The sequence below is a fragment of the Drosophila elegans genome, unplaced genomic scaffold (genome assembly GCF_018152505.1).
Source record: "Drosophila elegans isolate 14027-0461.03 unplaced genomic scaffold, ASM1815250v1 contig_149, whole genome shotgun sequence".
NCBI classification, from domain to species: domain Eukaryota; kingdom Metazoa; phylum Arthropoda; class Insecta; order Diptera; family Drosophilidae; genus Drosophila; species Drosophila elegans.
Window position 1 is genome coordinate 19998560 of NW_024545513.1, and position 71577 is coordinate 20070136.

The 71577-nt window shown below is 37.0% G+C and overlaps 7 protein-coding genes across 7 annotated transcripts; 3 read left to right on the forward strand and 4 right to left on the reverse strand.

Annotated features, from left to right (window-relative positions):
- Positions 1-487: 487 nt before the first annotated feature.
- LOC108138595 (sodium-coupled monocarboxylate transporter 1) lies at positions 488-4972 on the reverse strand. The gene is made up of 5 exons (XM_017260885.2): positions 4463-4972; positions 3010-3169; positions 2881-2946; positions 1244-2334; positions 488-859 (listed from the first exon to the last, which is right to left on the reverse strand). The coding sequence occupies exons 1-5, from the start codon at positions 4699-4701 to the stop codon at positions 610-612; spliced, it is 1806 nt and encodes a 601-aa protein (XP_017116374.1). The 5' UTR covers positions 4702-4972; the 3' UTR covers positions 488-609.
- Positions 4973-6165: 1193 nt separating this feature from the next.
- LOC108138484 lies at positions 6166-6573 on the reverse strand. Its single transcript, XM_017260687.2, has 2 exons — positions 6400-6573; positions 6166-6345 (listed from the first exon to the last, which is right to left on the reverse strand). Exons 1-2 carry the CDS (start codon positions 6563-6565, stop codon positions 6287-6289), a joined length of 225 nt encoding a protein of 74 aa, XP_017116176.1. The 5' UTR covers positions 6566-6573; the 3' UTR covers positions 6166-6286.
- A 4114-nt stretch (positions 6574-10687) lies between these two features.
- Positions 10688-11166, reverse strand: LOC108138480. The gene is made up of 2 exons (XM_017260685.2): positions 11077-11166; positions 10688-11019 (listed from the first exon to the last, which is right to left on the reverse strand). The coding sequence occupies exons 1-2, from the start codon at positions 11146-11148 to the stop codon at positions 10837-10839; spliced, it is 255 nt and encodes an 84-aa protein (XP_017116174.1). The 5' UTR covers positions 11149-11166; the 3' UTR covers positions 10688-10836.
- Positions 11167-12172: 1006 nt separating this feature from the next.
- LOC108138469 lies at positions 12173-12734 on the reverse strand. Its single transcript, XM_041710801.1, has 3 exons — positions 12652-12734; positions 12498-12590; positions 12173-12438 (listed from the first exon to the last, which is right to left on the reverse strand). The coding sequence occupies exons 1-3, from the start codon at positions 12721-12723 to the stop codon at positions 12301-12303; spliced, it is 303 nt and encodes a 100-aa protein (XP_041566735.1). The 5' UTR covers positions 12724-12734; the 3' UTR covers positions 12173-12300.
- Positions 12735-13691: 957 nt separating this feature from the next.
- Positions 13692-14648, forward strand: LOC108138460. Its single transcript, XM_017260663.1, has 2 exons — positions 13692-13836; positions 14321-14648. Exons 1-2 carry the CDS (start codon positions 13777-13779, stop codon positions 14531-14533), a joined length of 273 nt encoding a protein of 90 aa, XP_017116152.1. The 5' UTR covers positions 13692-13776; the 3' UTR covers positions 14534-14648.
- Positions 14649-23637: 8989 nt separating this feature from the next.
- LOC108138461 (protein phosphatase PTC7 homolog) lies at positions 23638-25063 on the forward strand. The gene has a single exon (XM_017260664.2). It carries the CDS (start codon positions 23707-23709, stop codon positions 24814-24816), a length of 1110 nt encoding a protein of 369 aa, XP_017116153.1. The 5' UTR covers positions 23638-23706; the 3' UTR covers positions 24817-25063.
- A 25206-nt stretch (positions 25064-50269) lies between these two features.
- On the forward strand, positions 50270-50809 carry LOC108138487. Its single transcript, XM_017260689.2, has 2 exons — positions 50270-50690; positions 50787-50809. The coding sequence occupies exon 1, from the start codon at positions 50369-50371 to the stop codon at positions 50486-50488; it is 120 nt and encodes a 39-aa protein (XP_017116178.1). The 5' UTR covers positions 50270-50368; the 3' UTR covers positions 50489-50690; positions 50787-50809.
- The last annotated feature ends 20768 nt before the right edge of the window (positions 50810-71577 follow it).

Here is a 71577-nt window from a genome sequence, read left to right on the forward strand (position 1 = left end):
AAAGTCTTATAAAATATTCAAACTCAATATTATGCTACTTTGAGGCTCTTAAGCCAAGTTTTAGTAGTTAGCTAACATATAATTGAAGATTTTAGTTCCTTAAGTTGTAATTTATATGAAATGGTTGCAAATATTTCATAATATTTCTGTGCTTGTTTTAAATTAAAAACTTTAGATTCGAATATTTGTCTCATTGATTTCCATTTATAATTTTCACTTTCGCTTAATCAGAAGAGCATAGAAAACGTCGGATTTATAATGCAAATTTTGCATGGGTTGTTGTTTTTTTGTGATTTTCCTTCTATTTGGGCAGCCAGCACTTTGATTTGTCGGGTCGGGTCATGTTCTCATCAAACCCCCACCCATCGTAGTTACCCCTTTTCAAATCCTGGGCCATAACTGCGGGCATTTTTCTAATTACAGAGAAAGCTGCGCAGGAAACTGCTTTGAACCCATTTTGGCACAGGGCACACGAGGAGAGCCCAAATAATTATGAATTGTGTTTTATTTTAAATATTTGCTAAGCTACCAAAAAGGAACATTGCCAGGATGATGCCGGTCAGCCTTCTCCATCTCCTTAGCCACCGGACTACGATATTTATCCCCGTTTCACGTTTTCGTCTCCTGTTTGTTCCCGGCCTTTTGGCCAGGATCTGGGATCTCTGATCGTCGGTGGCGACGTCGCTCCACCCAACGCCTCACAAATGGAGTGAGCAGGCGGGTATCCACTCCGTCCAGATCCGATTCCCGGAGCAGCAGACTCGTGACCAGGGCCACGATAATGGTGGTCAGCGCTCCGAAGAGCGTGAAGTAGAGATACGAGATGCGGTACAGCTGGAACGGAGCACTTGGGCTGGAACTGATCGAAAACTTGTAGACTTTAGAATCGATTTGGTTTCAAAATGTAGAAGCAATTGGTTGAAAAAGAGTGATATTAAGAAAACTACGCGAATTCTTGAGCATTTTAAGGTGTTTCTTAAGTATATAGATAGTGTAATAAGAAAGATATTCAGAAAAGGAAATATAAAGTTTTAAGGGATTATTCATAAAAATAATATAACAAAACTACGTCAACGCCCAAGATCTACTTTCTAGCAAATAGTTTTAGATCCGATTCGGTACACAAATTTAGATTAAATACATAAATTTCCTAAAATTTTTAGTTGACTAAAAAGGTGTTCATTTTCCTCTTAAACTGACGAATTTTTGATTGCATATTTAGAAGAAACAAGCTTTTTCTCACCTGACGTCTCCATCGAACGCCAGAGTGGCGAACTCCCGCGGCTCTCCGGCGAACGTGTAATTGCAGCCCATTGTGGAGTATGGCTTCCTCTTGTAAACCAGATCCCCGGTGACCAGATCCCGCTGGGCACTAACGCACATCCAGGCCATAACCACCAGTGAACTGAATCCGCCGAGCAGTGCTCCCTTGGAATTAACCCATGGCAGCATAACGCCGGCGGTGAAAATTCCCAGAAGCGGTCCATTGGCCACCGACGAAAGGGTGATGGTCAGTTGCAGCACTGCCCCCAGTTTCTCGACGGCAAAGACGAGCGCTACGAAAATAACGCCAAATACCACGACCACACTGCGCATCACAAAAGCGGTTTGGGCCTCGCTCAGTGAAGTCTTGCGAAAGGTCTTCACAAAATCCTCCAGAACCACAGCCGAAAGTGAGTTCAATCCCGTCGATAGCGATGACAGGGCGGCACTGAAGACGCCGGCCACAAAAACTCCAGGTAATCCCGGATACGCGCCGAATGTATCCATCACCAGAAGCGGCAAAAGTTGATCGTTTCTCTGGGCCAATTTGGTTTCCAGGGGATCACACTGCGCATAGGTGGCATAGATTAGAAGCCCCGTATAGCCACATATCATGAGGAAGGCCAAAACGCCGGCTATGAAGGTCCAAATGGCAATCCGGGCATCTCGCAATGTTGGCAACGATAAATATCTCTGGATCATGTTCTGACTGATCGCATTCGACTTGAGCCAATGCGCTACACCGCCCAAAACCAGGGAGTAGAACGTATATCTCTCAGTCAGGTCCGCACTGAAGTTGGGTCTCTCCAAACGCGCCGTTTCCTGGGCCCTCTGCCAAACAACTGCGGGTCCTCCGATGTCCACGGTTCCCTTGATCAGAACCAGCGCCATCGCTCCGAACATGATGATGGTCTGGATGACATCCGTCCAAACCACCGCCTTCAGACCTCCAATGCAGGTGTAGAATATGCAAACCACACAAACGATGGGCGTCACTATGTGGATATTCACTCCGGTGGCCTGATTGAAAGCTATAGCCGGCACATAGATCACTATCGGCAGCCAAAGGAGCTGGGGGGAAACAAATATATATATATGTGATGCTTTGCATTATTTCTCAGTTTCTAAAAGAAAATTAAATAACTTAGAAAGTAGCATATAGAATGTTTACTAAAGTCCCCAAGGCTCAGAAATCTCTTTTTCCAATTTTCTAAATTTTAAATTTAAATTTAAATCAAATTTTAATATAATAAAAAATATTTAAGTCAAATACTAACTATTTTAAATTAGTTGAAATATTTAAATATTAAATTAAACAATTAAATATGCATTGTTAATAATACTATGATTTAAAATCTAATTTAAATATAACTTATACAATTTTGAATTCAATAGTCAGATATTTATATTTACTATATAATTTTCTCATCAGTGTAGTATTTAGAAATTTGTTTTCAAAATAAATGAACAACAAATTTCCCCGTAGTGGTTAATCACACAATCAGATGTTTCTTAACAAATATATCTTTAAACGTATAAATATTTTAAAACTTTAATACAACTGCCTTGGAATTATCTTAGGTATAGTCTCCATTATTAACATAAAAGTAAACTCACCGATGCCACAATGAACATAACCGAGCCAAAGAGCCTCAAACTTCGATTATAACGCTGTTCCAAGTACTGTAAATAAAATTTAAAATTGTTATAATCAAGACAAATTAAACAGCTTAATTAAAAGCCCACCTTATAGGTGGATATCAAATTGAGTTCGTGAAAGACCGGCAAGAAGAAGTAGTACATGCAAAATCCCATCAGAACCAGCGATCCCATAATGTACATGTACTGAGCACCATAAAGATAAACCTCCGTGGGAGTGCCCAAAAGCGTGATTCCAGATATGAAGCTGGAAGAAAAAATGTATCATTTGGTCAAATATTGTACACAAATTAAAGTACGAAAATAAAGGATGATCCTGCTTCGATATATAAAATTAGCCCTTACAAAATTTATAAGAATAAAGTTTGCTTTCAAACCAAATTCTTGCAGATTACTCGTTAAGTTGGGCCGCATTGCATGCAATTTCTTTCTGTGTACAACTACCTTGACCTTCGCAAAAAGCCTCAAACATTCAGCATCTGTGGGAGATCAAAGTGCGTTTTATACAATTCAATTAGCACCAATGTCGTCGCAATTCCCTGGCGGGCAAGTCAAGTTTCGCCACATATTCTTAGTCGTAGGGGATTTGGAATCGGGAAAGCGGAAAGTGGATAGTCGAAAGTGGAATTGTAGTCGCCAATTGAGCGTCGCCAATTTGAATGCCCTCATATGCGGGTAGCTCGGTTCGTCCGCGAACGTGGAAGCCAATTATTAATTATGAAACAATTTGATTTGGTGCGTTGATAGGAGCAAGCTGTAAACTGTACGAACTATGCTAAAAATACGCGACCGACAATAACGAGTCGAAACTGGAGCAAACTGCGACCTACACTCTGTCGTCGTTTTAATGGCTGGTTGGGATCTACAGATGAGCTCTCCAGTTCGAGGAAAAACATTTTTTTTCATTCCGGGGAACTTGATTTAATTCTTTCTTAATTCTTATCTCTGGCCCATAAAGTACTTAACAAAGAGAAGGGGTTTCCCATTTGGATTATATAATATATTAAGCAAGTGCTTTAATTTAAATGGAAATTCTTTCTTATTGAGTTGGCTTATATCCCCATTAAGTTTGTTATGAATAGATATATGAAGCTGTTAGTCATTTCCATAAACTCACTTTTTTAAAAAATATATTTAGGGTTTATAATTTTTTAAAATGTATAATATAAGTATTGATAACAAATATCATAACAATCAAATAACGTATACTGAGCACAACAAAATCATAGGTTATTATTATTACAAAGACTTTTTTTCACATTTTTATTTTATTTAGATATTATAATTACTTATCTTTTATAACTATAATTTTTTGTTTTTATGCTTTATCTTTGAATGAAATTTGACGGACAACCAGGATTTTAAAGAAAAATTGGGAAAATGACTTTGCAAATATTGGTTGCAACATATAAAAATGGATTTTGGGTAGACCTGTATTTTAGGCAAAACTTCGATTGCCTCGCAACTTTATTTACTTTCCTTACAAAGTGATTTTAAAACTTCTACAATTTTTTAGGTACTATTTTTGGCTGGAACTCACCTGGATATCAGTGACATGGTGATGGGGAAGATCTTCATCTGCCTGCCGCCCACCAAATAGGAGGCAGCACTACTGGCCGCCTCCTCGGAGCCATGCGTTTTCTGTTTCCTGGACTCCCTTCGCAACTGCAGGCAGAAATATATCCCGATCACGGCGCATATGGCCAACATCAGGCAGAAGACCAGATAGTCCTGCCAGCCGAAGCTCTGCAGACTGGCTCTCAGCTCCTCCACGTGCATTTTCGCGGCACTTTTCCGGCACTCGGCTGGGCAACACACAGACAAAAAAAATGAAAGCAAAGAAAAGCGCACCGATCGCACCGCTCGGAGGCACGCATCAGAGGTGACTGGTGGGTTTTGGCTCGGATTTCAGCTTTCAGATTCCAGATCTCGGTGAGATGGAAGTGCAATTGTGCTGATGCCGCACACACCGCCAAACACCACCGACTATTATTGTTTTATATTTTTATTAATGATATTATGACACACTACACTCAAACACACACACACACACACTTTTCGCTTGGCGACTGCGGCGGCAACTAACTTTTGCCTGGATGTGGAGCAACAGCTGACTGGCCGGCGGACCAGCTGACTTGAGACCCCTGCGCCACTGCACCACTGCACCACCAACAAAGCCCGTCGAAACCCCTGAAAAGCACCACCCAATCGGCTAATTGAGTCGGTGGCTGTGTAGCAAATTGAGTTGCCAGCAGGGCACTTAAGCCAACGCGTTGTCTTTGCCTTGGAAAATCCACAGATCGAGCAATTTCGAGAGCAAATTGGGTACACCAAAAGAAATATATACACAATATTTAAATAAATTTCATAAACAAACATATACCCAAAAATTGTTTTAAAAATAAATCACGTTTGCAGAGGTGTTAAAGTATGCAGTGAAAAAAGGAACTCTGTACTTATTAAAAAGAATAAATAGTATAATGTGAAATAAAAGTATAATTATTTGCATTATATTATATTCTTATGATATATTCAAGATATATTTCTCATAATCGCTTTCATTTCTTTTGCTTGCTGCTTCGAACTTTTCAAAAATTCGAATTACATTTTCGTTATATTTGCTTTTTTTTAATAATGCACCATTTCTTTATTGTTGTTTCATGTCTGTTTAAGACTTACATGCGCTGTTTCTCAAGAGTGCTTTACGTTCTTTAAAGATTGTTGATTTTACTTGATTCTTAAATAGCGAATATTTGTCTTTAAATTACTTGATAGTAAATTTTTTTTGCTTATAATTATCTTGTCATTCTTTTTATTTTTACCATTAGTTATTTTTGGCTTTCCTTTAAATGTACTACAGTCATAAAAAAAAACTATCCAAATGTTTTTCTGTGTAAGAGGAATGGGGTGCGACTGTGTAAATTAACTTGATTAGATTTAGCCGGCAATTTGTGACCGTCCCTCTTGCGCCGCACTCCAGTTTTCTCTAAAAACGATCAGCACTTGAATTGCGGACTCGGATTTGCTTTTGTATTGGCTGCGGGTGTCAAACGAAGCAAAGACAATAAGATTTAAAAGAAGAAAGGGAATCACAAGAGGTCTTTCTTAAGCAATGATCATAAAACAACGAATTAAACTTGTCTCTATTGTAGAGCAAAAATTGTTATGCTTAAAAAAGCTATGAACTCAGATCCACTCACCTCCTTCTTCTTCATTTTGTACCTAAAAATATATAGAAAGCAATTGACTTTCAAACCTGTACTAGATATTTTATTTATTTATTTCCAAAAAAAAAAAGTGATATTTAACTGCAGAGCTGCTAAAAACGATTTAGTAGCCAGAGCTACCAAAAATCGTCCGAAAATTAAGCCTGAAGATCTTCCGGCCAAACACTGTTGGCATTTCCACCACCGGAACTATAGCCTGAAAATAAAATAGACATAAGACAAATACAAATTAAGTTATGTAAATACCTACCAGGACTAGATCCACTCAGGGCCAGTATAGAACTCGTTAGCTCCTTGATAACTCGCTCCATTTCCCCAAATTTTGCCAAATCATCCGAAGAGGGAGCAGCCCAACAATTCTGACCCATAAATAGGACCAGAGTGAGCGCCAGAAAAACAAAAACTGAGTATTCCATTGCGTAGATTGTCAACCAACTGTGCTACGGTTTTTGGTGGACCCACCTGTTTTATAGACCCTCTCTTATCAAGATTCATTCATGGTCGATTACTGGATTTTAGTGCTTCGCTTTGATCTGCTTCAATGCTTGTGAAATGACCCAAAACTTGCAGGTATGTAACCGATTTTAATCTTGGTTTAATTCGTAGAACCACATTGAGGTTAGATTCTACAAAGCTCGCAAATATTTAATGGCGTCACCAAAACACATTATTAGAACTTTCTGACTTTGCCAAATATAAATTAAATTGTTTTAATGATTTTTGCGGGTTTTTGGCAGTTTTTTGTTTGAACGTATCCAAAATAAATCGCTTAGCCAAAAGTCTGGCTTTTAACTTTATTTATGGAGATTTGGAGCCAGAAAAATGTCCAAAAATAATTTAATCACAGAAAATGGCCAATTTTAAAGGTTTTCCACAACAGAATCGGGGTATTCCAACTATTAAAAGGAGGGAGATTTTATATATTTTTGGCTTCTTTTCTCTAGCTAAAAAATTTGATGCAAAATGCAGATGCCTGGAAGCTTCAGGTTTCAGCTTCAGCTGTGGCAAAAAGCGTCTGCACTTCAGCGGCAATCGAAGCATAAAATGAGCAGCAAGTGCCACTACACATCTGTAGACACTCACACACTGAAATGCACTGGCACCCACACACACACACTCCAGCACACACATACAGATCAGAATCAAAAATTGTGTGCGTTTTGCACCTTGAAAATGCGTTGCAGTGGGTACCCAGTGAATTTTTATTCACGCCACTCGCCAAATGAATACTGCAAATACTAGGAATGCGCTACCTTTATTATTTAAATCATATTAAAATATGTTTTAAAAAATATATTTCTTGGCTACCTAGAAACTCCTAGGAAGTTAAATATTGGTAGGTCGGCTTAACAAAAGTGAGTAAGCTTAACGTTAATTTAAATATCATTTTATATATGTGTATTTAGCTGTAAAATGATGAAATTTTTAATTCATATTTCGTATTAGAATTGTGTCATTGCAATAAATGCGAAATTATATTTTATAGGACGTTGTATTCCTAAGCAGGCAAAAAAAAATTTTTTATTTTAATGGATTGACTTATAATATTTTTTTTTACTAAGTTTCGCAAAGCGCCATTTAAGTTCGTCTATTGCTTTGCGAATTGTATGCGTGGGTGCTTTTGAACATATCTTTTTTTTTGATTTCGCTGACTGATTTTTCTCTCATTTTTATATATATTTATATATATATATAATTTTTGCGCTGCAGCGTCAACGGCAAATTAATTAATTCCAGTGGAGCAATTTTTCAAGAAAAAGCCCTTTTTCCGCTCACATATGTGTGTGCTAATATATATATATATATATATATATATATATATCCGTCCCCCACTTTTGATGGGCCACTCAAAACCGTTTCGCAGGTGTTGTAATATTATTTGGAATTATGTTGGAATTTCTTGTTTTCTTTGCCCCGTGTGCGAGTGTTTTTCCTCTTTTTTTTCGTCCCTGATGCTCGGGAAATGCCATGAAAATTATTTGCCTTTTAATTTTGTTTCAAGTTGCATATGTGTCTCTGCAGGTGTGTGTGTGTGTGGTTCGTTGTTTATAGCTAACTTTACAGTTGAGAAAGCATTTGTTAAGTGGTTTTAATTAGTTGCCCCGACTTTCCCACACTCCATTTTTTCCTAAGCCTCTTTTGGGTGCGCTTGCGATTATGTATCCTGCTGCTATACACTAAATAGAAACAAATAATATATAGACGTTTTTTTCATTTTTGTAATGGTTAATTGCACACTTTTAGGCAGAGGACATTTCTGCTTAAATGCTAATAAAATTAAATGTAAAATAAGAAGCGTAAATTAAAAAAAATATATTTAGATTTGCGCCTATTTCTGTCCTTTATTAAATATATATGTTGATTTTAAATTATTAATCTGTAAAATCTGATCATCCTAATTTCTATATAATAATTTTAATCAAAAAAATGTTTAACTAAAAAAAAAATAGTATATTTACTAAATAAATTAAGATTGAAATCATTTAAAAGCCTAAATTAAAACAGTCTCTAAAAATGTTGACACGGGAAAAAATGTCTCCTCTGGAATCGAACTTAGAGCAATTTTATAGCAGAGAACCAACCCAGTACATTTCCGTTGAAACTTCCTAAGGCTGCAGCAATTATATCTGGAAACACTCCCTGCCGCAGTGACACTCTACATATGCAAATGTCCACTCGCACCCCGCCAAAGAACCCCCACTCACACAATCCCACCCCCTTTTTAGCGAGCCACTGTCATTCACACTTCGGTCATCATCAGTGGGAAAGGCATGTAATGGGTCCTGCCGTTTACAATATTTATCAAGTGCGCGAAACACACCCAAAAACTGGGATGGCGATTAGCCGCTAGAACTGTGGAACTGAAAGTGGAAAGTGGAAAGTGGAAGTGGAAGCGGGACTCATATATTATGGGCTTTGGCATCGTCATCGGGCCTATGCGTGGCCCCTAATTACATCGCATTGTCATAACAAAATTGAGCGCATTTGACACGCAATTGCCCCACAGTTGGACGGTGCACTGAGAGAAAAATATAAGGCTTTCCACCTAAATTCTCATTTTAGATTTCTTTGGTTTTTAAATTGAAGCTTCGCTATTCCAAATATCGATTCAAATTTTATTTTTATATCTAAAAATTAATAATGATTGTTTTTTTAAGATGATTTTATTTTTCTTCTTGACACAAATTAAAACTTTTTAAAAATAAGCAACAGCATTTTAAAGATTATAGGGTTTTACTTAATAAGCTAACGATACTTGAGAAATAATAAAAAAAAATACTTTTACTTATGTTAAAAAGTGTTTTTAATATTTCTGTGCACTTTGTATTTACTTTCAAGTTTTTGGTGAAAATTGTAATAATTATAACTGTAAATATATATTTTAAAGAAACAAAACACTTAATTGTGTTGACTTATTTTTTGTTACATTTTTAATTTGGGCAATTTCTATCAAGATTAAAAGCTGTAACATTTTTTTGCAAGTTATAAATTGATATTTAACATAGAAATAAAATGTTGAAATGAGTTTCATTTAAAGAAGGTTCCTATAATTTCAAATGGTATTTTCTCGCAGTTTTGGGCACGATGACATGTGAGAAATGCCACTGAGGTCGGCAGTCAGCACTCAGAAGTCAGGAGTCAGGAGTCAGGGGTCAGGGGTCAAAAAGTCGAAGGGACTGTTGCATCAGCCCAACTAGATAAGAATTAATTGTTCAATGGCACGCATTGCACTAAATATTTGAATATGTACACCCGTTATAGTTGGCTCTTCCCGTTAATCGGATAAAATTCATAATTATTGTTATTACTGTCATTTTTCTAATGACCCGCCCGCGCACCCAAATTGCGTGTACTTTTCTATTAAGATGAGCTATCAAACGCACTTTTCTGACTGCGCTTGACTTGTTTGTTTTATTCCGTTTCGTTTTGTTTTATTTGGTTTTTGTTTTAGGTTTTTTAGTCAGGTAGGAATCCCGATTGGGTGGGCTAATGTAACCATCCCTCGCATCTTCGATGGCCACGCAACGCACGCGTAAATTATGTAATTAAAATTCCGCACCTTAATTCGGGCAATTTATTACACGAGCTTTTGACTAATTGGATAACGATCTTTAACTATGTCCACTAAATACGGAGCTCTGTGTGTATTATAAAGGTCGGAAATGGGGGACGCTGATGTACTTATGAGTTCATAAGCGATTGCATTCGCCGATAGAGCTCGCGATTAATTGAATTTTTACCGGGAGTCGCTTTGAAGGTGTGTGGAATCCAGCCGAGTGATTAACTATATGGAAATTTTCGTAATGATGGGAGAACTAAGTAATTTGGAAGAGCTTTTCCTTTTCATTTGTCTAATAAATCAGTAAATTAATTAGGTGGATAAAAGTATTTTGAGAAGCAATAAGCCAATAAGAATACAAATTTTGGGAAGAGCGGGAGGGGAAGAGTAAAGACTTTTTGGCAAATAAAAACCAACAACACATTTTGAGCTAAATAATCTAATTTTAAAAATTATTAAAATAAAGACACAGATACTATTCAATTGAATTTCCATGACTATAAATCAAATTTTTTGCAATGCTCGTGGGTTATTTATTTAAGGAATTGACATACCAGAATTTAAAAACAAATAGATAAATTGCACAATTTCAGTAAAAGCCACGTTTTATAAGTCCATGGTTGGAAATCAATTAGGGACTGTTTCATTACTCGGTTTTAAAGTATCCGCAGTTGTAGGTCCACTGCCTGCACTTGATTCGGTGGATGCTGTTGATCCACTTGATCCATTATCCTGGGATGGAGGATTATTGCAAAACGGCAAATTGGGAAACAATTTGCAGACAGTGGGTGTCGAAAATGCGGAGAGCAACTGAAATATGTCAAAAATGAATACGAATTTATTAAATATATCTATTAATGGACTAACTGCCATTGAAGGTGTTTGGTAACTGAAGAAGATGGCCACAAAAAGTACCAGAACGGCTATGGAAATCTTCATTTTGGCTTGAAAGTATTCGAACTGACTTTAAAAAGCTATGAACTACGATATTTATATGAAAAATTTCTATACTCCATTCTCTGCCGATAAGAAAGTTAATGAAGTCGTGTTTTTAATACGAATCGTGAAATTCAAGCAAACTCTTACAATACAAACTTATCTATTTAATAGGTAAACTTTAAACGAAATACAATTTGTAACAAGAAAGGAAGCAAACTTCGGCCAGCCGAAATACATATACCTTTGCAGGTAATGCAAAAATGAATTATTCTTGAAAATAATAAAATTACGTACTACTTGCAATAGAAAGACAACTTTTGGGAAAGTTTCATGCAGATAACTTTAAAACTGAAAGACTAGTTTGCGTACAAACGGACGGACGGACAGTGATACTGATCAGGAATATATGTAATTTATAGGGTCGGAAATGTCTCCTTCACTGCGTTGCAAACTTCTGACTAATATTATAATACTCGCTGCAAGGGTATTCAATTTTAAATGGATTTTAGCAAAAACGAAGTAATATTTAAGGCAAGAAAGTATCTAAAATTTGTAAACATAGTAAAACGGGTAATAAATAAACCGAGGCTAACAATGTATTTAAGATAGTACATTTTTTTCACATAAAGACAAAATTCTTCACCAAAATGTATATATATTAATACTGGTAACGCAAGCCAAAGAGTTTGTACATTCTACCAAATGTCGTAAAATATTCTGTCTAGTTTTAATATTCTTTGATTTAGACATTTTTCACTGAAAAATTGATAATACCTTAAATTAAGAAATATTTTCATAGTGACAAAAAATGTGATATTTTATTTATATTCTATTCAATTTTACCAGGCAGCTGAAATTAAACATTTAAAGCGAAAAGTTCGATTAAAAACCGAGAATTCAAGAAAATGTCTCATAATGTTTTATTTTTATTTATTTATTAAAACCTTTTATTGCTTAATTAATAAGTGCATATAATTTTACTCCCTTTCCTCTTCCTTTTTAATTATATAAGTACTAAAAATGATTTTGTAATGCTTGGGGAATATATTTAAGGGGCTGGCATGCCAAAGTGCAAAAACAAAAAGATTAAGTGCAATTATATATATTCAATATTCTGGTTCGGTTGATTTGCTGTTGTAGAATTTGTAAGCCTCACAAAATATTAGTCGGTGGGGGAACCCAAGTAGGCAAAATGTTGCATGTGTTGCAAAATTCATTTAAAAATGGAAATACACAAAATCTTACGGGATCAGAGTGGAACCAAGAATGGAATTTGCCAGTTTCCTTGATCTGAAATAACATGTGATTAGAATGAATATTTAAAAACAAATGTGAAGCTGTCATCTTACCTCATTGAAACTGAAGCAAAGAGACGGATTAGCATGGGTGGTGATAGATATACAATATTCGTCGAACTTATTATACACATCTGTGATACCACACTAGACAGGAAATATATTTTTCAAGAATATGTAATGTATGTATGTATGTTATTGAACTTACTGCCATTATCGGCAATTGCTGGCTGCAGAAGATAGTCACAAAAAGTCCAATAATTGCAATGGTAACCTTCATTTTGTCCTAGGTGTTACTGAAAACTGATTTTGTTTAACTCCAAGGAGTGGTATTTATACGAAAAATAAAACATTCCTGGTCACCACAATGTTATAAAGATAAGCTTAGAGGTTTTAAGTCGTGACCCTAATGTAAATCGTGAATCCTAGGGTGTTATCTTAATAATAAACATTTAAATATTTCCTCACATTTCCTGGTGCCCGAAAGAATTTCAAAAAAAAAAATGATAGACTAGAAACGGACGCACGGACGGACGGACGGATTCTCCTTTTCTGCTTTGCAAACATCTTGCTGAAATGATCTCTAGATCATAACAACTAAATCAGAATTGTTTATCTCTTGTAAAAAAATGTCAATAACATTTGCGATATAAGATTTTATTTAGTAAATAATATAAAATTAAATACCTTGCACTAAGAGGTATTTTAAAATATGTATTAAAGCTTATTAATTAATTTTTTTGTGGAAAATTACTTTATATATGAGTTTTAAGCCATGAACAATATTGAATAAATATTTAATGTGCGACCACCAATGGCCAATAATTCACAGCCAAACATGACAACTGACACTTTTTGCGCATACATCACACACAAATTGCTCAGTGCTTTTTTCAACCACGTTCTGGTCAATAATTCGCACAGCCATTGATGGAAATTAAAACACAAATCAAACGACGGCAGCGGTATGAAAAAAGCAATTTCCATCATTAAAGCGGGCAATTGAATGAGTCAACAGAGCCGACAGGTGAATCGGAAAGGTGAGAAGTGGGCGGAGGGTATGACGCCGTGGGCTAAAAATAAACCCTGTTCACCTATACTATATACCATATACCATATTGTATGGGCAGGGTCAACGGAGCTTTTTCGTTATGCGGCACACGTGGGGCGCCGATTATAATGCCTTTCAGCCGATTTTGCGGTGCTCAATCCGCTGGCGATTTTGCGGCTTCAGTTCGCATTCGCCGCTCAGCGTAAAATGTTGTGAGGCATTTTTAAACCCCGAATAAAATTCGCGTCATAACCTACTCTTTGCATTTCGACGTTTCTGGTCATGGCTTTTCTCTTTAACTTATTAACTCTTCTGGCAGTGGCCGCTATTTCCATTCAAGTGGTGAGTGGAAAATCAATGGGGAAAAGTGAATCAATTGTGAAAATAATTAATAAACAACAAACTATAACTGTAGAATAATGTTGAATTTTTTTTGTTATTATATTACTGTTCAGCAGAAATCCATTGGGTTAACTTTGCTTGGTGTTTTTTTTTTATTGAACTAAAATAATATAATTCCAGCAATTGTGTTGATACCAATCAATTCTAAGTTCAGATATAAAGTGTGTTCTTTGTGAAAAATACTTTGTTCAATTATAGAACAAACTCAACTTTTTATTGTAGTTATTTTCGTGAAGAATTAATTATATTACATACTAAACTGCACAAAGCTTTTAAATTCATTTCCTTTGTATTTATAATTTTATTTAAATAAAATCAAATAAAATCAACAATTGTGAAAAGTGTGAAATGTAGTTCCTAAAATATGAAGTTATAATAATTACCAGTTAATAGACAGACTTTAATCCAATTTTTCTGTATGTAGACTCTTGCCCTGGAGTTTATGGATGAAGGCACTTTGGGCAACGATGGGGCTCATCATTTTGACGAGGAATCCTCCGCTGAGGTGCCTGGAATTTTAACTGGTTACACCAGGGACACTGTCGCTCATTTTAATCCTCGGAAAGTAGATGCTGGATTTCGACAACTTTGGGAACGTGTTCCTCTCCAAAAAATCGATGTGATCAAGCGGAGATAGGGAAACGTTCAATCCCTCAAAGTCGTGAATAAATCACCAATTATCTCAATTAAAATGTTACATATATAGAAGTTGCATACTTCAAATTAATAATATATTTTTCTTAGCACTGCAATTTTTAATTTAATTTTTATACCATAGCTATCAGCTTATAAGACACTAAAAAATTACGTAATCTTAATTAAAGTGAAATAAAAGATAGTAAATATAATTTTAGAAGCCCACTTTGAGGCTTTTTACTGGCAATATTTATATAAATAAATATTGAAAATAAAGTAAATATGTATTAAAAGCTACAACACCATTTAAAGAAAAGCTTTACTAATTCTGCAGCATGGAAATGTTTCTTTGACTATTGCACAAATTTAACAAGAAACCATAAATGTGGTTAATGAACAATTCCCCCTCCAGGTTTTTGGGTCAAACCTTTTTGCTTTTGGCCCAGGGGCTAAACCACCCACCAATCACCCACCCAACTGTGTGGTTTCCCCTCCCTAAAAACCAAAGTAACCTTCAGCCCAAGTAGTTCTTAGAAAAGTAATAAAAAAAAGCGTGGAAAAAGCGGCCCTCCTAGGGAAAAACTTTTTTATTTGCATTTTGTTTTAAGCAATGGAAGGGACACAAAAAAAAAGTGAGACCAACTCTGTTTCTGTTTCGGGTTTTTTTATCCTATTTTTTCTGTTTTTTTTTTTTTTTAGCTGGTTGTTTCTTCTTTGTTTTGTAGAAAAATGCACAAGTTTTATGGTAGCATAAAAGTTTTTGTGGGGAAAACTTTGCACTTGTCTTGCCGAAAGGGTTTTACAATGATGCGCTATATGCGACACGCCCCCTCGAACTGTCCAAGTGGGCGTGTCGAGCACTTAATATTTCTGGCATATCATTAGGCGAACAATATCCCCGAAAACTGATTCGGGAAGTGGGCATTTTGGGGTGCCTTTGCCTTTGCTCTAAAAACTTTTTTTTTTTTTTTTTTTTTTTCTTGGGCCCGGAATGCGACACTCAGTCAGTCAACCATCGCGGTTACTTAACCCCAGAAAGTAACTTTCGGCTGACCACTCTGAATGACCAGCATGCATTATCATTAAAATAAATTATTAGAGTCCAGTGTGGCCACAACTAAAACGCATTTTGCACGTTTTGTGTGCGAGAATTTTTTACACGATTTTTACAACTTTTTTTGCGGTTGCGCTAAGTACACAAAAGCATTCTGCAAAAGGGGGTGATGGGGGTGTGTTTGGGGATAAAAAGTCAAGTTGAATGCGTTTAGAGTTAGGTTGTGAGAATGTTAGGATGTAGCATTTAGTTAACCCACAAGACAAGACGCACACAAGAAATAACTTTGCATACTTTTAGGCAGCTCATGTTAAATACTAATGCAACCAAAGGGCTCCGTCCACCAGCACCATCAAAAGACAATGAAAACGGGCAAATGGGGATGGAAAGTGTGCAGGAAGCCACGTAATTTCTCAAGTAACCTAACCACGTAAAGCATAAAATATTTGCCTTTGAGTCGGGGGGCAAAAGTATGTCCAAGAAGTTGCCCAGTTGCCGCAAAAACAAGTTGCAAGCCGCTCATTTGAATACCCGGCTACGAACTCGGACATGCAAACAACTTTGACCACGCATTTGTTGGAGGCTGTGGATGCAAGTGGTAGTGGTAGACAAAGTATACCCTCTTACCGCACTTCCTAATACCCTAGAATATAAAATGGAATATTTATTATCTTATTTATTACCTACCTTAAAAAAAATTATTCCGAATGAGTAAATTAATAGTTTTATGAAATTTGTGTCCAATCTTAGGAAACTGCAATAAAATAGCTTCTAATCTTGTTGAAGATCCCCACGATAAGTTCAAACTCACTACATTCAGAAACAACTTAGTTATGATAGCAAGGTCTGCTTGTGGTATCGAAAAAGTCACGGTTTTTAAGAAGATATGAACAATAAATTTCATTTGAATACAATAACTTTAAAAATGTATTTAATATCTACATAATCACCAGACTTTAGGCCTCAATATCTTTAAGATAACCAAGTCTTCTTAAAGTTTAATAAACAATTAATATTGTATGGTTTTTAAACTGTTTAAGAAGTAAGCAAATACATTTTGGCAAGGTTTCTAGCAGCAAACGTCTCCCCAAAATCAATTTACCCACTGGAAAGGCGTTAAAAATAGACAAAAGAGAAGGCCAAAGGAGCTGGACGTAGGTGACGATGCCAAGTCAGGGACAGTAAAGAAGCATCCTCGGCAGGAGCCGGAGTCAGCCAGTTGACTGGCCACATGCTTCATGCTGCCAGGCACATGCAATTTGTAAGCCAAAGCGCATAATTTACAACGGGGAGAAGGCCACGTCTTCGAGGTCCTGAGACACTGGCCCAGGACCTCAAACTTGGACCCCGACCATACCCAAAATCATATCCACTGCCCCCTTTGCCATCTTGGCCAATGAAGTGCCGGTTGCGGCCAGTTCATCTTGGGTCCCCAACGGAGAATCGTTCGAAGTCTTGGCCCAGAGAAGGCGGCTAACACCGATTGTGGTTGCCCTCAGAAAAAATGGTGCTTAGGTTGGCCAAAGAGCTGTGACTAATAGCCGAAAATAATAAAATTATTTGCTTAGCTATGTGCTCTAAAATCCCTGCAAATCCATTGATGTTTTTGATTTATATAATTATACTATCTATATCTTTGGAAAGTTTTCTTGATTATTGCTAAACTACCATTCATTTCTTGAGTTTTTAAATAATTAATTAAATTGAACAGAAAGTCCCATTTGGAAATATGACATGCAATTTTTGACAGCTCACTTTCGAGCATTACTTTTGTATACTACCCTTGGAACTCCTTATATAATTTAAAAACCTTGTTCATTCATTGTTCTTTTGTAATAAAGAATAATATTATTTATTTAATTACTAAACAAGCTAGGTCATGCATCAAATACTAAAATGAATACATCAATACATATTTATATTATAATGGTCCTTATTATATTTCAAATGAGTTGAGCGTCAATGAAATGTTGACAACCTTCAGTTGTGTATTTATTGTCAACTTTTATGTGGCCTAGGACTTACATAAAATACTATTTGCAATACATTTCAAAAACTATACCGAAATGTTGAGCCTGGACTCGCACTAATTTGCATGCCAGTGAATTACTTACGGAGGCCTACCTGTCGTCTTAGTTCTTGAGTTTATTCTTTTTCGGGGATTCTTCGTCCTTTTTGGCGCAGCGAGCTTTCGAGGAGAAGAGGCCAGGATTCGCGTGGGCTTAAGTGTCCTGGCCGAAAAGGAGTGGCCAGTCAAGTGGCCATGGTCATAAAAAGATGGGTGGAAGGACAAGTAAGCGGTGTCCGCAAGAAAATAACTTGTAGCAAATTAAGTTTGTTAGTAATTAGAACACCACTAAGGACACCTGAGCGCCGGTTGAATTTATACTCGTACTCGTACTCTTACTCGTCCTCGCCCTCAGAAGGCAGGACAACACACAACAATTAAACTTGCCGCCTCTAATTCCACCTTCTTTTTCGGTGGCGAGTCCTTCGTCCTTTTCTCAGGTATCTTTCCCCCGATATCCTCCGCCCCAAAGTAACAAAAGTTTCTCCAAGTCGCCTTGTCGAAAATTCCTCAACTCGAAAGTTGCCAACTTTGATGTCCAAGAAGACCGGAAAAGGAGATGCATTTTTCGGAGCTGGGCGAACAACCGTCAAGTGCATGCCTGGACATCGGCCAGTTGCTCCTCGCCGCTTAACCCATTAATTACCGGCAGTCGAAATTCCATCAGTGTATTGCAGTTTATGGTAAATCTATCATCAAAATAATTTTTGAGTCTACTTTTCCAAAAAAATGTATAGTTCATTTGGCAAATAAATGAATTAATGAATAATCGTTGCATTAATATAGTTCTTGCATTCAGGATACAAAGGTTGGCTTTGGAAAATCGTAGATATGTTTTCTACTAAGAGTGTCAGAAACGAAAGGGCATGAAAAAGATAACATTTTTCAAATTTATTTTCCTAGAAACACTTTAACACCGATTTTGTCGAATTATTTTATTCAAATTGTTCTAGCTAAGTAATAAATTCTTTTAAAGGTCCTTAAATCTTTTTTACTTACAATCTTGATTAAACCTTTAAAGTTAAAAGACAAACAGCGAGTGTACTCTGGTTAAAATTCAAATCTAAGAGATATACAATTTTGAAAACTATTTCCTTACAAGCAGCTGACTAAAATTTGGAAAATTTATGTAGAGGGTTAACTTAGCCCGGTAAAGCCCATTCCCGCATTTTCAACGAGCACTGTGGCCAAGTGGCAAAAGTTTGGCAGCTTAAGGAGCAGCAGAAAGCAGTTCAGTTGACCCAAGTACACAACGAACAGGTACTTTGTGGCGTGCGTGGGACAGGAAAAAGGATCGCAAAAGAGGGGTGGACGGTCCTCTCTGTGGACAGAACATTAGCAGCAGTGTTTCACAAAAACAAAATAAATGCTCCTACGCTTACCATCATACCACATACTTAAAAATGTTTACGCATTTGGATAGTGCAATAAAACTCGTAGCTTTATATGTTTTACATATTAAATTTGGAGAGCATTATAAATTTAGGCACTGAAAAGTCCATCTAAGTTCGAGAAGATCGACTGCGACTCGAATCTTCCGATCCAGCAGCACAACTTCGTTGATTTTAGCAGCAAGATACGATGATCCATTGATCCATTTCACGTTAAAAGTAAATTATGCTTAAGATTTAATTTATATAACAAAATAAAAACGAATATCTTGCTGTAGCTGGAGAATTCAAACACTTATACGTACTAAAAAGATTTAAAGGTGTACAAATTTAAATAAGCTATGCTGATGCTTAACTCGATTAAAAAAGATTTTTAACGATTATTGATTTAGTTAAGTAATCTACCATGTTGTATTACTAACACAAAAAACTATTTTAAACTGTTTAAATATAGAAACAAATCTTTAATATAATCATTTTTAGGCCCCCCCAAAAAGTCCAATCAAAATGGGCTCTTTAAAGTTTTCAAGGGGCAATCAAATTGAGCCTTCTTAAAGTTTTCATAACGCAGACAAAGGCTAAAAGCAGGTCCACACTTTCACTTTATTAACACCAAATTAATTTTAACTCGAAATGACCACACATTCAACCCTACGTATTAAATAAATAGTATATATGTATAATCCGAAAGCCCCCAAACTAAAGTTACACACATGAATACATTTCGTGCACAGTTGAGTGCAGCGATTGAATTTTAAACAAGAACGACAAATGCCGGCAATCAAGTCAAGTCAAGAAGGAAAATGAACTTGGGAAGGAAACTCCAAGGCGACGGGCGCTATAATCAATATGCAGCAGTCAATAAAGAAGGAGCAACAATTACACAGGACCTCTGGAGTTTAGAAGAGGATGCGGGGAGTGGGAAATTTGGGTGTTTTGCCCCATAGTTTTGCAATGTGCGACGGTTAAATGATGTGTAATCGTCTTATGTGCACTCGAATGCCTTTTGGCTTCTAATATGGCCGGGCATCAAGGACCCAGGACTACAGGACTTCACACAGGACTTCACCAAGCACACACACACACACACACACACACACATATTGGAATAGTAAGGACAAAGGCCGGACCACCGAGGACCCAAGATCCCCCGAGTGCACACACAAAAGAAAACTTTGCCATAGGCTGACCTCAAAATGCACAACGACACAAACTTTAATTTACAATCAATTCAGGCGTGAATAATAAACCACAAGAAACCAAACAGAGAAAGCGGGCTCAGTTCAGTTCCCCGAGACGAAGTGAAAGTGTTGCCCTTTGTCCTCTCGAAAATTTAGTTACAACACAACACCGAAAGTTTGCCAAGTTTTCCGGGCAAACAAACAAAACTCTGGAATAGGGAGTATGGAGTATGCTCGAGCCCCCGGAATTTACCCAAAAACCGCAACACTTCCGCTCCTCGAGCATCCTGTCCATGGACAGGAAATTCCTGCCAAGCGGTCCTCCTCGGCTATCAATATTGTTTTCCTATTAAATTGATCATTGGCCAGTCAACAATTGTGGCCAGGTCCTTTGTCCTTCTGAAAATCAACCGTTTTGTCTGGCATTTCCAAAGCACTGACCAAAACTACAGGACTCTTGGTTTGTCGTTCACAAAGTCTGGTTAGACATGCAATTTATACTTAAATTTTATTTGCTTATGGTTATTTTTCAAACCCTTATAGTGCTTTGGATATGAAGTGCCTTTTAAAATAAAATATAACATGTTGATCATAATATTATAAGACAATATTTAAACTAAATTCATTACATTTTTCAACTTTGTAACAACTTTTAACAATTATTCTTAATAATTTTCTTTAACTATTTTTTATAAACATTGAAACTAATATTTATCAATCTTCAACAATCTTCAATATGATATAAATTTCTTTATTTTTGATATCATATTAAGCACATTGACTAAACTCATATGACAGTAAACAATAAAATAAGTACCCAATGCATTTATTTCTTGCTGTGAACTCGTACAGCATTGTGTGTTTTGGCAATTCCTGTTGCACCAGAAATGCACCCGAAACCTTGGGTATTGGATATTTGCGGCATCCAGTCAATGTCAATCAATTGCGGCAATTCATCGGGGATGTGGAGGGGGGGGTGGCCCTCAAGTGGGTAAACAGAAACAGTTGCCTACTTACAGACACCAGGACATCGGGACACCAGACATCAGGACATCAGGATATCAGGACATTGGGTGGAGCAGTCAATCAGTCAGTTCCTGGTTCGCTGATCTGTGAGCCTGCGAGTCCTGTGATTCCTGCGATTCCTGTGAGCTGCTCTATTTGCTTCAACACCCACTGCAAATTAAATTCATTAGTCAACTTCCGGCTGGGAATGAGATTGGGAATGGGATGTGTTGCCATGTGCTGGCTGCTGTCAATTCAGACGGATTTGAAGTCAACTCAATTTGAAATCAATAGTGTGTGAATAATCCTTTCACACCGACGCACATGCATCTAATATTCCCCCTCTCAAAGCCCTTGCCTTTTGGGGGGAAAATTGCATCTGGTGCCTGGGATTGTCTAGTCTGGATGGTTGGGTAAATGGTTGGATGGATGGTTGGATGGATGGATGGATGGATGGATGGGATGGATGTAGGCATGGTTGGATGGCTGACTAACTGGCTGCTTGGATTGCTGGGCACTTGAAAACGTTTTTGCATTGATTGCACTTCATATCAGCCATCCAGCCAGTGATTCGTTCGTTCGTTCGTTCGTTCATTCATTCATTCATTCATTCACTCGCTCAAGCAGGCCGTTTATTCATGCCATTCGCATATGTTGCATCGTCATTTTTTGGTGGGCGAGGAGCCCCAAAACCCAAAACCCCGAAACCCAATCCCAAAGCCCGAAAACCAAATGCAACGCCAAGTAGACATGGCAACCAAAAAAGGCAAGCCATTAAGCGATGACGACGATGAAAGTATTTAAGCAATTCAATGGCATTTCGAAAACAACACACAGACAAAAAAATTTATCGTAAAAAACCAAGACAATAAAAGTAAGGGCATACATATAAATAAAATAAATAATTTTAAAAATTCCAGACGGAATGATAATGATAAAACTTATCCAGATACAAAGGAACTGCTGACATTATTTTAAAGCATGTGATTTGAGGAGAAATGTCCATTATTATGTATGTTAAAAACTATAATATATAAACTATAATATATATAAATCACCTAAAATTTAAATCAACTTTATAATATCGATGATGAATAGTGACTCTATAATAAACTTAAGTAAACTGTTTCGATACAATGTTAATTGTATATCAAATATGTTTCAATGTATTGATATCTTGTGAATTAAAAATCATAGAATACAAATTTGGGTATCTAAGAAATGATTAGGTATTCTATTTTGTGTTGCTTAAAATCGCCAAATAAAAGGGTATATAATGACTTCAAATTTATATCAAAATAATATAAATATATATATATCAATAAAACCTAGCTTTAACTAATCTATAGGTAGAACTTATTGAATTTCCTGTGTGACTAGCGCATTAAATTACAAGTTTTGTATTTGTAGCGTTGGGAGGAACATTGAAAATAAATGAAATTAAATGCAAATATTAATTATATATTTTTTCGAGTGCAGCACCACCTACACCACCCATTCGGCAGCTGCACCACTTCATCCCAGTCGAGTGGCAAGCAATGAGCTATGCATGCAATTCAAGTGGCGCATCTGCAACTGCAGCTGAAAATGCAACTGCAACTGCAATTGCAGCGACTGCCTTCCGATTTTCCCCGATTCCCCCGCGGACTCCCTCCGATTACCAGACAACCAAAAAAGTGCACAGTAGTCCTCGGGGGAAGCCCCGAAATTTCGGTTGGTAGGGCATTCCCATGTGGCACCACTTGCTATCTGTTTGTGTCCGTAATTGTGCATAATTGAGTTGAGGCCAGGCCTTCATTTCCAGAGGTTTTTTGTTCGCCAAATTGGGCAAATGGGAAAGGATAAGGACAGCCCACTGAAGTACTCAGTATCGGTTTCCCATTTCCCCATTATTACAGACAATTTAGCAGAATTAAAATATCAATTGAGGTGATTGGACTAAGGGCATTACCTTTAAAAAAACTTATATTCCAAATAATGTGGAATATTAAACACATATTTATTGATATTTTTTGGCGGATCTTAAACTTGTGTTTATGATAATCTGAAAATAGAATTTGAGCTTAAAGAACTTTCGGAATTTAATAGTTTCAAACCCTTTTTAAGCTTAGCACGAGCAAGAACAAAAGGTCCTGGTTGTAATAAAAAATTATTGTTAGCTTAAACTTTTATTCAATTTATTTTAATAATATATGTATTTTGTATAGCTATATGTAGTTATGTTACATTATAATAATTTTTTGTTTAGAAAGATTGCACTTTAAATAGTTTTTAGTCGAATAATACAAATATTGCAACACATTTTTGTCAAAATCTTGTGCAGACCAAACTAGGCTTTGTCTTAACCCAAAATAGTTCAAGTTGACATTTGGCCTTAAAAGTTTCAGTTTTCGTTCGGCCTTCGTTTGAATAGCTCACCCAATTTATTCATTGGCTTACAAATACATAGCATTTTGTGCAAAAAAATCGCAGACGATGAATACGTTGGACGTGGATTTCCGTATGGATATTGGAGGCACTGGCTTTTGTCGGACGATCCAGCAATACTTGATCAGTTGCTGTGCTCAGCTGGTCGAGATGGCCATGATTTTGACCCATGAAAGTGGTAAGTTTGTGTGCCGTTTGTGGGGTGGAACAATCCAAGAGTTGCCTCCGAATGGCCAGGATAAAGATGATGATGACGATGATGGGCATAAAGGGAACTATCATTGCCGTAGAATGACTAACGACAAGAAATCAATTCGCAAATCTGGCGGCGAAGGAGACTTTCTGCGACTTCCGCGACTTGTGAGCGTGGCCTGCGGATTTGCCAAGGATCAGGTCATATATCCGCACTACAGTCGTGGGAAATTCGGTGAGGATGCCTGGTTTGCCACCTCCAATACGCAGGCGGACACAATGGGCGTGGCCGATGGCGTGGGCGGTTGGCGGAGTTTTGGCGTGGATCCCGGTGAGTTTAGCATGTTCCTCATGCGATCCTGCGAACGATTATCGCTCAGCAAGGACATGGTGCCCCAAAGACCGGACTTACTTCTGGCCCGAGCCTATTGTGAATTGCTTGGACAAAAGTGCCCCGTTGTGGGCAGCTGTACGGCCTGTATTTTGACCCTTAATCGGGCGAATAGCACCCTGTATACGGCCAACCTCGGTGATAGTGGTTTTCTGGTGGTGCGATCTGGTGCCGTCGCCTGTCGATCGCTGGAACAGCAGCACCACTTCAATACCCCCTATCAATTGTCCGTTTTACCGCCGTATCACCTTGACACTGCCGTGTCCGATGGTCCAGAATCGGCGGACACAATGCAATTTCCCGTAGAGCCCGGCGATGTCATCCTCCTGGCCACCGATGGCGTGTACGACAATGTACCCGAGAGCTTTCTCATTGAAGTTCTCAGCGAAATGTCCGGCGTTTCGGATGCGGTACGCCTGCAGATGGCCGCCAATGCCGTGGCCTTGATGGCTCGCGCCTTGAGCTTCAATCCGGCCCACGATTCGCCATTCAGCCAGAATGCCCGCAAACTCAACATCGAGGCGTCGGGTGGCAAGCCGGATGACATCACGGTCCTTTTGGCCACCGTTGTCTAGTTGCCACCCGGAGAATCGGCAAAAAAAAAGGAACCGACAATTCAAGAGGATGTGAGAAATAATAGTGTCTAGTGTAGAAAAGGCCGCTGCCTAGCAGAATTTACTTACAAATCCCGGCATTTACCCTCCATTTGTTAGTTTCCGCTGTCCGGCGAATTTGGCCTGGAAAAAATTAAGAAAATTCTCATCTTCATCATTAGGAACTGCCCCATTTCTTTCAATATTTCATCCATACCGAATTTTTTCCCAAATCCTCGTTTTTCACTTTCTGTCAAAAACAATGCAATTTATCCAAAAAAAAAAAAATACCAAATTGTTTAAATGGATTAAAAAGATTTTTATTTTTTCTGGGATATGGATAAATAATGGCTTGAATGGCCTCATCTTAAGGTACGCTTAAAATACATTTTTTTAATGATCATATAAACAAATTATCCTTTAATTGTCCTAATCTTAAGATAAACTTTAAATACATATATTTAAATTTAGTTTTTAAAAGATATGTAACTAAATTGCTCAACTGTACTAAAATGTATTGTTTTGCCTAATATTAAAGTTAAGCTTAAAATGAATGTATATTTAAATTACTGAATTTGCAAAATAATTCTACACAAAAAGTAATAAGCAAAACTTAATTGTCCTGCTTAATAGCAGAAAAAAATGAAAAGATTACAAACTCCATTGCCTTTGTTTCTCGGAATAACAAAGTGTTCAATAAATCCTAAAAAGTTGAGAAAGGAAAATCTGGGGAAAGTGTCAAGTGAGTGCCGTGGCCCTAATAAACGTAATCAAATTTTTACCATCTACTATACGTGCACTTCTTGCACCGTGGTCCTTTTTTTTTTGTTTTTTGGTCCTGCCAATGTGTGACGTGACATACGATATTTGAGTTTGGAGTTTTGTGGCTTTTAACTTGATTTTTTTCGCTCTTAGCCCCCGCTTTTGTGTCTGCCATCTATGAGGTGTTAATGCTTTGTAAAGTTTGCTGAAAAATAAAACGAAAAAAATAAAGAGCTCAAAGGCGGGAGCCAAAGTTGAAGAATTCCGAATGGAAGTTTGGGGAAAGGACAAAAACCTTGCCATCAAACAATAAAAAATAACACCAAAAAATAAAAGCGAAAAGAAATTCCCAACCACAAAGCATTTTTATGAGTTTCGTGTGTGTTATGTATGGTGTGTGGTGTGTGGTGTGTCCGTCTCTTTCTCACTCCCCTAATTCTGTCTCTTTCCTATTCGTTGGGACTCACTTACTGCTGCACTTTTTTACTTTAAGTGGCTTTTACTTAGTAAGGCCAAAACTTGGCAATAACTTTGGCGAAACGGAGTATTAAGACGCAGGAGTTTCAAACGAGAATTGCAGATTATCCCAAGTTTGACTCTCAATTCGGATGTAATGATCGCTTACCCTTTAAAAAATATTAATTTTGTGTCAGAGACTTTAGTTTAATCTCAGATAATAAAATAAATAATAAATAAAAATAAATAAATATTTTATGATGTGTAGAAATGTTTTTATTCAACATTTCCATTCGAATTCATGTTCTTAAAATATTCATTGCTGTTTATTTACTATGAAACCAAGTCAATTTTCGTTTAATTATAAGTACAAAATACAGCACCAATATATTACCAATCACTAGGAAAATGCTTAAGACTTTCACATTGAGTATATTTTTGGATGCCCTCGGAAACTTTTCCAACCCCAAATAAATGAAAAGTTTCTGCCCCAGAACCCAGGCAGATTTTAAGGGGTCACAGAGCTAAAGTTGAAATAGTTTTATTTCAATTAACAAGAGAAATTCGATGAGTTTATTTGGTGTGCGTGCTGGAAAATTCGCTCGGCGTTTTATGCGACACAAGATAAGAGCGATGGCGACGGCCAAGAATTTAATGCCCGTTTCGGTCGGGTGTGTGTGTGTGTGTGTGCGATAATGTTGACAGATAATAAACTGGGAAAATTACAAAATTACAATCAAACATGGAAATGGAATGGGGGAATGGAAAAGCGTAACCCATATGAGAGGGACATTTGCAAAAATGTCGTTGGAAAGGGGTTTTTGGGGAGAGGTTTCGGAGCAGAGGTTTGCAGAGTGGGCTCAAAATGGGACAGGGGGTCCTGGAAGAATAATGCTGCTAATGGCGGACCATTGTCGAGCGGAAGTGTCCTCTCTCTTCGGTTTTAACGGCCCCAGAAATTCGCCACCATTCCACGACAAACGTAAATTTGCCGCCACAAAACTATTCAATTGAAAGTTATTTACGTTTATTGTTTTATTCCGGATTTAAATGTCGTAAAGGGTGTAAAAGATAACCCGAAAAATGTCTCTTAAATTAATAAAATGGTTGATTTAAAACTCTTTTAATTACTGGACAGCAAATTTCTAAATAAATTAGAAGACATGAATTTTGATTTGATTTAAAACATTATTAAAATCATCGTCGGAGAACAAACTTAATATTTATAAGCCGAGATATTTCGTTAAGTTTATAGAATACAGGTTGTTGGAATCAAAATTGTTATACAAAATTATTGAAGAGTGTTAAAAAAATAAAAACAACCTGTTTTCATTCACGGAATAAATACATATATTATCTTTCTTATTGCTTTTTGCATTGCAATCCTAAAAGTCAAGTCATACCCGGCTTTATGGAACCTTAGCTTTAACTCTGGACAATTAGGCAGCAGTTTGATTTATGGCCAAATGCCATTAAGAGCTCTGCCAAGGCCATCGATTCGTCGGGCCTTCATCTCCGCCTTCATGGCCATGGCCATCGTCGAATCCCCTTCCCAAAAAAACAGTTACGAGTCTGGCCAAATCTATACTTCCGTTGTTAATCATTGGCATCACTTAATGGCCCCTTCCGACTTCCTTTCGTTCCTTTCGAGGAATGCAATCAGCTAGACAAGCGCATGGATATGGATCCAGTTCCATTTTCATTTCCATTTCCACTGCCATTGCCATTGCCATTGCCTCAGTCTGCAGTCGAGTGCTTTTCCTTTTCGGGGAACAGCGAACACGCCCTTCAATTACAAATCACGGGATATTCACGGGATATTCGCAGGACTCGCCTGCCCAGATAATCTGCTAAAGGACTTCCGACCGGTGCGTGGAAAAGCAAAGAAACGGGCGGAAAAATATAGATATATACGTACTTACTATATATATATATATTATGCGGAGCAGCGGGCTCGGACGGGACTGTTACTGAAATCGCAATGATATACGGCCGTGAAATCGAATCGCAGCCGGATGGGGGACCACCACCACTGCACAAAAGGCTTTAAGCTCCAGGATCCGCGATCCTTGGGCTGCTCGACAAAATCAACAGACTATGGCCACGGCCAGCCAGACTCGAAGGCTTCTCAGTTGGCGTCGCCTTTGTGCATTCAATGCACTGGGAACAATATTCACCGGCTTCAGAGACCTTAAATTTTAAATTTTATTCAGGAAACACGAAGTCACATTAAATACAACACCTTTTAATGTCTTACAATTATTATTTAGTTAGTCTACTCTACTGTCGCTGGAATTTAATGTTTTAAATTAGATAATAAAATAACAAATCATTTTAAAATACAGATAAAAAAGTTGATCTCAAAAGTTATATATAAACAAAGCATAGTATAATCATAATATTTTAAAATCATACTTTTATATATAAATAGTTTATCTTTCAACAAGACAAAGTATAATTATAATATTTTAAAATCAGACTTTTAAAATTTGTTTAAATCAAAGTCATGAAAGGTTATATTGCAATATTTTGTCTAGCAACATAAATTAATTTTAGCCACCAAAATTCGAATTTTTAATTGTACTCTTCTTGTTATAAATTAATAATCATTATTTTTTTAATGTATTTTTCCGTCAGTGCTTAGGTTTCTTGGCCGGCGCAGCCAGAAAGAATTTATTGCTCCTTGAGGCCGTGTAGCGTGTCCGAAAGACTCAGCGGGTTGCATGTTCCCGGCTCACTCCTTTTTGGTCCTGCGAACAGAGCTCTTCCTCGAATGTCCTTCGTCCTTCGTGCTTAGGCCGTTTAGGCGTTGGCATTGCATTTTCGGCGGCCGTGTTGAAATTGACAGCAAAATAATTGCTTGATTATTTATGGGACGCGACTTTGGCCAGACAGAAGGCAACTTTCAAAGCGTTTGTTTTACTCCGAGGCGGTAGAAACGCAACAGGACCTGTGTGGTATGCGGTGTGATGTGGTGTGATGTGCCGAGATATGACCCATCCATTAGGCCTCTGCTCGGTTTGTCCTGCATTTGATTCTTATCCAAATAGTTATTCAAGAAATTCAAATTGTGGTAATTAAAAATGGTCACACACATGCTGGCCGTAGCACTTGACATATGGGAGTCACAGCGCCAGAGCCAGAAAAAGATGCAGAAACCGAAACAGAAATCCGAATCCTCATCCGAATCCAAATCAGAAGCAGAAAAACAAGACCAGAGCACAACCGGTGACGTGGCCTGGGAAAAAGGAGCTTTGGCTTTGGCTTCGCCTGCGGCTGGCTGTTATTATTTTTGTCACTGACAAAGCAAATCACCAGAAACCAACAAAGGGTCTCTGGTCCACCTCCTTTATAGCTCCACAATCCCCAATCCCTGACCGCCGGAACCCCATCTTTGGCCCACAAAACACGAGGCGTAACAAACGATGCCGCAGAAAAACCTCGTAGGCCGGGGCTCAGTTTCAGGCCCCTAAAACTCCGAGGACCCTTGTCCGCCACTGGGAGAAAAGGCAAGCCAACTTATCAACTTAAAATATCAAATTTATACAAACAGTTTAGGATTTTCATTGTTTTTATATATTAGATTTCATGGTATAAAAAGTCGAAACAAAAATCATAATAATATGCTTTAATTTATGCTCTTTATTTGTGCCATTTCTATTGTTAAATATTATAGAGGTATATCATAGAAAACACAATATTAGTTGAATCTCTGCCAAATACATAAAAACCTTTTTTAATAAGCTCACTAAAATTTGTTGTGTCTGGTGCATTCATGTAAAAGTATTATACTTGTTGCATCATAATAATAATAAAATAAATAAAATAAAAAAAAAACGTAATTAAGTATTAATTAAGAAATTCTTAAAGCTGGAACCTCAAAACCTTTTTAAGTAAATATGAACAGAGCTATTTTGAAATCTTTATTAAAAAGGATCATTTTAAAGAATTCTTAAGAATTGATAATGAATGATTTATAGGACAAAAATTTTTAAAATAATTGATGACTTAACTTTCTTTATTGAATAAAAGTTGTTTATAAGAATTTATTTTTATTGCTCACTAATGAGACACCAAATCAAGAGTTAGGAATTTAAGAGACCAGGTAAAATGAGCATTTTTGAAAAATGTTAGGTAAGTACAACTATTTTTTAGAGTGCATCCTTCAGGGTCTGCCAACTGCGGGGCAATTTTCCTGTTGAATTATGAGGATATTTGTTTCGTCATGAAAGATTGGCCCCGCTACCGGTACCAGTAGCAGTTCCCATTTCCCATTTCCTCGCACTCTAATCCTTTTTTGCCAGCCAACGGGGCCAACTGTACATTTCTTTCTCCAGCTTTCATCTTCTTCAGAGGGTGGTGGTGGTTGGGTGGGTAGGGGGGTGGTAGGGTCTTCCACATACCCACCCAAAAAGATGAGGAGGGTGTTTTCAATTTGCATTGCCTGGTGGACCCAAGAGCTGGCCACAAAAACAGAGCTGGAGGAGAATCGTCAACTTTGCCTTCGCCGTGAGCTTACCAAATGCACTGCAAGTGAAATGCACTCCACTGACTTTTGGGGTCGGTTGGGTTCGTGAACCATAACCCCGGGGGTGGTGTGGAGTGCCATGGCGTGGGGGTTGCCTTTTTCCGAGGGTCGAGGGGAGTAGTCAGGCACACATGTAACACATGAGTCTTAGGCAGCACCCATGGCCTGGACGATTGCATCTACAATTCATAGAAATTTCAAACGATGCGTAAACGAAAACGGAAAATGCAGCCCAGCAACGTCTGAGGAGGAAAAGCCAAAAGGGGATGGGGCTTTGGGGGTTGAGGAAAAGCAGGAGGAAAAGTAGTAGTGCCCGGTGTTTGGCAAAGGGGTGGCAAACCCAAGAGAAGGGCTACGACTACGAATACGAATACGACTAGGCATCCATTGCAGCCAGTTGAAAGTAAACGAATTGTGGCCATGGCCAAAAATTGCGTTTACTGTTGCGTTTCTGAAATGCATGTGAAAAGAGGGGCAAGTGTGGGTTAAGGACAACTGGCAACACACTGGGGTTAAGCAGGATCAGCAGCAGGAGGAGCCGCAGGAGCCGGAGAAGCTGGCATCCCCAAATCTGACTTTGGTTGATGATGAGTGTCGTTATCGTTTTGCGGAGTTTTGTTTTGTTGACCCTTAACCCAACCACCCAGCCACCCATCCAGTCACAAACGCTTACACAGTCAGAGACTCAGAGACTCAAAAACTCAGCAACTTAACCCCCTACAGCCCCCAACGGCCACTGTAGGATATTCTAACTGCATGTTGAATTTGCATTTCGATATGTGGCACTGGTCCAGCCAGCACTAGCTGCTATACGGCCCACAAAACAATCAAGAAAAGCAATTGGTGGACTCCGGTTTTCGGTGGAGAAACCTCTCCAACCCTGGGCTGGGTGGAGGGTTAAGAGCGGACCTGAACAGAGCCGGAAAAGCGTCGTCAGTCGGACGATGATGTAGCTGCACGGATTGATTTACGTTCGAAAAGATTTCTCAACTGTGCAACTCGGCCTGTTCTTTCTTGCCCCTCTGCGTTTTTCTATATACGAGTATATTTTGTTTTGGTTTCTGCTTGGCTTTCTAGTTTTTGGCCACCCCGACGACTGAGATTTATCAAAAGGTAATTTATATATGTGGGTGTGTAATTTATATATGCAACTAGATCCTACCCCTGCCCAAAATCCAAGCTGTTTGCCCTGCTGTCTGTTTGGCTTTTGGGTTACTCATCCTTTTTCTCATCTCTGCACCCTTTGGTGCATTTTGCATTTTGCATTTTGCATTTCGCATTTTATGTACGCAACATTTTTAAGAGTATTTCGTTGAGAATAAATCGCCTGCCCAAGCATGACATATGACCGAAAAGCTTCGAGCTGAAGGCAGTGCAAATGGAATTGGAAGTGCTGGCGAAACGGAGATGGGCTAAGTAAATAGTTTCAGATGGCATCTCTGGCCACTGAGATTTCCAGAGGAGCAACAAAACGGATTGAAAAGAAATAGGTATCCTATATTTAATGCTTATTAATAACATTTAATTCAAAGATTTGTTTTATTTGTCGACCAGCAAGACCCAAAACCATTTGTAAAGGTAAACAAAATTTTGTTTATCATAATGCTACTAATTACATACTTTTATTATATTAATACATACTTAATATTATGGCTCAAATAATAAGAATTATATTTGATTAGGGAAAAAGAATCTTAAAACATATTTAAAGTTATTTATTAAGTTATTAATCAAAGGGGTTAATATAAATAGTTTTATGTTGTATACTATTTGTTTTTCTATATAAGTTTGTTATGGTTTAATTTAATTTTCATTTTAAATATTAATTGCTTATGTTTTCAATTTATTATTATTGGCGTTTGTTGATAATTTTGTTGATAAAAATAAACAACTGAACCATTTCAATAAACTCAATAATATCTTGATTTGCAAAACACCTTTTTAAAGTTATACTAATGTAAATTTTATGATATCATAACGCCTAATTGCTAATTTGTTCGTGGAATAAAGCCTATTATAGTATTAAGCTTTCATATCTATTGAGTAAATAACAAAGGCAATTACAATGGTTAAAAAAAAAGTATCAATTCAGCCCGCACATTAAATTGATACTCGATATGGTTTTGTTTCCATGCACCGCACCCAAACCTTCAAAACAGACTCAAAGCAAATGCATAAATTCAATTTAGGGAAAGCAAAAAAATTGCATAATTTAACGCTGACACTCCCTGGAATTTCCCGAAGGACAATGCCGCATATCTGTGTGCATTTTGATGGTGGTCACCAGAGGGGGATATTGTGTAAAAAATTGCAAATCGAATCGGGCGCCAACAGGGTGGTGGCAGATAAAAAAGCCAGGGCACAGAGCATGGGTATTACATACCGAAACGTCAAGAGCACTCCGACGACAGTTACACGCCTAAGCCCTCGACAGGACCAAAAACGCAAGGACCAAGGTCCGAGGACAGAGGACAGTGGACAGTGGACAGTGGACAGAGGACCCTGCCGATGGTATAAACATTGTTGACATTTGCCAAACCTACTTTAATCACTTTTTAACCCCATTTGATACAGTGTCAACATGCATGGGGCGACTCATAAAATGGACAATCCCCCCCCCATTTTCCTTCGACCATCCACTCCAAATATCCTGGCGATTTTCGCGACGTGGGGAAAAAGAGCAGCCAGAGTGGCGAAAAAATGCCAATGACAAACGCAGAAAGAAAGCAAAAACCTACAAAAGCAAACAGTAATGGGCGAAAAAAAATTTGTGTCCAGCAAAAGGGTGTTAACCCATCAATTACCAGGGGTCGAAATATTCACTTATGGAAACTTCTGTGGAACCACAACAGGTTCAAATGTCTAAGGATTTTTCAAGTTTTTAACTTCTTAAAAGGTCTTAAAATAGACGAATGTTTTTTAAATAAAAGAAAATAAATATTAATCAATATCTCAACTTTATTACCTACAAAAAATTAATACGAATAGTCTGCATAAAAAAAAGTTTGTCAAAATAAGTGGGTACAATTTGTATCATTACAAACTGCATTTGTTACGTTTTTTTTTCTAAAATTGCATTTAATAAACGGATCAACAAATTTGATTTGATTTGAAGCCTTTTTTTTAAACTAAGAAAAATTTTAATAATTTAATAAAGTTCATAGTTATACTGACCAGGAGACCATATAATGTTTCCCTTTTCCCAAAAAACTTGTAATGGGTTAAACCCTGTCCTAGAGAGGGGTTAAAGGGCAGCTCTGATGGCCATGCCATGACCCGTTGGCCCAGCTGCCAAAGCAATTGATTTACTGCACTTTGTTTGCCAAAAATTAATTGAGTTGATGACAAGTGCAATTGATTTATGCGGGACTCAAATGAGTGCGGACACAAATGGATGGATGGATGGACGGGACAGACACATAAAAGAGTACCCAAAGGGCCTAAGGGGGTTAACGGCCGGCAGATGGGGTTAATGTAATGGGTTTCCATGGCCAGTTGCAGCACATGCGGGCCCCTTTTCGGATTGACACTATCCAACACTTCCGATAGCCCACTGGGATATATACCTATTACCCACGTTCACGGAGACAGGTGTTGGCTGCCAAAAATCCAAAAAAAAAAAAAGAAAACGGAACAACACAAAAATTGCTGAAAACTCTGACAAAGATTTTTGCAAAAGAAAAAACCTCTACCTGATTCTGGATTTTGGTTCGTGTTTTGTCACGGAAGCGTGCCGTGCACACATGTCCTCCAAAAACCCCGGCAAAACCGGGGACACCAGGTTTTAGGCCGAAAAATTCAGGGGAAATGCCGTGGGGAGAGCGGGGGGGAAATTGGGAAAACGTCGAGAAGGGGAAGACGCAACGGAAATAAGCGGCAAGCGGATGCCAACAAACGAAGCAAATGATTCATTTCCGATGATGCGACAGCGACCTGCGTTCTGCGTCCTGTGTCCTTCGTCCTTGCCAGGCGGCTCTACCCCATCTCCCTGCCCCACCCACCGCCCACCGCCGCCTGTCCTTTGCCCATCGTCTGCCCACCAAAAATTTGCATGAAATGTGAAATCAAACGGCTCGCGGCCTGCTACAAACAAAATGGAACATCAGCAGAGGCCAGAAAGCAAAGGGACACGGTGCGAAAACATCATCAGAAGCTGAGGAAACAAAATTAAAATAGTATAATGTTTTCATTGGATAATATTTTATTATATATTTATATTCTAACGTTTATTATCCGTCTTTGTAACTGAAAATAAAACATTCTCCTCATCAGTTCTATTTACTAATTTAAAATATTTTTTAAAGAGTTGGTCAGTCTCTGTCATCAGTTTTAATTTCTAAAGTGTGTAACGATGTGTGTGATGTGTAAGCATCACATATAAATAAATATAAACATAAATATAAATTATAAATAAATTTACTTTTGAAATTTCTAAACATATTTTAATTAATAGAGTTTTTGAAATGGGCAAATTAAATTTTAAATTCTTATTTCATATTATTGTTTTAAATTCGACTAAATACACCCGGAATAAATAGAATAGTAGTCAAGGAATTACGGGCTAATTTTGTTAAACGAAATATTCAAGTACTTTTGGTCTCAATAATTGTACACTTGTCCATAAGTTAATTAAGATAACATTATATTTAAATTAAGATAATATAATTCGATTCTGGCACTTTTCATTCCAGTTAATTTAAAATGAATTATTTTATTTGTACTTATTCCATTTTAAACATAAATAAATTTAATAACAATTATTTAACCCTATGTTTTGTTGTATAGAGAATGACTCATTGTTTTTTTTCAGTGCCAACTAAAAAAGGGGGCGTGTCAGGGGTCAGCGGTTCACTAGCAGGCGTCGCTGTTGTCACGTTCTCATTCACGTGCAGGTTGACGGACGCCCGTTGCCATATTTTATGGGTCCCCCAGTCTGGATCCGAATCCGAATCTGAATCCGATTCCCAGTCGCAAAAGTTCAGCGGCGCAGTGAGTGTTATTGATATGCTAACGGTAAATGCGGCCCATAAAAGGGGCGGCAGAAAGGGGGAGGGGTTTTTGGCGGACTGTTGGTGGCACATCCTCTGCATTTGACGGCTGTGCGGAAGTGGTTAAAACCAAAGGGGCGGCATCAGTTGACCAAAAAGGAGGCGGCAACATATGTCGCGAGCGACGTGTGAAATTTTTAGCCAACAATTTTCGCACTCCACAACATTTTGGCCATTTATTAAAAGGGCACCAACAAACGGCATCAACGGCAAGGACGACATATTGGAAATCAAAATGTTGACAAGCAGCAGGGACAACATTTTTCAATTAAACCGATGACAACAGAACGCCCAAGTTGTAAAAGTGGGGGACAAACACGTACTTCCATGCAAGCTGCAGATGTGGGTGCAACCAAAATCTGAATAAAGCCAGGGATTAACTTGAATTTGTAAATGAATTTTTATAGCTTAAAATTATCAAATTATCCGATCAATTCATATATATCATTTTTCAGAAACTTTTACAGCAAAGAGAAATTAATTAATACTTTATCTCAATAAGGTTATGTTTTTCAATAGCTCTTACGGCGTAAATAAAATATCTTTCTTGGTGATTGATGAAAATAAGTTATACGTATGATTAAATCAGTTAATAGTTAAAGAATTGACAAAGGTATTATATCAAATTGTTATGTTCGAAACCGGATCTCTTAGAGTCTAGAGGCTCTCTTACAAATCGCCATCACATCAAACTTCATTCAATTAAATGGCCAACTTTCCGCCTTCAATATCCCAACTTCCTGCTAATTGTTTCAAATTATCAATTCAAATCACGTTGGAACTTCTCCTTCGCCCGGCAAAAACCAAACCAAAAAAAAAAAAAATTATCATGCAGCACGCTTAAATGGCTTTTCAATTAGATTATGTCATTCAAGTGCCAGCGACGACGCTTTTTCCACCCTGGCCACATTAAACGTATCAATTTCCGTTAAGGAATTTTCTCCGAAAATAACAAGGAGAAAAAACAAGGGAAACCCTCCCGAAAACAACGACAAACAACTTGAGTTCATTAATTTTGTGCGAGGCGCAACAATTAGCACGAAACCGAATCGAGGGGGCGGTTGGGTGAGTTGGGTTTTTTTTTTTTTTTTTTTTTTAAGAAGAAAAAGTGGGGAGCATCATCATCAACAAAAAAAATACAATATTAAACAATATGCTGGCCCAATCTCCAAATTCCCCCCTTGCACCATAAAACGTGACGGTGCTAATTAAGTTGACGCATTTGCCGCCTCGCTGGCTCAGCTTTTCCCACTTTTCCCACTTTTCCCGCTTTTCCCCTCTCCAATTTCGGCTGTTTTGTGCCTCGCGGACTTTTTTGTCTAGTGGACGGTGGTGTTTTCCGCTTTTCCAAGAGGGCGGCACCATCTTGTGGTGAGCTTAAGAAATTTGCATGGTTGATTTGGTGTTCAACTCGAGAAAATGAAGCCGCAGGCCCAAAAAAGAGGATTTTCCCAAAGTTTGGGCGAGAGGAGAGTTGTGCTATGGAGCGCCAGATCAAAAATCGGTGAGTGGGAGCAACAGGTTATAATTTACAAGGAGTACAAAAAGGGGTAAATGGAAAACGAGGGTTATAATGTACAATATCAAGTGGGGATCATAAATATAAACAAGATTCAATATGATTAGACTTTAACAGATTATCAATTAGGTTATTAATATTAATGAATTTGCACAAGGCCACAAACTTTCGCTAATTTATATATCACTGCATTTTTAAGCGCTGTTCACAAATCAAGATTTTGAAATTCATTATTACCACACTTAAATGGCGTTCACAAAATCAAAGTTAAAATTTTTTCCAATTCCAATTCATCTAAGAAAATGTAGTCTTACTTCAATCTTTTGACCAAAGCCCAGGAATATATTGGTCCTAATTTGGAATGTATAAGTTTCCACTCATATGGCTTTCACAGCTAAAAATATTTATTTTGTGTAAATTTTCACAAAAAATCAAATATGCGAATATTGGTCATAAAATTTGTTTTCAGCATCCACCGGGGATGGAAAGTATAGGTCGCCCCCTGTACAAAACAGTATAGCTCCACCTCTAATTTTGTCCAAGTTACAACAAAAGGACTGTGTAGGATTTTGTTTTTAGTCAAGTCTTCAAAAACCTAAAAGAAGCACCTAAAAAATCAGTTTTTCGATCAAAACGATGAGAAGTAATAGTCAAAGGATGGAATGTCATACATCGGCGAATTCGCCATTAAATAGCCAATCAAATGGCATTCGCAGTTAAAAATTTTTAAGTTTTTCAAATTTTCTAAAAAAATGATGATGTACCCCCTTATTAAAAGTGCTAAAATTGCCCATAAAATTAATTACTTCAAAAAACGATTTTTAAAAATCTATTTTTGCATCAAAACAAAATTCATATATCTAAACTGAGTTGGGAAGGGTAGAGTTGGTCAAAAGCTAACGAGTAAATCACGTGACTTTCCTAAATTAAATATAACGCAAGACCATAACTGATGGACTGTTGATGTAGTGGGAATAAATTTAGCTATTTCATTATAACCAAATGCGGTTGGGCCAGTGCAAAACTTCTGTTCCTCTTGGTTTGGAACAACACTTCATTAAAATATTTTAAATCAAATCAGTAAAATACAAAATCAAAGTCAAACGAGAAATTAAGCACCTCTTCAAAGTTTCCGGCGTTATTTTATATTTTTAGGACCAAATAAATAACAACCGAATGCCATAAAATCCAACCGAATCAAAAACAACAACAATGAAACACTTGAGAAAATTTATTGAAAATGCGTGCAAAAAAGCCCTCGACTTTTTTGATTTTCCTCTTTTACAATTTGTATTTTCCTAAGGTTTTTTTTTCTATATTTCTCTAGCGGTTATTGTTGTTGTGAAAAAGTCAAGTGGTAAAGACGATGATTGTTGTTCTCTGGCTGCCGATCGCCTTTTGTGGGCCGCACATCAAACGGAACTGGGTGTTCCACAGGGGTTAATGGGACGGGTGTGTTGGGCTGTTGTGTGCTAAACGGGGGCGGAGTGGGTGTGGCTGGGTGTCTGGGTGGCGAACACAAAGACATTGAGTCCACTTGTGGACGTGTACGGGCAGAAGTGCTCGAGAGCATACGGGCTTTGATTTCTTTTCGCATATAATTAGTTTAGTCAAAAGTTAAGACCAACTGACGGCTGCCTTGTGTTTTCACTGCGTTGCCCCTTAACCCCTTTCTGGCAAGACCAGAAATATGTTGCATTCAAACAGGCGCAGCAAAAGTCTCACCTGAGTTGCTGGCCAAAAACTTAGCCCCTCGCTTGTTTTTTCAACTGTCATTTTGACAGCTGCTTCAGCTTCTGATGCTACTTTTTACCCGAAAACTGCAAGCAGTGCAAGTTCTTGTTCTCAACTTTCGTTCTTCATTTTTATACCCTTGCAGAGGGTATTATAATTTCAGTCAGAAGTTTGGAACGCAGTGAAGGAGACATCTCCGACCCTATAAAGTATATATATTCTTGATCAGCATCACTAGGCGAGTCGATCTAGCCATGTCCGTCTGTCCGTCCGTCTGTCCGTCTGTCCGTCTGTCCGTCTGTCCGTCCGTTTATACGCAAACTAGTCTCTCAGTTTTAAAGCTATCTGCATGAAACTTTCCCAAAAGTTGTCTTTCTATTGCAGGTAGTATATAAGTCGGAACGAGCCGGATCGGACGACTATAGCATATAGCTCCCATAGGAACAATCGGAAAAATAAATGAAAAAAAATTATAACTTTGCTGTTTTTTAATTTTTTGTTTAGTTCTTCGACGTTTAGTAATGGTTAAATATTTCTGATTTACGGTTTAAATTTCATCATAATCGGACGACTATAGCATATAGCTCCCATAGGAACAATCGGAAAAATAAATGAAAAAAATCATAACTTTTCTGTTTTTTAATTTTTTGTTTAGCCCTTCGACATTTAGTAATGGTAAAATATTTCCGATTTACGGTTTAAATTATATCAAAATCGGACGACTATAGCATATAGCTCCCATAGGAACAATCGGAAAAATAAATGAAAAAAATTATAACTTTTTTGTTTTTTAATTTTTTGTTCAGTTCTTCGACATATAGCAATGGTTAAATATTTCAGAATTATGGTTTAGATTTTATCAAAATCGGACGTCTATATCATATAGCTCCCATAGAAATAATAAAAATATATAAAATAACTATCAAATAATTGAGTTGCTAATCATCATAGCTTCAATGTTTTTAAACATATACGCAGTAAATCATAATTTTAATGTTTTCAAAAATGTTAAATTCTTGCAATAGCTGCAAGGGTATATGAACTTCGGCTTGCCGAAGTTTGCTTTCTTTCTTGTTTTTTTTTATTTTCGAGTGGCAGACAAGCTGAGGAATCTGCAGGACAAGGACCTGGCAAATCAGGTGTTCAACCAAAGAAAAAATAACCCCCCAGAGGCATTTAGCAAGCCAGGGTGACAAGGGTTAAGGGTTAAGGGTCATACATATGTACATGCAGCTGTCAAAGCCCAGCCACCAAGTTGCAGTTTCAAAACTTTCGAAAGAACTTGGAAAACCATTTAAAAGGGATGGGATAAATGTTCATCCCAACTAACTTAATACACATATTAAATCATAGGCACTAGAAAGGAGAAGTTATAAATATATGACTTTAATAATCGACAATCGAAAATAAGAAAAACGAAACAAATATACGGAAATATAAGCTACAACAAGTATTAAGTAATTGTATTTTTATCAGAAAATAACTTTATTGCTACTGTCCTAGTTACATTTTATTTTATTTTAACTTTTTTAATCATACTTAGATCCTTGCTTTGTACGATTTAAAGTATACAAAATATAAAAACAATTAACGAGCACTTAAAAATTGACCAGCAACATGAGACCCACAACTTTTTAAACTTTCCGCTTCGTTTCCAGAACTTATAAATATTGTATAAATTTCAATAAATGTGCCGGCAAAAGTTTAGCCACAAAAAAAATACGAAAAAAGAACAAAAAGTTAGCGGCAAAAACAAAAGCAGGAAAACTTAAAAATCTCATCGACAGCCAAGTAGAAGGCAACAACTTGGGGCGGAAGTGGCTCAACAATTTTCAACACGTTTTCCCCACCAGCCAGGAAAATCATAAAATTTTAACGAACCTATTGAAAGTTTACACATTGCTGCTTGATTTCACTGGGCCAATGGGGCTAAGGCTAAGGTCCGGAAAGTGTGAAAAGCACCATCGAACGGCAAAGATTTTCACACTTAGACATTAAGGAAATTTATGAACAAACATACACACACGCAGGGACGCACCAGTGATGCTAGATTTGGCCACTTTTGAATTCAGTCCAGTTGACCATGTTCAGAATTTAAATGAAGTTTTAAGATATTACATAGTTGAACTTCCCAGGCGAATCAATCGCAATAACTATGGAGATGTGTCTCAAGATTAAACTAAGTACATATTTTTGCATATAGTTTTAAAATAAATTCAAGCCATATCAATCAATAAAATCATTTAAAGTTTCTACAATAAAAACGCAAATTCTTCAGCAAAGTTATTACATTTTTAGTAATATGTTCAGATATTGTTGTTTGCCTTCAGATATGTTTTTTTTAATTCTTTCAAATAACTATTATTAAAAACGCGAGTTCTTGAGCAAAACGCTGTGAGGGATCTTTTTATTCTTAAAACATTGTTTGTTGGCTCTAAGCATGGGTTTTTAGTTTTTTTATTAGCTAGTTTGCGGAACACTTTTATTAATATATTTGGTTATTTTTGAGGGTCAAAATTTGGCATCGCTGGGACGCTCATGTTTCATGCCGGGCGCCGAAAAGTGTGCTACAGGAAAATTAAACTTACCTATGTAAACAAGACCAAGAAAAGGTATCCTGTGGGTGTGCTAGTGTGTGTGTGTATGTGTGTGGGTGTGTGTGTGGCTGAGGCGGAAGTTATGTTCAAACTTAATTTAAGGTTCAATAGCGTAACCAAAGAAAACCACACGAAACTTTGGCTGCAAAGACGACGTCGACGATGAACGAGTTCCGTGTAACATAAAATCTTGTGGTTTATTAGATTTTAATAATTCACACGATTCGAGTGTGTGTGTTTGTGTGTGTGTGTGTATGTGTGTAGAAGACACATGACAGCCCCAAAAAATTTGGGAAAGGGGATGTTTGGCAAAGAGGGGTTAAGATAGAGAGGAGTTGCTGTGCATTTGAAGTCAACAAAAAACTAACTTTTATCTACCGCTCGTCTCAACTTTGTATTGCTCCAGCCACCCACCCACCTACCCCAAAATAACACCCAAAAACCACCCAACTCCTCCAAAAAAACACCCGAAGGTGTGTTTGTCTTAGCAGCAAAATAACAACAAAGACAACGACAAATTTGTGGCATATCAGCGGTGTGTCGTGTGGGTTGTTGTGTCCGTACACTGGCTGGTTAGGTTTGTTTGTGCGGGGGCGGCGGGCACTAGTGGGTTAAGACGGCGGTGCAAGTGCATACTTAAGAGAATGTGGAAAATGCCACTAAAGGGAATTGATTTGCCGAAGACTTGGCTAAAGATTGCATAATAAGTTGGACATGTCTGCCATAAGTTTGAAAGTTGTGTGAGGTAGTTTGTTGTTTTTTTGTGCTTCAAGCTTTAATACCTTTTAAATTTTATATTTAAAACTATTTGATAACTGAGCCACTTGCTTTTATAGGCATCGCACTTTAAACTCAGTATCCGATGGATACTAAACTTAACTTTAAAATTATAAATCTTAATGTTTATGAAAGTTTTAAGAGGTAACCTTTTTTTAAAATGGTTATGCATCACTTGTTATTTGCTTAATAAGAGTGCGTGTTATTTGTTTTAACTTAGATAGCTCTAGTTGTCTGTTCGTCAGCCACATTTCACTTGCTTAACCCCTAACCTAATCCACTTCATGCACTCCAGTACCCATGCAATTTTTTCCCCGGTATTCCTTCCATTTTCGGTGACCTTCTGTCGGCATTCCACCCCCTCCAGCCAATCGATGGATTAACCCTCTGAGGCGGCAGAGGCTAACATACGAGTTAACCCCATGCTATGCCATTCTCGGCATTCCTCGGCTTTATCTACCTGGCGAAAGTTGGCAACTTTGGTTGGCTCCTCGCTTAACAGGCATATCGCTCATGGCCCGAAAAAGCTTGTTGGCCAAAGTCAAGTGCCAGGACATCAACAAGAACAACGAATGCAACAACAATGAAATGCACAGCAGGAATCACAAGGAGCACAAGGAGCTGAAACAAGGTTTCCGCTTCCGGCGGACTCTATAAATTTTTGCCAGCTACCTGAGAGTATGCAAAAGATGATGATGCCACGAACAAAACAAGGGCAAACCCAAGAAACAAAACGAGGAGCAGGCCAGAATAAATCAGTGAAAAATGTGCAACTTATGATCAAGTGTTCCCACAAGAATGGCAAACTTTGCACAGGCCAGGCAAGATGCTATTCCCCAACTTGCCATTTTTCAGTTTTGAACTCTTTGTTGTCTCGGGAACTGAATGTCGAAGACATCATCGAAGTTATGTGCCAGCTAAAAAGAGGATATGCCGGGCACTGCAAACTTTGCATACTTGAGTTGACCTTTTTTTTTGTACGGTCGCTCCTCTTAGCCATAAATAGTTCATAAACTATGCTCAAGCCAAGGGACACTGCTCGAAAATAGTGGATGAAGTATGCAGGAAATCACTTGTAAGAGGATAATTGCATTTCACACCAATTAATTTCATTCAGGACGGTACGAAGCGGCGAATAAAAACACCCAAGAAGCCAATGAAAAACAAACAAAAATTGGAAAATGGGCAGCGACAGAATCAATTTGAATTTCAAATTAACATAAAAACAGAGGGGGAGGAGATATCGGGGTCACCACTCGAGAAGGACAGCCCAAGATTTGCGATTTCACAACGGGGGGTAGTATTATCCAAATGCAATGGCATCAAATGTCGTCTACAATGTAGCTCTCTTCCCTTTCTTTTCCCTTTCTTGCGAAATACAAATTGAATTTTCCATTTAAAGACAATGGGTTGGCAAATTTTTATGCGCCACAGGATGGAGGGGGGAATATGCCATTGTCGTCATTTGTTATTTGGTCGAAAAATGAAAATATTATTCCCAGTGGGCTGAAAACTCCAGTCCCTTGGAGAGAGAACTTTAAACAACATAGACATCCTGTAAAAGTACACCTGGAAGTATATTGATTTAGAGAAGTGGGAACAAAAGCAGCGAAAGATTAATATTGTTTACTAGAGATGAACAATACCAAAAACAAAATAACTTGAGGTTGCTATAAATTAATGTAATCGAATATAATATAATGCATAATACATTTGTTTTAATGCTTTTAATGGATATTAAAGAATTGGTTTAACCTTAATTACTGGTTTTTTAAAAAGAAAACTTCCTCAATGCGTATACCATTTTGTTTAACTAGGCCTTTTCCCTTGTTTCTTTATTTTCCAATAAAAATCCAACGACTGCATTAGACCAGTCTGCGTTTTTGTTTCCACCCCGTCTTTGTCTTCCATCTTTCCATTTAACAGAAATTAATTTATTACATCAATATTTATGTTTCACTTAAATTATAATGCGTGAATGCAGTCAGCCCCCTGTCTAAACTTTTATAATATTTTTTTTTTCCTTTACTGTTCTTCAGTTTTCCCGCCGCAAGAGCAAACAAAAAGGGGGGTCCCTTTTGTCTGGCTCTCACTGACTTTTTCGAGGAATCGCAATCAGTCGTAATAAATATTAAAAAATAGCGCATAAAGTCAAACATTGGGGCGAGCAGTCCGGATCGTTGATGGAAACTTTTCTAATAAAATAGTGAGCGGTGGGGAGCAATTGCAATTGTGAAATTCTGCAATTGCACAACTTTTCGGGCATATTCAAAAACCATTTTCGCCTATCAGAAAGTGTTTCACCAAATATTGACAGACTGCTGAAAATGGTTGGTGTTGGGTGTTGGGTGTTGGGTGTTGAATGTTGGTCGGAAAATTTTTGGTTGGCTGTATATGGGTGAAAATAGCTGCCATAATTAACAGTTAATATTGCAGAAGCGGCAAACAAAGTTTGTTCCGGTTGTTTCTATTTCTGCTATTTGACTAGAACTCCCCCCTCGTTTTCCGCTCCCCTCGCAGAAAAAAAAGAGCCGACTGCCGTTTAATAAGCTCACAGTTTGTGTTTGTGTTATCCAACACTGCAAACACATATGAGGAAAATCTCCGCCATGCAAGCGAAACTCAAATAGAGGGGTCGGAAAATGGGAGGGTCGGGCGAACACTTGAACCCCTTCATCATCTTCTTCTCCTTCTTGTACACCCATCATCTTCCTTGGCCTTTTTTACGCCGGCACGCTTTTTGCTCATTTTTTGGTGTCAATGAACAGTTTTAACATATTAGCAAAGTTTCTTAAAGTACACATAAATATGTTTGATGTGTGAGCGCCAAGGAAAATGGGGAAAATTGGTATGGGAAAGCTCCGGGAAAAAGTGCTGGGTAAAAATGGGAGACACAAGTGCAAAGGCAAACGGAATATTATGTAAGATGCCGGGACCAAAGTGCCGGATGAGTATCGCGTTTGCAAGTGCCCCGGGTAGAAAAAGAAAAAAAAATACCAACGACGACGACAAGTTCCCAGGCCAGCTGCATTGAAAAGCGCGGATTTTCCACAATTTTCATACGATTTTTATACGGCTCAGGGGAGCAATCTTTCAGCAGGATATTGAAAAGGACTTTAAAGGGTCTGGAAAACGTTTCTCGAATCTGTTCTATATTGATTACTAAAAAAAGAGTGGGGAAATCTTTTAAATGTTAAATGGTTTATTATAGAAATAAAATATATTTGAAAATGTTTAAAATGCCATATAAATGCCATATAAATGCCATAATTGGTAAATATTTCTTAGAAATTTCCTTTAAGTTCTTAAAGTTGGCAAACACTTAAGCACCGAGTGGATCGTTAGTACTTACTGCCTGCTCACCCCACTTTTTTGATCAAGCCCTTGCGAACCCAAATTCGACTTACAAATCAACTCAATAAAAACAATTTTCGATATTAAATTATCATTTTGCCCATCGCCGCCCTGGATTGTTGGAAAACTTTCGCCTTGCCACTAGCCTCTTCCCCCCATTTTCCCACACACTCACTTTCATACACACTTACATTTATATATGTGTATATATATATATATATATATTCCACCACTACAACTACAACAAAAGGATGTCGTGTCGTGCCGCGTCGCTTAATCATGTCAATGATTTATAACGCTTTCAAGGAGCGCACCAAAACTCGAACTTGTCGACGCCAACTTACCCCCTCTCATTTTCCCTCCCTCCCCAACCACTTTCCCACCCATTTTCCTCAAGGTGAGCGAGGGGGTGGCAAAGGGGAAAGGGGGTTGGGAAGCCCAGTGAATGACTTGCCAGACAAAAGCATAGTAACTAGCTTAAGAGCCGGGGTTTGAGGCCAGGTCAGAACATAAGTTTTCTAGCTACTTATATGCCGCCGTAGTGGGGCGAAATTTATCTCACGAAAAATGATTTGGCTCATTATCAACAGGAGCCAAAGTGCAGCCAGCACACTGGAAAAAAATTTAGATTTTTTATCTCCTAAAGTCATTTTCAAAAAAATGGACAAGCCATAATTAATGCATATTCACAGATACGACTTTCCACCTTAGATGTGCATTTGGAAATAGTCAAAGCAGCATTTAAACTTAAACATACAAAGCCTATTACTTATTTAATTATAGAACCATTTTACCATTTTTTTCCTGACTTAAAATAATTTTGTTAATAATTCAGGGTATAACTTGTCAAGCAATAAATTGGGTCCTTAAATTATTAGAAATCAAAGATTCACTTTATTATTTGTATTTCAAACTTTAATAATAAATGATTATTTATTAACAGAATTAGACACATGTTAAATACAAATTTGTGAAGTTTTTTTTTCTTGGCTATGGCACAAATTGAAATGTTTAGAAAACAAAAGTTATTTATATTTTTTTTCTGTGTACCCAAGACCAGATATACATTTATAGACAATAGGAATAGGGGGGTTTTGGAGTGAGGGGACATCGAACAAACGCATAAATCAACAACAAAAACAGAAAAAATGATTTATTTTTCTTGGCTGCTTCTTCAGCTGCTGCTTCTTCTCCTTTTTATTCGCCCCAAACCAAAACTCCCCCAACTTGTAGAATTTTTTGCGACGGAGTTGGACCCGTTGTATGATTGCTTCTAATAAGTAAAGTGGGATAATGCCAGGATTTTTCGAGGGGGGAATGAGGCGAAGGCTGTGTCGAAGGGGAAGTACCCATAATCAGTGGGGAAAAATGGGAAAAAGGAGGAAAATAAATAATGGGGGCGGGGGCGGGGCTTGAGCAAAGGTGTGCATGCCCACCAATAATAAAGTAATCAAAGTGATATGGTGTTGATGCCGCGGGAGGAGAAAGAAATAAGTTCATGTGGGTGCTGTGGGGACAGGATAAAAGGAAGCCCCGAACAATGTGTTGTTATTGTTGCCAGGACACACACACACACACACATCCTCGAGATTATGCCATTAAGACATGAGGCAATCGAATTATGGTCCTGGCCTGCAAGTGAAATTGAATAAGGAACGCCAGAGGAGGAGGCACTGGGAAAACCCAGCTGAACAATGGCACAATAGAGGAGGCATTTAAGAGGCCAATCTGGCTGAGAGATCTGGCTATAATGACTATTGGCAGGGGTATTACGGATGCTAAATTAATTTTTGAAATTTAACAAATTTTAGACTAAAGTAAAAGATATGTTAATATATTTCTTATTGCTCAACAAACTTGATTTTCGTTTTAAATTTAGAGTATGGTTTAGGTATGGTAACAATAACACCATTGAGTATACAAATTTTAAATTCATTTTTAAAATATTTAATTATTAAGCAAATATTTACCGTTAATTAATCATTTAGCACTTACTATATATACTTTTACATTACCAAAAATATATTTTCGTTTGTATTGAACAGTTTTTAATGCAATTATCATCCCGTTTTGCCAAGAAATATTCGCAGGAGTAACTTTGCAGTACATGTGTTTGGTGTCTCTCCGCCGAAACCCCATAAATAGTTGCTTAATTACCATCTCAAGTGCCAAGTGCACTCACCTGGCCGGGAAAAGTCCCCCTCTGTTTTTTTACTTTCCCCTGGTAGCAAAAAAACCATTCCATGCACACAGAAAACCCAAACACGGAAAACAGTACGAAGAAGTTGAGGCAAAAGCCAAAGACAAAGTATAAAACATATGCCAAAACACCGATTGCAATTAATCTTGTGCATGTTTCAGCGCAGGCCCCCTCCTTGAATTTTTCCCGAGAGGTAAACTGTATTGGTAAACAACAAAACGGAAAACTTACGCTGCATTTGGTTTTCAGCTTTCCCCTTTTTTTCCCACCAGGGTTGCCACCTGCAAAAAGGAAGCAAGCAATTTAGTGCGGTTGTGTTTGGGTGCTGATCTATTGTTGGCAAAGTAAACTTTGCAGCATACTTGAAGGCGCCACCCACAAAAGCCGCTATTCCCTGGATATATTCTCATGGCTATGTGTCTGTGTGTGTGTGTGTTTGTGTGTGTGTGTGCTGTAGACGTTTGTGAGGTATCCCTTAAATACCAATTTATGGCACAAGCAGATAAAGTCCCAAATCTGCACTTAATCTTTTGCATTGTTTAATTTCGACTCATTGAGTTGAAGCGCCAAAAATAACCCACACTCTCACTACGGATTTCTCTATTTCCGGATAAGTGTATGTGTGTGGGAGGAAGGCGTGTGGGCGTGGCCATATGAATGGGCATTGTTCCGGAAGGAGTGGGGGCGTACTTAAGTTGCCTGGGAAATAAATCGTTGTCGACGTCTACAATGTGCTACACAGAAAATAATAAGTATTTAGGTTAAAAGAATTAAACATTTAAAATACAACTTAAAATCCCTTGTAAGTCTGCTGTAAAATTTTATTATAAGTAAACATTTTACTGCAAATGGTTTTGCTGTTAGGTGACCTTCACCTTAATTTTCCGGCTCATAACTTGACCCTTAAAATTTGTAGTTTACTAAAATAATTATCTGTGTTTAGATTGATAACAAAAACGTCAGTAAATTTTTGTAACCATTTTTCTCTTAGCTATACTTTACTTCTAGAACCTATAACATTACTAATCGTAGTCCGAATTTAATGTTAAGAAAAGCTAGTGGTTAAGTGTTCAATAGAAATGCATTTGGGTGTAGGGTTTAAAATATTTTTTTGTTTATAATTATATGACCCCTTTTAAATGTATTCATAAATGCATTCAAATTTGTCTATCCAGTTAAGTTACAAGTACTCATATAACATTCCATAATATGATTATTTTAAGCCAAATAATAAGGAAGAAAGTTTATCATTAAAGTGAAAGTTAGAGCCAAACTAATTTTAAAATTAAAAATCCATGAATTAATAAATATATAGTATTTTTGCATGTGCTTGGGAAAAATCAAAAGAATTTTGGGAGAAAGGGGAAAGTTTTGGGGGCGGGGCATTCTGGGGTTTGCTTGTGTGTAATTTTCGATGCTTCATTGCAACCACGGCAACAAAAAAACACATCCTTGCTCAACAGGCGCAACAGTCGTCCTTCCTTCCTTTCAGCCCTCCCTTTCCTTAACCCCTGTTCGCCCTCGTCCTCGATTTTGCGGTTTCCATGGGCGGCAAACGAAGGGGGAACTATGGGTTCCCTGAATCCGGGTCTTGGTCCAACGCAAGTTGTTCGCTAGTTAAAACTTACAACTTGCGCGTTATTTCCTGCCATACACACTCACACACACACCAACACACACTTTCTCTTTGAGAGAAAATTTCACCCCCCTCCAACCGCAATGCCCTCCGTACTTAAGGTGTTAACGCAAAAGCTTGACTCATAAAATATTGAAAAAGCCGCAAAAACTTTGCACCAAAAAAGCTCTGGAAATACACATAGGTAATAGAGAGTAAAAGGGGAGGGGTTGAAGGGAAATAGGGGGCCAATTGCGGCGGATTGTCGGAACCCCAAATTGAACGGTTAAGTGGCGGAGCCGGTACAACTTTCTTACTTGACTTTCTTAGCTATTTACAAAGGAATTCCTTCCGGAAAAAGAATAGCTAATAAAAATAACTATATATTTATTAGGACTATGAAATGCCAATTTTAAAGAGATTTTGCTATCGTAGGATAACAATTGTATGGGAATCTCAAAGATAAAGCCAGATTAATTTAAATTCAATTATTAACAATTTAATAATCAATTGAAGTATTAGTTCCTAAGTCAAAGATTCATATATAAATAAATCTTTCTATATTATAATGAAGTTTTAATAATCAAAACCAATAAAAAAAACTAAAAAATATAAAGCATTTATTTTTAAATCAAATGTACAGTCAAACCTTCATATCTCAAACTTTTCTTTCCATTATGCCAACAAAAAGTCTAAGTTTATTGAAACCAAATTGTAAAACCCAAAGTCTTCATAACTTGAATTTAATTTTGAAGCTATGAAAGTTCGACTGTTAATGTTTATTTTCTTACATAAAAACGTAAAATTACAAATTTTTTTTCATTCACTTTCACTTTGCTTGCAACGTCACATTAAAAACGTTATAAATTAAAATGTGGATAACTCGCCGTTCTTAATTGGATCAAGTTTTCCCCGATTTCTGAGGTCGCCGAAACTCGATCAGCATGACCGCCGATCGCATTATCCTGCTGCAGTTCAGCATGCACTGTTTCAAGATCATCTTCATCTACTGCATCTGTGTGAATGTCCTGGAGCATCTCGTTCAGCAGGTCCAGGAAAACTGAGCGGAAAATGCTGGGGGCTTGAAAACGGGAAGAATAAAAATTAAGCGGCGATTACTTCACAACTATATTCATTTTTCTTTAACTTGTGGCATATAAAGAGTCAATTTTTTTGGGGTACATTTATCCTTTTTCGACCATTGCAACGCCATCTTAAAGAATCGCAAATTATCTACAGAAATTCTCCTGCCAATATATTTCAAATGTAAGCAGAGGTATAAAATGTCTGTGGATTTTTTTTTATCTCCACTCAAGCTGAAAATCGATGCGATTTACGTAAATTACATATAATTTTTAATAGGTTTTTCATCAGGCATAAATTATTTCGAGCAAGCAGAAGCATTCGTGAAGCAAACACGAAACGGAAATTTAAATTACCTGCAACGTAATTACACAAAAGAATATGCCAATAAAAATGACTTATGTATCAATTTCCTTTACGACACAATCCCAGACGAAATGGGGAGGATGATGATGACGATGATAATAATAAAAGTCAGCGTAGCACAAAGCGAAAAATTTTCAATTTTATTTTTATTGCCTTATTGTGTATCAAATATTTACAATTATTTGCCCCAAGTCCCAGGAAAATGAACGAAAAGGCACACAGAAGCGCCGCGGAAAATTCGTTGGTTTGGGGGGCGACAGAGGTAAAATGTTGGGGGCTGATAAATTCAAATAAATTTTTGGCGTTGCACTGTAACCAAGGTGAAAATGATGAGACTTCTCGGGAATACTCACAAAACTACAGACGTGAAAAAGTTTTCGATCAAAAACGCGGCAAATAAAATGCTTCCCTGCTCTTTCTATTCGCTTAGTGCCGTCTCTATCTCTCTCCCTGCGGCAGCGGCATTAAAATTTTATTTTAATGTCATCGAGACGTTGATTTACAGCCACCAGATTCTCGGTCTGCGCTTTTGTGTGTGCGCCAGGCCAAATATAATTTTAATAATATTTTATTGCTTCGAAAAGTGGTAATAGCGCGTAAAATGCCAAAGCCTCAACAGAGATAGGGAAATCTACAGGGGAAAAGGAGGAAAATGTCGTTTATGGCCTGTGAGTCAAGTTTTTATTTTTTGGCAGCATATATTGCATAAACAGTTCATTTAATTTAATTCTTTTCATTCAATTAAAAAAAATATTAATAAATCAATCTTAGGTGATTATCTTTTTTAGCTTGCCTTAATGCCAAACACCTTTACCAAAAAACTTGGCCAATAATAATAATAATAACGAATTGTAAATGCGTATTTGAAACTCAAGAAAAATTTGTTATATATTATCAAGCTTACCTTTTTATTATATGAATTAAAGCACTTTAAATATTCTGTATTTTCCTGAAGGATTTATTTTCCTTCCTTTTTTCCTTCATCTGTGCGAACTGTTTATTTCTGTTGCCATTTTCGCCGAAGGAGGGAAACCTTGCCAATTGGACGGGTTTCCATCAATTGGAAACACATTTGCCGAAAGCTTTTCCGCATTTCCCCACTCCACGTCCGTCTGCCTTTGCCATCTGGTTCATTTAACAACAATTATAATGGTTTCCACTTTTGGCATTACTTTTAACGGTTGTCTACATCGGTTTTCCTCAGGTTTTTGTTTCGTATATTTATTTCGGTTCTTTTTCTTTTTGGGAGGGCAATCGAATAGCTTGTAAAACTTAATGAAATGAAACCTTAGGAAGAGCCAAGCGGAAAAGGCATAAATGAAGAGATTGGCTTGGCACTTTTCGGCTTTTCCGAATCTATTTTAAGTAATATTTATGTGACTTCATCTCCCATTTTATCCCTCCCCCCCCCGCTGCTCACCAATTAATTTTTATTTATGTCTGTATATACATCTTTTTTTTGTTTTTTTTCGGTTCGCTTTTCCCTTATCAAACAAACAGTTGGCAAAATGATAAATGCCCTTCACCCTAACCCCCTCTCTTTGGTAATTTAATATTTTTCATTTTTTCCAAACTTGGGGCTGCTAAAAAATGACAATTTTTAATTATCAAATGCGTTTAATGATAAAAATTGTCTAAGCGAACGAACGAAGGAACGTACGGCCGGGGGTGTGGCAGCTACTTTCCCAGCTTTTAATTTATGATTTATTTGTGTGGGTGGCGGGGCGCCCATAATAATTAATATTGCACACAAGAAAAATACCAGAAAAAAATACAGAACCAAACCGAAGCGAAGCAAACCTAAAAGAAACAACAACAACAACAACAACAAACAAAACGCGGTCAAAGGCGTCGAAAACAATTCCCCCGGGGGGGTGGAAAAATTTTTTCATAAATCTTGAAGGCGGAGACAGTAAGTGCAATGTCATTGAGGCAAAAAAAAAAACGAAATAAACAAAAGGGGTAGTAGGGGGAATAGGAAACAAAACCCACGCCCATGTCACCACATGTCGTCTTGAGCCTGCCGCGAACACAAAATTAAAAGTATTTCTCGAATTATTGTTAATGATGATTAAAAATATGTGTACCTGCGGAAATGAAACGGCAAGGCGCTGGATTGTAAAGGGAGTACACCTGTCCCCAAAGCGAACACATGCTCTCCATCCGAGTTCACTTGACTTTGACTTCTTCGAAGGCGTTTTCTTGAAGGAAATATTATGGAAAATATGTGTCTTAGAATGTACACAACTGGGATAAGAACATATTTAATTTTCAACATATTTCCTTTGAGAAAATGACTTGAATTAAACATAAAAAATCAAATTATTTTGTTATAATATTTTAGATTACATCTGATAATTTTAATTGTATATATACATATACTAAACGGGCAGAATATTATTTAAATAAATAAACATGTAAAACATTCATATCAAGATAATGACTAAATAAATCTTAAAATCAATATAGTTTCTTAAACATTTTAATTCATGTAGTACACTCTTGTTGATAAAAGAAAGTTATTGTTAAAATTCATATAATTATCACATTCTGAAATTTTTAAATATGTATATATATTGTTTCTTCAGCCAAATTATTACCTAACTTTTTTTTTTTTTTTTTTTTACTTTTCTTTGTTCTTCAGTGTTTGGTATAATCCTATAGATACAAGAAAGAATTTAATTATTACCCAACACCTTTATTTACATACAATGTTCATCACAACCTGGAATCGGACCAAAAATATGTTTTTCAAACATAGTTCCTCCACCAATCCAGTCTATAAAACGAAATGAGCAGTTTCGACATATTTTTGGAAGGGGAACAGGATTTCTGTGGGTGGTGAAGGGTTGAATGCGGCGTGTGGCGGCACTCGATAACATAATTATCTGTCATAATCAGTAGGCGTTGAAATGTGCAATTTAAAGAGCAATTTAATGCGCGCCAGCAACCAAAAACAACAACACCGATACAGATACAGATACAGTAGCAGCAACACCACACATATGGATACAGATACGGATTCGGTTATGGATGGTAGATACACCTACATGTACAGATGCAGTTACAGATACAAGTACAAATCACCAGGCAGTTGCAGATGCACAAAAGCAACCGGTTGCATGGGGGTGGCAATTGGGGGGTTGCCGATGCAACATTTGGGGAGGGGTGTGAACCAGTGGCGTAGTTGGAAAACCGAAATAAAGATAGAATTGCTAGCATAACATTTAGCTAAGCTAATGCCTTCAAACATTTAATAAAGTAACCGCATAAGCATAATTTAAATGGAAATATATTAGCAAATTAAAACTAGATATGAAAAAGGTTAGAGTCGCGAATTCTTTAGCATAATCTGAAGCAGAGTTTTTTGTCTGAGTTTGGAATCTCGTAGTTTTAAAAACAATAAAGTATATTTCTACATAAAAATGTTCTTTTAAATATTTATCAACACATATACTAATATGTTACCATAAGAAATGAATCAATATATTCCCTCCTTTTTAATTTCACACTACGCCCCTGCAAGTGTTTGCCATCGTCTAAAGCATTTCGGTGATTGTGTCCGTTTGAGTTTTTGCAAATTTGCATCGGATTATTGCAATAAACATAATTATGCGCGCTGCATATGATTTTTCAATTAAACACATGCCAACCCCCCGTGAAAGTTCCCCGTTTGTGGGGTTATCATCGTGGGACGTGGCAAATAAAGGGTTAGGCTGGGCGTTTTTGAGGAAGGAGAGGAAGGGAATTTTGTGTGGGTTAAAAGGGGGCTATGGTTTTTGATATCCAGGGATTCTGGGATGACATGACCAACCAATTGCTGTTCGTTGCGGGTGTTTGTAATGCATATTTGTTAATTAAGTGTCGCATGTGTGTGAAAAACCCCCCAAGAACCACCCATGCACCGCCCAGCATGTGGTGCAATTCCAGCGGTGCTTAAGTGGAATCAATGGATTGTAATGCAGAGATAATCATTTTTGAGCAAACAAAAAAAAAAAAGTGGCGCATATATCATTAAATTTATTTTGAAGAGCCTTAACCTTGAGTGGGCCAAAGCTCGGGAAAGGGCCGTTGCCAATGAGACAAATGCCACGCACTCAGCAGGATATGGCTGAAATTTCAATTAGACGAGGTGTTGATGCTGAAACTCTGCGGTGCGATTGCCGTTGTATTTGCCATTTCAAGCATATTGCACTTGATGACTGGTAACCATTTCCCGCCATTCCCCAAAATACTCCATACCCTAGGCATACTTTTTTGTCTTTGAAAGCGAAGTCGTTATATTGAAAAAAAACCAACCTAAGTCAGGGTGACAGGGACCAGAATTCCAGCCACTGGGATCTCACGATCCTGCAGGGATAACTGCAGCAGATAATCTCCCTTGGGAGAATTGTCCGACAGAAAATTGGTCTCCATCTCGTACTTGTCAATAGTGTATTTGCCCTTTGGAAAAGGACATTTTCCCTGCTCCGGCAAAGTGGAGACCTTCTGTATTTTGCGACAAGGTTAAAACTGGATTATATATATTATTATATTTATATAGTTATATATATATAATTTTAGGGACTCAAACTAAGCTCAAATACAAGGTCAATAAAGTATAATTTTGACATGTTCTGGTTTAATTCAGTTAATTTATGTATTTGGCTTAACAATTTTTTATATCTAAGATCGTTATAAAATTTAGTTATTTTAAATTAGCTATTTCAGAAACAACTCATTAATATCAGATTATATTATAGTGACTTAAATATTTATTTTTGACTGGATTGATTTAGTAAATTATAGAATTTAATCAATGAATAAAGAATATGAATATTAATAAAAACAAGAAAGAAAGCAAACTTCGGCAAGCCGAAGTTCATATACCCTTGCAGCTATTGCAAGAATTAAACATTTTTGAAAACATTAAAATTATAATTTACTTGCGTATAAGTTTAAAAACATTGAAGCTATGATGATTTGCAGCTCAATTATTTGATAGTTATTTTATATATTTTTATTGTTCCTATGGGAGCTATATGATATAGTCGTCCGACTTTGATGAAATTTAAACCGTAAATCGAAAATATTTAACCATTACTAAATGTCGAAGAACTAAACAAAAAATTAAAAAACAGAAAAGTTATAATTTTTTTTCATTTATTTTTCCGATTGTTCCTATGGGAGCTATATGCTATAGTCGTCCGATTTTGATGAAATTTTTACCATAATTCTGAAATATTTAACCATTGCTTTATGTCGAAGAACTAAACAAAAAATTAAAAAACAGCAAAGTTATATTTTTTTTTCATTTATTTTTCCGATTGTTCCTATGGGAGCTATATGCTATAGTCGTCCGATCCGGCTCGTTCCGACTTATATACTACCTGCAATAGAAAGACAACTTTTGGGAAAGTTTCATGCAGATAGCTTTAAAACTGAGAGACTAGTTTGCATATAAACGGACGGACAGACGGACAGACGGGCATGGCTAGATCGACTCGCCTAGTGATGCTGATCAAGAATATATATACTTTATAGGGTCGGAGATGTCTCCTTCACTGCGTTGCAAACTTCTGACTGAAATTATAATACCCTCTGCAAGGGTATAACAATTGTTATATTTAACATACAATTAAAGAGCTTAAAATATTCCCAAAGTCCTTTTGTTCAAAACTCCAATCGGAGCCTCATTCCACTTCCACGGCAACAATCAATCCCTTGGCTGCTCAACTTTTCCGTTGAAATTCTGGAAATATTTTATGCCAACTAATCTCTTAACACTCTATTGAGACATGTAAACTTTTAATAGCATTTGCTCCGCCACTCCGCCAAAGTCTGATGGGCAAAAAAGGCCAGGGAATGGGAAATATTGGAGGTCTGGAGACCTTGTTTTATGGCCTGCAGCAGTTTTCGTGTTTGAACATCAAAAGTAATAAATTCATCGAACCATCACAGGCCAGAAATTCAGCGGCTAAGGATTTTGTTGTTTTAGGTCGTTGCTCAATAACTTTCCGCCGGCTTTCGCTTTGCCACTTTTCCCGCTTTTCCCAACTCCCGAAATTCATCGGTCTTGCCGTTAATTTCCCGCGTTGTTTGCCGCTGTTTTTGCCGTGTTTTCCACCGATTTCCCTCCTTTTCCACTGCTGCTGCAAAGTTATTTAGGTAACTGTCTTGACTTGTTTCTTTTGGCCTGGCCCCCTGCATTGATTGCCCCGTGGTATTCCGAAGTTGGAGTGAAAGTTTCGCTGGGGTCACCATAAATATTCCAGTTCCCAAAACAAGGCAGAAGTTAAGTGTCTCTGAAAGTTTGCTGCAAATAATTCAGGCTTATTTATTGGTTTCTAATCGAAATGCAAGTTAGTCAGTAACTAGTTAGTCGCACTTTATAAAACTAGTTTGCGGCAGCAACTTGAATTATTTGGATGGATTGAAACATTGAAATATAATTTCATTTTATTGGATTTCCGCTTGAGCTTTTTTAAAAAAGTGATAAATAAATATAAAAAATTATAAATATCTGTTTAGTTCTGATGCTTTTAAGCAAAATTGTTGAATACTCTTTAATATAAACTTTTTCCACTTTAATTTTATCGAAGACCTGCCGAACACATCTTTAATTAAAGCAATGCGAGCAATAATTACACAATGACAACTTCACAATTTGTTGCTTAAATGAAAGTCACGTGACAAAATACATGGGACATCATTTTAATAAAAAAAATACACATCGACAAAAATAAAAACAAAATACTCAAAGAATTTCCAGCGGCGTTGGGTTCATAAAGACCACTCGTTGTGCGTGTGAGAGAGATGGTACTCAATGAGTAAGGGAGATGGGAAGACAGGAGAGTGCTAAAAGAATTGCAGTGAAATTAAAATAAAATAAAATTTACGTTGAATTAAAAGGAAGCCAGCGAAAGCAACAACAACAACAACAGTGGCAGGGGAAGTCTGAAGAATGTAAAGGGTTTTTCTTAAAACCCATCGAATAGTTAAAGTCCCTGCAATTTGGGTTTCAAAACAAAATATATTAAAAATAAAATAGATAGTTGAAAATATTAAGTAATTAATCAATGGTTAAAAGAAATTATTTAACAAAAAAAAAGTAGGTTTGAACAGGTCAGCTCTACCAAAATATTTATAATGAAATTAATTTAAAATTCCAAACATTTTCAGGACCTGTTACATATATTGTTTTTACCATTATTAATTGCAAGCTGGGTTGTTTTCCTAATTACAATCAACAGGGTATCTGATAAGCGAAAAAAAAGCTCAAAAACAAAGGCGAAATAACGAAACGACAAAACTGGGAGGACGAGTCGTGACTTCATTTGCTTGACACTTGGAAAAGGGCTTTGGAAAATGGGTGAAAATGGGGGGAAAAGTGCGGGGTAGAGGTGGTGCTGTGGCATCAAGTGTGTGCCATAAAGGAAGGGGAAAAACAGAGAGGGTGCGAAAAGAAAAGGCTGCAAACGATTCCTAATTGAAAACTATTAAATTCTTTTTTTTCCCCTTGCCCGCTGCTACTTAATTTCTCCTTGGCACCCAATCTTTTCCCATTTTCCGCGCTATTTTCCAGGAACCCCTCCACTCCCCTCCGCCTTTTTCGCGTGGCGGGTCCAAATTGGAACTTGAATTTCATTTCGAATGACATTCGCTCCATCACGCGTCAACTGCAGCCAACTCATGGCACGTAGCTGGGATGGTTTCAAAAAAAAAAAAAAAAACAGAAAAACGGAAAAGCCCTGGACAGGGGGGAGCGAAAAAAAAATATATAAGAAAGAAAAGCGGACATTTTCATTTGAGCATATTTAATTAGATGCAATTATTTATGGTATTAAATAGATGAGGCAGTAAATGTGCTGTACACTGCGTTGACTTCTTCAGCTCCCCGAACCCAAGGAAAATTGAAATAAAATGCTAAAGAATTGCGTCGTTGTCTGTCGCCAAAGCGAAGAAGGCGAACAAAAAAAATTTGTATAGACCCGCCAGAGAAGTGGGAAAAATACGGGTAGGGCAACAAAACAAAAAAAGAAAGAGCGAAGAGGAATATTCAATTCTTGGCTCACTCAAAAAGGCACAATTCTGCAGCGAAATGCCACGATGCCCAGTGGCCCAACCCCCTTGCGCATCATTTGCCAGCCAAACCATAACAATGGGGTCCAAGAACCCCCCCATACTCCTCTGGAAAATCCCTGGGACGAAGGAGTGCATTTAAATGGCAGGAAATTTGAAAAAAATTGAAATTTAAGTCTTTGATATATTGAAACCGATTTATTAGCCGCCCCTTTTCCTCCTCATCCAAGCCACACCCATTGTTAGTCATTCTCCTCTTTTACAAAAAAGAAAAACTTATCTTAGGTTTTTTCCATCTTCTTCGCTTCTCCTTATTTATTGTCTGTATAAAACAGAGATGAGCTTTGAATGACGACCTACTAAACAGAAATACTGACCAAAACTAATGGTCATCATTTCAATATTGAGTATACAATATCCTAAGCGAAAATTAAATCAAAATGACAGAGAAATTTTCCTAAAAAATGTAAGGGAATAATGTTTCCGAAAGAGTAAACCTACCAAATGAAAAGTAAAAGTTTTCATTTAATCTCATATGGTCTTTATATCAAGTGTTAAATAGGATAAAGTTTAAAAGTTTTTCTTGATATATACATTTTAATTTTTTTTTGTTTTGATTGACTATATTTAATGTATTTTCAACATATTTTTACTCTTTGATTAATATTATATATAACACTTTGACACCCGCAAAAAGAGTAATGATCAACAAATAGAATGTTGGCTTCTGTTGCGGAGCCGTTACTTTGATGCAATAAAAAATTAGGAACACAAGTCGAAAAAAAACATTTTTATTTTGTTAACCTATACAGAATGTAGTATATATGGATGGCTTTCTTTCTTGTTCCTTATAAATACAGCTAAAATATTTATTTGTATTTATTATAATAAATACAAATTTATAGGTTCTGTTTAACATCTGGGTTCAAAGGGGCATTCTCATTTTCCCACAGCTCCGCATCATTGAACACCGCCACAAATCCACACCTCGGACATCCAAAAACCCCCCTTCTTTGACGCTTATTGGAGTTAATGACGCGTGACCATGGACGGTCAACCCCTTTCGCACCTTTGGCCTGCCGGACAAGACAAATCACACAAATTGACAAACGTTTAGCATAATTTACACAGCAAAGCCGAAACGACTTACACTTGACCACATCGCCCCGTTCCCATTCCCATCACCATCCAATATTGACCCTTTCGCCTGTCCCTGGAAAACCCTTGTCAACATTGCGTAACCGAAACTATTAAAAAGATCAGCCGGACACTTGACTGCATACCGGGGGGACTGAAAACAAAAAAACGAAAAAAAAAAAAAAAAGAATTGGCAAGAAAAAAGGGGCGAAAAAATGGGGAAATAAAATTGAGGAGGATGACCCACCGTTTGGCCTGGAATTTTCGGTCATTTTTCACACGCTCCGGACTAAAGAGGACATATGTTCATGGTCAAATCGATTAAATAAATCATTAGCATCTTTTGTGGCCAATTCCCGTGTCCCTCGTGTCCTTTTTTTTTTGTGACGCGTGTCGCAAGTTTTCTCATGTGTTTTCTTTTTTTTTCGTCCGTAAATTGTTTTTTAATACAAGGCGAAGAAAAGACGACAGCCTCCTTTCCCCTTCGTTCGTTTTGAAAGTGAGAATTTTTCTTTATTTATTTTTTTATTTGTCCTGGCCCCTTGTCGTTTGACATTTAATTTGTTGCGTTCCTGTTGAGGCAAAGGAGTTCCAAAGAATGAAGGCTAATTTATTGCAGCATGCTTTGAGTAGAGCTGAAGTTCAAATTAAACGAATATCCATATAATGGAGGGTCTTTTAAGCTGATTTTAGTGCTTTAGTTGAAGGTAACACCATTCTTTTTAGTTGCTTTTAAAAAAGCTAATGATTTGGCATATTAGAGAATCAAATTCACTTGGTTTTTATATCAAAAGATGTATTTAAGGAAACCAAATTAAAACAATAATTTCAATGGTTCATTAAGATGAACATTTGGTGGGTTTTTGTATTTTTATATATAGTTTCACATAAAATATAAAACATAAAAAGCATAAAAGTATTTGAGAATTCAATCACATAAAAACCTCCAATTATTTGAAATGTGTTTCACGAAGCATATTACTTCTTTTTTTTCAGCATCCAGACATTCACCAATTTTTATTCGAACCTTTATCCATCTTTTTGTGTTTCGTTTTTATTTTGAGGAAGGATATGGCATTGCTTTCGGTGTTTATTTTCTATAAATATAAATTAAACGGGTGGCGTGCGACTGTCTAATAAATTTAGCTATTTTTATATATTTCGAGACACCTTTTTCGGGTTCGGTTTCTTACCATTCGTGTTTCTGTTCTATTTTTTTTTTGCGCCTTGTTTGTCAGACGTGGCATTGTGGTGGTCCTTTTGTGTGGCATCTCATTCCGGCCAAAAAACTCCGGCTCCGCGGATCCAGAATCCTGGATCCTGCTCCGGTGTCGAACCCTTTTCATTGTGCAACGGCCGTCAGGGCGTGGCAGGCTACAAAATATTGCCCGAGTCGGTCCAAATCATGTGACAATAGTGGCTTTATCCCCGGTTATTCAGCGGACCACCCACTTTCATTTATTTTTTCCTCCAAATTTTTTGGCTAATAAAATGCAATTTGTTTTATGAAAGAAGCAACAGGGTGAAGAGGTAATTCATGGGTGGAGTTGAAGTAAATAGTTTTGGAAAGGGAATTTATGCAACTTTTCGTTGTTCAATTTGCTAAGTTTATTGCAACTGCAAAAATATGTACACGAAAATCGTTTCTGTTAAATGGATATATAAATATAAACACCGTAAAAAAGGGTAACAAAATGAAAAATATGCTATTTTATTAAAATAAGTTAGACGTTAAATAATATGTTGTTCTATTGTAATACCAATAACGCTACACAAACTTTATAATGTTTTATAAAAACCATTTATTTCGATTATTAATTATTATAAATATTTGTATTTAATCTTAAAATATTAACTCTAATAAATGAAACGAAGAATTTAAGACACAATCTTGTTAAAGATCATCATCCTTATTTATTTTTATAAAAAAGCAGGTTAAATGGAATTTTGTTTTGTTATAAAAACATTTGAACAAGACAAAAAGTGTACAAAAACTTAATAATGTTTAAAAAATTTGAAACCACGTATTTGGATTATTTAATTTAAATAAATAAAAGTCTATAAATTTATATTCTTATAAATTAAAGTAAATTTGGTAGACTTAAACTTTTTGATTTATTTGCTGGTTGATAAAAGTGCAATATGGTTGTGTACCTTCGCGCTGTGTATATTTAAAAATATAGGCGGGTATATATAGAAATCATAACGCGGTCTTTTGTTTTAGTCCAACTCTGTCCCACGAAATCTTTTGTGAAGCGGGCAGGGGCGAAAAAAAACGCAAACAATTTCTTGTAATTAAAATCCATGGCCTTTTCAGTCCCCAGTCCACTCAGGGGGGCGGTGGGCGCATGTGGGGTAGGCGGGGTAGGCGTGGACGGGTGGTTCAGTCAGGTGCTCAGCTGCGCCAATCAGTCACAGACCAGTCAACCACCGAAGCTCCCAGGTCCGGCCGTACTTGTCACTGCAGGTGGAAATGGAAATGGAAAAGGAAAGCGGCGGAAAAGGGGAAGTGGTATATGGGAAATGGGAAATAGGGAATAAGGGAAAGAGGTGGGAGATGGCAGCCCAAAGGCAGACAACGACCGACCTTTGCCAAGAGATTTCTCCCATCTTTCCCCATTTCTCCACTTTTTTTTTTTTTTGCCTTATTTTTTTGTTCAAGAATTACTGATTATTAATTCATTTTGAACCGGTGAGGCATTCATATTTCTGCTGCAGCCAAGAGTGGGTCGTCCTTCGACACGCACACTGTGGTGCAGGCAATGGTGGTGCACGCCGAAAAAAATTATAGATTTTATAGATTTTAAAAACTGTGTATAAAAAATACATATAATTAAAGAATCTATACAAAAAGTGATTTCTTAAGAAATATTATGTTTTTGAGTTTTTTTTTTGTGAATAGGTATGCTAACAATAAGTTATAATAATAACTTAAAAAATCGAATAGCCTTTCACAATAATGAAAGCAATTTTTGAAGTCTAGAGAACCATATATCACAACCTATATCACAAACTATATATTTCTTATGAGCTATAATTAATTTTTAAAAATTATATATGTTCCTTTGATTTCTGTAAATTAAAATTATAAAACATTTTTGAAATACTGCTTTACGGAATTACACTCAAAATATAGAAACAAACTTAAATACGTATTGATATGTGATATTTTTAAACCATTTTATTTTTTTTTTTCTACGTGCACAACTGACTGGCAGCATCATCCTTTCGGTCCTTCATGTTGTCTGTCAATGTTTTGCTTTCATTTTTTTATTCTTTGACTTGCATATATTTGTATAGCTTGCTGGCTTGCTTTTGCCGGCTGCTCCGAACTTCTGAAGCCCCGAAGCTCCGATGTACTGATGTACTGATGCTCTGATGCTCTGATGTTCTGGGTGCGTCTCGCGATGGCTGGCTGCATTCATTGTTAAATCATTGAGTTTTTACTGCAGTTTGGCGAACGGCATTCGACGCTGCCAACCTCATATCAACCTCAATTTTCAGTCTACCTTCGCCGGGCGCCGCCACAGCCACTGCCTCAGTTTTCAGCATCTGCCTCTTGACTGTCCATGTAAATAAAGTCAGCGCGGTAAGAAAACAAAATGTGAACTGTGACCGGGCCTGCACCTGGACACGGAAAGAAGGACAAAGCACAGGGAGAAATATTTAGGGTCTACAAAAAATTGGAAATCAAATATATGCGAGTGTCAAATTATAAATGGCAAAAACTTTTTTATAGAACAACACGGGCTAGTTAACAACATTTTGTTTGTAGACTAATAATTAAAAAGGCTTAAATCGATCACAATAAATAGGTTGGACAGTACTCAATTAAGCATTTCTATATTAAAATGAAAGTTTGGTTTTTATATTATATTTTCTGGGTAACGATGTTTTTGCTTTATCAACCTCTAATTAAATGGTATGAAAATATAAAAAGTAGTATTAAAGGTATTTAAATAAAGAGTCAATAAAATTATATTTTCATTAGAAATTGAATTCAGAAAGTTTTTTTATACATTACCTGTTGAGTGCTTAACCACTCAATAGATATTCAATGGGGCAACACTGAAGAAAGTAATTATTAAAAGCGATAAAACTAGGAAATCTAAATATAATGGGCATCACTGATTGATGCATTTTGAAACATTGTACTGTTTTAATAGATGAGGCAACATTGATTTTGAAACACTGCTTAAAAATCACTGCTCCTTCTAAGACAGAGAATTATTTTTAAAAATGGTGCTATTGGATGTCAGAGATTTTTTTTTTTGAGAATTCGCTGGGTAGCACTGTTTTAATGTTAATTTTATTTATAGATAGGGCAACACTCCCAACACTAATAAATTACTATTATTAACTTTGGCACTTTTTTAGTTAACAGCTGCCCAACTTTACTCACAGTGTAAGGGCAGCGCAGGACATCTGCTATAAAATGCAAGCCTCTGAGTCCCCGAGTCGTGCTTGTTAGTCTGATTGGGTGGCTGATTGGTTGGAACGGCTCGCGCTGAATCTCTGAATCTCAGCTGAGAGCTGTGACAGTTGTCCGCCCCGGATCCCGAGAACCGAGAACTCAGAACTGAGAACTGAGACCCGGTCCCGGACCCGGACCCGGGTCCCAACAATGAAGCGGAAACAATGTTTACAATTTTCTTTCTTTACCCCACCAACTTCCTCTTCCTTCTTCGGTTCCAAAACAGACAGCATATATATACGTATATATGCCGACAATTTCTTTTTTTTTGTACGAGTATTTCTGCTTCTTCGTTCGGTTCATATTTTGTGTTTGCCTTGTTATGCTTTGTGTGTTGTATACACATTGTACCTGACCACCTGTGCCCCGCCTCTGCAGAATCTTCTAGCTGTGCCATGTTTGACTGTATTTAGCCAGCGGTCATAAAGTTAATTTGTACAAATGTTGCAAATAATTCAAACAGTTTTGCTACGCTTTCTCCTTCCCTTTTATCTGTTTTGATGAGTGTATTTCTTCTATTGCACTGACCAAATGACAGAAGGAGGCTCTTATTAGAGGTAGGGAAACACTGGCAGTTAATTATCGATTGAGCTATATTTATACATTTTATTTTAGTAGTTAAATGGCTACAAATAATACAGATATTTAGAGAAAGAATTTTAATTGTCGGGGGGATTATTACGCTAACAACCAGAGGACAAATTTTACTAGGGTTACACTAGGCAACAGGATGGGTATATTACATTTAGGTTATACTGTTCCTTGAAATTCAATTTCAAATGTGTATACAAAAGTTGTGTTTGTCACAAGTTTGGAAATAAAACAACTAACAAAACAATACAAGGCAGCAATAAAAAAACACTTTTCAACTCGTATATATCTCGATAGGGCCACACTGTCCACCGATTGGTGTGGCCACCTGCCACAATGACACCAAATGGCGCCCAAAGCCATTAGCAGGTGCCACATAAAATTTCTAATTAACCAAAAAGCCTATTAGCAGCGACACAACGAACACTATTTTATTATTAGCCAAAAGCAGATGCAGCAACAACGGCAGTCGACAACAAAAAATACCCGAAAACATTCAACACCTTTTAAGGTGGGCCTAATGAAAGCCACGCACATCCGAAGCGGGAAACATAATTTTACTTATTACAATTTTATATACATATATATGTTTATATACATGATGGGTAAAAGAGGCGGGGGCGTGTCCCGCAGCAAAACATATTCCCAAAAATTACCAATTTTGTTGCTTACGATTATTACCTTGGCAATGGTTTGGTGATGTTGCTGATGTGCCGATGGTGTTGCACGTTCCACTTGCCACGTTAGGCTTTTGCGGCACTCTGGAGATGACTTAACACGTAGCACATCATTAAAAATTTTGTGCCATTAATGCATAACACACACACACACACATAGCGAGAAAAAGGGGAATGGTTCGAGGCCATACAGTTGAGGTCGACATAATAATCTTTAATGTTAACAAAAAAACCTTTATATTCTATGTTTATGAATGTTTTTATATAAAGATTTGAATTTTTTATAATAATATGTTTTTTTTCTTTTAAATGAAATTCTTCGTATTATTTTTATTTCTGAACTAAACTAAAATTTTTAAAATAATTGTATTTATGTTTATTTTTATGTCATCCCTTAAATGTGTACCTAAAGTTTTAAAAACAAATCTATTCAACAGTTTTATACTATATTTTTAATTTTCTTCATTAATTTATTAATGTCACTATAATTGTGGCCTCGACTGTGCAACGCTTCGCTTGATCAAATTGCCAATATGTCACACGACGCATCCTTTGAAACGGTTGTGTGTGTGTGCGAGTGTGCGTGTGTGCAAAACTAATACCGAAGCGAACATCATCATCTTATTTACGTCTTTTTAACACCTTTGCACCACCCATTTTGGGGCGCACCACCGCATAGCGTTGAACAATTAACAAAAGGTAATGTAAAATTATAATTATCACACAAAAGCACATTTGTTAATTTAAGCTAAAACAAACACGGCCAAAGGAGATATAGTGGGTGGTTGGATGTTGTTGGATGTTGTTGGGCCGCACATCTTCCAAGACACTGTCATCCGTGGGTGGGGTGGGTTTTTAGGTGGTTTTGTCGGTGTGTTGGCAAACGACCGATGCGTAACAATGAAATGTCCCCAATGTAATAAATATAAAAACAGCCGAAAAATATGCTATAAAATTATTTCGCAGCCAAGATGCTCGAAACAGTCAAGAAACTGAAACTTCATTTTCGGTCCCCCTAAAACACATTGATACTCTCTTCTTCCTTGGCACTCTCATCTGGTTTGGTGGCTGTCGTTGATTTTTGGTCCTTTTTTTGCGGCCCATAAATTTAATGGCTCTTCCTAACCCAAACACACATACACACTGAACCCTTTTTCGGGAAGGATTCTATTTGTGTTTAAGCTTCAGCTCATTAATGCTCCGGCCTGATAATGTATTATCATATCTGCTGAGGCGTGGGTACGTTTTTAGTGGTCCAGGGTAGCACTTTCATTATTAGTCCCTAAATGGGAGAGTGTTCTATTAAAAATTTATTTAATTTAAATATATATATATATATATATATATATTGTATAATACCTATATTAATGAATAAATGGATATATTGGTTTCCTTTTAAATAGTTTTGAAAATACTGTATGGAAGTCTTTAGTCCATGCTTGTTTTTAGCTTCACTTCAGAATTTCCTATTTATGCATGCCTTCAACTCTTTCGCACACACACTCCGAGTGTTATTAATTTTTTAGGTTTTTTCCTCGTTTATTTTGACCGTGCCCCTTAATTTATAGCCTGCTACATAGTAGCAAACACATTGGCATTTTAATGGACCTTTATGGGCGATAGAGGAAGGTAGTTGTGCTGGAACTCGGTGTCTAGATGGTTGGAGGCACGAATATAGGGAGGTCTGCAAAAAGACATTAAAATTATTGAAGCCGACAAAGGGCCATTAATTCGTTGCGCTTAGCTCGCAATAACGGGGCACATAATTGTTTATTAATGAAGTTTAAGTATTTTTATTGGCACATTTGCGTAGACTCTGGGACGATGAAAGCAAATGGGAGAAATCCTTTAGATAGATAATGGTTTATGTTGTTATGGGATATGAAACATTAATATATTTCATTATTTTTTATTATTTTATTGGTATGCAATTTTTTTGTAATTTGGTTTCTCTGATTTAACTATAAATATATCTATATTTTGATGCTTTAATTTTAAACAGAGGTGCTTTGGAAATTAAGAAATTTTTGAAATTATTTTAAAAAATGTATATAACATAATTTGAGTCCGGAAGTTCAGTAAGTTTTTTGCGAAAGACAACGACTTGGTTTCTATTGCATACTTTTAGACAGCTTTATAAGCTTATCAAAACCATTGTGTTTTTGTAACAATCCCCATTATTTTTTATATTTATAACGTACTCTCATGTTTTGAAAGGTAATGATTTGGACCAAGGACGATTTCACTCAATATCCTTACCCTTTCTATACGCATGCACTCAACGCCACCCACGCCAAAGGGTTGAAGTTGAACGAGTGCAGTCCTGGCTTTCACCCCCCATATGGATTCGGATATGAGGATATGGATATAGAGACGCGTGCGCGAGTCTCCTCCGCATCGAAACCTATTGAATTCGCATCAGATATCAATCGCCACACACATACATGTATGGGCAATGTGAGAGAGATGGCGAATGGGCGGCAGAAAGAGACGGGCTGTGAGGTCCTGTCTTCGATTTCGGAGCCACGAGTGCGAGGACAGCCAATCGTGCGACTGCAGGCAGCTGATTGGACGCATTTTCCGTTTTTGGTAAAGAGGAAAATGGAAAATTCCCCCCCCAAACACACATTCATACAGAGGATGAACGAAGAAAAAAAAACATAATGAAAAACCCAAGGAAAAAAGATGAAGCTGAAGGAATAAAATTCAACAACAACAAAAAAACGGTCAGTAGGGTCGGTCGGTGGAGAAATGTGAAAAATTACATAATATGCGCTGAAAAATGTGCGTACATTTTTCCTATCCGAAAAGCTGACCAAGTGGAGTCGTTTCATTCGCCCCCACACTCTATCCATATATTTCTTGTTTTATGCAAAACTTTTGCGTTTTACAATTCATTGCATATTCAATTTGGTTGGGTTCGGGTTCGAGTTTTTCGGGTTCTTTGCAGGACATCAACGAGCATCGCCACAAAGGTCCAAGGCATATTAATAAGGATTTCATTAGTTTTATATGCTCCGCTCTGTACATTCCACTTCATGTTTTTTGTTTATATTTGGTTTTTTTTTTTTTTGCATTTTCTATTGTGTATATGCCCTGTAATGGGTCGATACTTTTGTTTCCTTTTTTTTATTATACTCTGGGGTCGGGGAAGCCCCTAATAAATGGCTAAACGTTTGGACGAATGTCTGTTATTTTGTATTATCGCTGTTGTTTGATATGAAAAGTTGGCCGGTCGAAAATCTGCTGGGAGCTCTTGCCACTCAAGCGGTCAATTGGGTAATCTCGAAAATATAATACTGGGGATATTCCCCCAGCTCGTTATGGATGGAAACTCGGGAAATCCAATTTGGGATCCGTAGAAATATAAATTTGTGTTTGGGAACGGGATTTGTTTAAATTTTGAGCTAGAATCAAATATGGAATCGAATTAAAATATTTATACGTATATTAAAACCAAATATTTCTTTAATCTCAAATATCTATCAGTTTAAGAAAAAACCTTTAGAAATCAAATTAGTGCCTAGTTTTTTTAAAATCTTCAGAACTTAAACTGATCAGATTATAATTATGCAAATCCCTAAAAATAAAACAACAAAATTTATATTTAAAAGATAGACTAAAATTTTGCAAATTTGTATTAATTTTTCATTTGCAGATTGAAAGAGTCGCTTTTTAGGAGACCTATAAAAATACTAGGCCTTCAGTGCCATGTTTATATATGTCTCCCTTTTAAAAAATTTCTTTTTTTTCGAACCCCACCCCAAAAATCCCATTTCATTCGCTTACGTTTTACCAACTCGAGGCTCGTTTGTGTGCGAAGGCTTTTTGTCTCTATTAAATTAATCGACGCTCATTTTTCCAACTTAACAAACGCAGAAATAAAAAGTATAAGCGATAAAACATTTGCTGGCCACTGCCACCCCACAAAAAAAAAAAATAAAAAATACAAAATAAAATAAAACCCACCCCACAGCCACTTTTCATTTCTTCGTCGGTTGTTTCTGTTTCTGTTCACTTTTCACTTTTAAGTAGCACTATTTTTTAAGGATTCTGTTTTTGGGCGTCCATCAGTCCGGTCCATATCCTTCCACCCCCCCTCAACATGTAAAACAATTTTGTGTTTTTTGTGCATTTTTTCATGCTTATCAAATACAAAACAAACGCACACGAGAAGAGGATTTCAGTTTTTACGGGTTGCGGTTCCCCCTTCGTCTCCCTTTTTTCCACGCTCCTCAATCCCTGTGACATTTATGTTTCATTTGGCATTTTTGATGCGCTTTCCTTTCAATTTTCTTTTTTCTTACTGTTTAAACGACAGCGGCAGCGCATTAAGTGTGACATTTCAATCAATCAGCTGACTTCGGTCGGGCGATTTGATTAAACACCAGATTTATGGCCATGTCAGGACCTTTGGACCTCTGGAAAAATGCTAATGGGATGGCTGATTCCTTGTGGAGTGTGGGTTTAGTGAAGGAAAAAAAATTAAAAGAATTTTAAGCTTATTTTTGGGATGCGATTATAAGGGTTCTATTACGATTTATATATGTATTCCATCAAAATATTCCTAAAAAAAGGATTTAGAAATAAATTTAATGCAGTTTAAATATTATATTAAGAAGGCATGATTTTGTAAGATATATTTTTAATTGTAAGCATTGATTCCAAAATCTTATGAGTAGTTTAAATATTCATGACTTATGCTTTTTTTTTAGAAATTTTTAAAACTAGAAAATCCTTGGAAAATATTTTTAGCTTGGTTAAAGTGAGTTTTATATATATGTATTAAAGTTTGATTTCTTCGAAATTCCTGTGAGACCATTATAAAGATATTCCCTTCTTTTTTGGCTACTAAAATATCGTAGCAATTTTCCAAACAATGGGATGTAAAGGAAAAGCTGAGCAAAACCAACGATTTCTGTGGTCGTGTGAAATGTTTCTGCGAATCAGTAAAATCATGGGCAAAAGAGTCGGCATAAATAAACACATCAACACAAAAGGCAAAAGTTTTACAGCCTGCCGGCAACATCAACTCCCCCTTAACCCTCTGAGAGCCCATTTTCCAACCTTAACCCCTTATGAAGAAGCTCATATGTGATATTTTTGGCGTCTTTGTTGTTGGACGACTGACGATGTCGTCTTCAGCTCACAACGGAAGTCAGAAACAAAAAAAGCTCTCACAAACAAAAAAAAAACATTTTTTAATTGCCTAAGATAAGAAGTACACATAACTTGCTGCCACCCAGCATTTAATCCTGCCACACCCACCACCTCTCCTGGCAGGAAGGCGGCAATTTTACAATTCAGCGCACATTTCTGATGAGCTTCATAATTTTTTGCTGCTCATTGATGTTCTCACTCATATCACATTGAATGGAATAATTGAGGGGGGACTCACATTTTTGGCAGCAAAGTGCGTCTAAAAAATACTCTCATTCTTTAATGGATATGGAAATGAAATAAAGTTAAGAATGAAGTATATAAGTGTTAGGTAAAATACACACACATTAACAAACTTAACTATTCCCTGTTTTAAATCTACCATATAATATTTTAAAAATACAATTAGAAAAAAATGACTATAATTATTATTTCAAAAAACATTTTCTCTGGCATAAAACCATTAATAACATAACATTCTTTGTAGAGTATCAACAAATTCAGAACAGCAAGAGGCCAACCAAGTCTGACTTCTCAACTTAGCCAGCTCCTTGCAGCCACTCTTTCCTTTCCATTCATTTCACATATATGTCACACAATTATC

Bases quoted from the DNA above. Each gene is read 5' to 3' on its own strand.
- LOC108138595 (XM_017260885.2), bottom strand. From the start codon at position 4,701: ATGCACGTGGAGGAGCTGAGAGCCAGTCTGCAGAGCTTCGGCTGGCAG. The intron at 2,947-3,009 runs GTGGGCTTTTAA...TTTTATTTACAG, and splicing joins ATTTGATATCCACCTATAAG to TACTTGGAACAGCGTTATAA. The intron at 860-1,243 runs GTGAGAAAAAGC...GTTTTCGATCAG, and splicing joins GCGTTCGATGGAGACGTCAG to TTCCAGCCCAAGTGCTCCGT.
- LOC108138484 (XM_017260687.2), bottom strand. From the start codon at position 6,565: ATGGAATACTCAGTTTTTGTTTTTCTGGCGCTCACTCTGGTCCTATTT. The intron at 6,346-6,399 runs GTAGGTATTTAC...TTTTATTTTCAG, and splicing joins CCTGAGTGGATCTAGTCCTG to GCTATAGTTCCGGTGGTGGA.
- LOC108138480 (XM_017260685.2), bottom strand. From the start codon at position 11,148: ATGAAGATTTCCATAGCCGTTCTGGTACTTTTTGTGGCCATCTTCTTC. The intron at 11,020-11,076 runs GTTAGTCCATTA...GACATATTTCAG, and splicing joins ACCAAACACCTTCAATGGCA to TTGCTCTCCGCATTTTCGAC.
- LOC108138469 (XM_041710801.1), bottom strand. From the start codon at position 12,723: ATGAAGGTTACCATTGCAATTATTGGACTTTTTGTGACTATCTTCTGC. The intron at 12,591-12,651 runs GTAAGTTCAATA...TTTCCTGTCTAG, and splicing joins AGCAATTGCCGATAATGGCA to TGTGGTATCACAGATGTGTA. The intron at 12,439-12,497 runs GTAAGATGACAG...ATGTTATTTCAG, and splicing joins TTTGCTTCAGTTTCAATGAG to ATCAAGGAAACTGGCAAATT.
- LOC108138460 (XM_017260663.1), top strand. From the start codon at position 13,777: ATGGCTTTTCTCTTTAACTTATTAACTCTTCTGGCAGTGGCCGCTATT. The intron at 13,837-14,320 runs GTGAGTGGAAAA...TTCTGTATGTAG, and splicing joins CCGCTATTTCCATTCAAGTG to ACTCTTGCCCTGGAGTTTAT.
- LOC108138461 (XM_017260664.2), top strand. From the start codon at position 23,707: ATGAATACGTTGGACGTGGATTTCCGTATGGATATTGGAGGCACTGGC.
- LOC108138487 (XM_017260689.2), top strand. From the start codon at position 50,369: ATGACCGCCGATCGCATTATCCTGCTGCAGTTCAGCATGCACTGTTTC.